Genomic DNA, 71,866 nt, shown 5'->3' on the forward strand with positions numbered 1-71,866 from the left:
TTGGCGGAAGGGGTGTGGAGGGAGGAGCCTGAGATGGAAGGCAGAAAGGAGAGCTGTTCGTTAGGGGGGGGGGCAAGCTGGGGCTGCTGAGCTGTGATCCCTTGGACTAGCAGGGAGGCATATGGTAGAAGGGGTAAGCGAGGTGAGGTTACTTGAGGAAGGGGAGGTTGAGGGGGGTCCAGCCAGCATTGTTGAGTCAAACCTGTTGAAAAAACGGGTTTAACTTGTTGTCCCCTCTGCTGCTCCTGCTTGCCTGTTCCTGCCTGTGATGGTCCTCTCACCAACCTACACCTCTCTGCTGTTGTTCTGCTGCACCTGCTCTCTCTGGATCGCTTTCTTGGACTCTTTGTTGTCCCCTGCCATGAAAGCAATATTTTTCTTGTTCAACAGAGATTTGATGTTGACTAGTGCGCCACCACTGCCAACAGCGGAATGTTAACAGTGATGGCAATGGCGGCCCGAGAACTCTTGAGGCAGGTAGTATGGTTTCAACCAGCACTCAGCACCTCAACATCTGGCGTGCAGATTTCTGTCTTCGTGGTAACATGTCCTGTGTTACACCATTTGGAGTTTACAAAGACACTTCTCCCAACTTCTTACCATTCTTTTTCTTCCTATCTGCTCGAACTAGCGAGAAGCCGGCTAGTTCCACTGAGCAGTCTGGTGTTTTCCATTCAACAAAGTTTCAGTCAGACATAACATGCTGGACGTCCCCCACGACAACCGAGGAAAGACAGGTCTTGTATCGCCACCGACTTCCTGTCTTCTTGTTCTTCGCCATCACGCCAGCCCATCATCCTTTCCTTCTTATCCTTAACTTCACCGGGATCTCCCTTGGACATGCAGCAGGTTGATCCCAAAACTGTAAGAGCTCCTCACGTGAGTAGGCTCTGGTGTTTTGTTGTCTGGTGGTCGCGGTATCCATTGTTATCCTGTTACAGGTAACGATAACCGTTGTCTGTGAATTTAGGCCTTCACCAGAGTACTATTTCCAAAAGTAGTATTAGTCATAAACCAAATGCTCCCCCTTGCTCACATCCACTGTTATGCCGATGACAACCAGTTCTACATACTCACCAAATCCATCACTGCTGTCACTTGCTCCACCATCCCAAACTGCCTCACAGAAATGAAATAACGAGTGCAAGCTAACTTTCTTTAACTCTAATCCAAAATCCTTATCGGCCAAAAATCCCTCATCAATTTGTGCCACAACTTCTTTCTGTGCATCGATGGTTGTATGTTTTTCAACCTCTGCGTTATCTTTGCTCAAACTTTTTCATTTGAACATTACAAAATCTGCATTCCTACATCTGAGAAACATTGCCCATCTTTGTCCCTCCCTCTCCTTCTTGGCTGCTGAAACACCCATATCACCTCATCACCTCGTGCCTGGAATACTGCAACAGCATTCTGTATGGCACACTCGCCAAATTCCTCAAAAAACTTCTATACTGTACATCCAAAAGCACCAGAGACCACATTACTCTTATCCTCCAAAACCTCCACTGGCTCGCTATCCAATACAGAACCCTGTTCAAAATCCTCACCACCTACAAAGTCCTCAAAAACAAGGCATTACAACAGGTTGTAAAGTAAAATCAGTTTGTAACTCCCTTTTGCTACGTAGCAGACAATATACAGTACTACAAAAGCAATCATTAAAGTGGTAAACAGAAATGAACTATATTCAGTGGAGCAGTGCTGAGGATGAATTAGAGATTAAAAGTCTGACAGCTTGGGGGGAAAGCTGCTCTGCAGTCTGGTGGTGCGGCAGCAAAAAACTTCTGTATCTCTACCCAGAAGGCAGCAGGGTGAACAGGGTGTGGCTGGGGTGGGTACTGTCCTTTAGTATCCTTTGGGCTCTGCAGGTGTGACAGATGGAATAATGTGTATTACCAGTCAGAGCAACAGTTGAGTAACATTTGATGAGCTCATATTTAATATTATTGCAATTCTCATAATTTAATGGTATGTAACAGTTTATGGTTAAAGTTGTTGTCAGTTGCAGCAGTTACCGTACTTTTGTGTTTTCTTATTTTTTATGTGCAAAATGTCTAATGTTTAACACAGTATGTTCGGACATTGACGAGTAAGCTAGCCATGTTAGCTTCTGGCAATTGTAACCACAATGTTGTGGATGAAAGTGGCGCTTACTTGCCGTTCAGAGACATTGTACTTGTCCTAGTGTGTTCCATATTTACATTTCTGAAAAGTACTGAGTACTGTTACAGTGTAATTGTGAGTGCAATGTTATCACCGTGTATCTTGTCTATTCCCGTATTTGTTTGCTCCATTGTTCAGAGTGGGTAACGCTACTGCAGATACAATAGCTGACCAAAAATAATGATTGATGTACATTTTCTATGGCAATATTTCAGTAGCCTATCGATGCTTGTTATATTTCAGTTGTGTAGATATGAAACAGCAGAACATTTTTATACATTATGTATGTCATATTGTGTTGTATGTATATATGTAAACTGTACTGACGTTTTATATGTTGTTTTGATATACAGTCATTACACACATGATCTGAGGAAAGTTTGTTTCCGTGCATCTTCCATTTAACTACTCCCCTTTTTTGGGCTTTTACACAGACACCTCACCTCAATGATATCAATGATGCTTGAGAAATGGGTACCAATGATTTTCTGAGCAGTTTTAATCACCTGCTGCAGAGCCCTCCGGTCCTGGGCAGTGCCAGTGATTTTTCAAATGAGGATGCTTTCTATTGCTCGTCTGTTCTAAAGCTTCCTTGAGAAATTTTTTTTTTTTTTTGAGTTTTCTTCACCAGTGTGGAGATGTGAGATGACCACGTCAGGTTCTCTGTGATGCTGATGTCCAGGAACCTGAAACTGTTCACCTTGTAGTGGTTTTTTATACACTGCTCAAAAAATTTAAGGGAACACTAAATTAACACATCCTAGATCTGAATGAATGAATGAAATAATCTCATTAAATACTCCTTTCTTTACATAGTTGAATGTGCTGACAACAAAATCACACAAAAACTATCAATGGAAATCAAATTTATCAACCCATGGAGGTCTGGATTTGGAGTCACACTCAAAATCAGAGTGGAAAACCACACTACAGGCCGATCCAACTTTGATGTAATGTCCTTAAAACAAGTCAAAATGAGGCTCAGTATTGTGTGTGGCCTCGTATGACCTGTATGACCTCCCTACAATGCCTGGGCATGCTCCTGATGAGGTGGCGGATGGTCTCCTGAGGGATCTTCACCCAGACCTGGACTGAAGCATCCGCCAACTCCCTCTCGGTACCTAGTAGCAGTCAGGCTATCTCTGGCGAGCACATGGAGGGCTTAGGGCCCCCCTAAGAAATGCCACCCTACACATTACTGACCCACCACCAAACCGGTCATGCTGGAGGATGTTGCAGGCAGCAGAACGTTCTCCACGGCGTCTCCAGACTCGGTCACGTCTGTCACATGTGCTCAGTGTGAACCTGCTTTCATCTGTGAAGAGCACAGGGCGCCAGTGGCAAATTTGCCAATCTTGGTGTTCTCTGGCAAATGCCAAACGTACTGCACGGTGTTGGGCTGTAAGCACAACCCCCACCTGTGGACGTCGGGCCCTCATACCACCCTCATGGAGTCTGTTTCTGAACAAGCAGACGCATGCAGATTTGTGTCCTGCTGGAGGTCATTTTGCAGGACTCTGGCAGTGCTCTTCCTGCACCTCCTTCCTTGCACAAAGGCGGAGGTAGCGGTCCTGCTGCTGGGTTGTTGTCCTCCTACGGCCTCCTCCACATCTCCTGATGTACTGGCCTGTCTCCTGGTAGCGCCTCCGTGCTCTGGACACTATGCTGACAGACACACCAAACCTGCTACCACTAGAGTGAAAGCACCGCCAGCATTCAAAGTGACCAAAACATCAGCCAGGAAGCATAGGAACTGAGAAGTGGTCTGTGGTAACCACCTGCAGAACCACTCCTTTATTGGGGGTGTCTTGCTAAATGCCTATAATTTCCACCTGTTGTCTATTCCATTTGCACAACAGCATGTGAAACTGATTGTCAATCAGTGTTGCTTCCTAAGTGGACAGTTTGATTTCAAGGAGTGTGATTGACTTGGAGTTACATTGTGTTGTTTAAGTGTTCCCTTTATTTTTTGAGCAGTGTATATACACACCTCTCTATACCTCTCCGGAAACCATCACCTTATCGTGGTGGAGAGGTTTGTGTGCCCCGGTGAACCTGGAGGCTGTGTTGTCGGGAGCTTAGTGCTCCTGGTAGGGTCTTCCAAGGCAAAGTGGTTCCAGGTGAGGGGCCAGACTGAGAATGGTTCACAAAGACCCTTGATGACAAATCGAGGAAGAGGAGGAGAGACCCTGCCCCCCCCAGCCAGGCCCAGAGGGAGGGCTCGTCGGCGAGCACCTGGTGGCCAGGATTGCCACGGAGCCCGCCCGGGCTCAGCCCAAAGAAGCAACGTGGCACCCCCCTCTCCATCCTTTGGACCCACCATTCATCGGAAGATCCGCAGGGGTCGGGTGCGCTGCCACATGGGTGGCAGTGAAGGTCAGGGACCTCGACGGACCAGACCCGGGCGGCAGAGGCTGGCTCTGGGGACGTGGAACGTCACCTCTCTGATGGGGAAGGAGCCGGAACTTGTGCGGGAGATGGAGCGCTACCAATCAGATCTGGTGGGGCTGACCTCCACGCACAGTCTCGGTTCTGGAACCGTACTCCTTGATAGGGGATGGACACTAATCGTAATCGTAATCGTTTCATCTGATACTCTGGTGAAGAGAGGGGCAGAGCTGTCAACTGATCACCATCTGGTGGTGAGTTGGGTCAGGGGGTGGGGGGAGACTCTGGACAGACCTGGTAAGCCCAAACGGGTAGTGCGGGTGAACTGGGAACGTCTGGAGGAGAACCCTGTCCGTGAAATCTTCAACTCCAACCGCCGGCAGAGCTTTTCTGGCATCCCTGTGGATGTTGGGGACATTGAACAGGAGTGGGCAATGTTCAAAACTTCTATTGCTGAAGCTGCAGCGGAAAGCTGTGGTCTCAAGGAGCGGTAACCCTTGAACACCGTAGTGGACACCGGTGGTCAGGGAAGCCGTCCGACTGAAGAAGGAGGCCTTCCAAGATTTGTTGTCTCGGAGGACTCCAGAGACGGTTGCAAGGTACCGACGGGCCCGAAGGACTGCAGCCTCTGCTGTGGCAGATGGGAAGTAGCGGGTGTGGGAGAAGTTCGGAGAAGACATGGAGAAGGACTTTCGGTCGGCACCAAAGTGTTTCTGGAGAACTGTTCGCCATCTCAGGAGGGGGAAGCGGGGAACCATCCAAGCTGTGTACAGTAAGGATGGGACCCTACTGACCTCAACTGGGGAGGTAATTGGGCGGTGGAAGGAACACTTTGAGGAACTCCTAAATCCGACTGACATGCCCTCTTTAGTAGAGGCAGAGCTCGAGGCTGATGGGGGATTCTCGTCAGTTTCCCTGGTGGAAGTCACTGAGGTAGTCAAACAACTCCACAGTGGCAAAGCCCCAGGGATTGATGAGATCCGCCCAGAAATGCTAAAAGCTTTGGGTGTGGAGGGGCTGTCTTGGATGACACGTCTCTTTAACATTGCGTGGAAGTCGGGTACAGTGCCCAAGGAGTGGCAGACTGGGGTAGTGGTTCCCCTGTTCAAAAAGGGGGACCAGAGAGTGTGTGCCAATTACAGGGGTATCACACTTCTCAGCCTCCCTGGTAAAGTCTATTCCAGGGTGCTGGAACGGAGGTTCGGCCGATTGTCGAACCTCAGATTGAAGAGGAACAATGCGGTTTTCGTCCCGGTCGTGGAACAACTGACCAGCTCTTTACTCTAACAAGGATCCTGGAGTGGGCTTGGGAATATGCCTATCCAGTCTACATGTGCTTTGTAGATCTGGAGAAGGCGTATGACCGGTTCCCCGGGAGATACTGTGGGAGGTGCTGCGGAGTATGGGGTGAGGGGGGCCCTTCTCAGGGCTATCCAATCCCTGTACATCCAAAGCGAGAGCTGTGTCTGAGTACTCGGCAGTAAGTCGGACTCTTTCCAGGTGAGGGTTGGCCTTCGCCAGGGTTGCGCTTTGTCACCTATCCTGTTTGTGATATTCAAGGACAGGATATCGAGGCGTAGTCGTGGCGAGGAGGGGCTGCGGTTCGGGGGGCTTGGGATCTCATCACTGCTTTTTGCGGATGATGAGGTTCTGATGGCATCATCGGTCCGTGACCTTCGGCTCTCACTGGATCGGTTTGGATAAGCGGATGAAGATGGATGGATGGATGTTATACACACACGCAACAAACATATTTGTGTTTTTACTTGGATGCCAGCCAGGGTTAACCGGACAAGTCATTGCGTCACAGATTCCCACCCACAAAGGATATATGTAATTTGGCAGTATACACTCAAAAGTAAATCTGACACGTTTCATTAAAAATCCCACACACAGAAATCCATTTTGGTGTCAATCAAGAAAATATGTTGTCAGCAACATTTCAAAAAAAGCAGGGCGTGCTTTCAACAAACAATAAAACAAACAACCAATTAAGCAATCAGAAATTAACAAAAAATTTAATATTATTATTATTATTATTGTTGCTGTTGTTGAATACATGGACAAATGAACAAGACCTGAGGTTGGCGCTAAATGAAAGTCAGAGTATCACAAGAGTTATTAAGATTCAGCCTCTGGCCTCCATGAATGTCTGCAAAAATTTTTATGGCAATCCATCAAATAGTTGAATGTCTAAAAAATTTCACAATTTACAATTATGAGCCCACATAATGTTGTACAAACTGCTCTGACTGTTTGATGTTTGTCTTGAGCTGTAACTAAATGGTGCCATTAACCTCAACAGTTGAAGAGAAGGCTGGATGGAGCCACACATGGAAACTGCATCTGTTTAGGGTCCAATCAGCTTCATGTACATTTTAATTATGGAGTCAATTATTCCTGTAAGTTTATCATTACAAGCCTTTGTCCTTGACACCTAGCCCCCAAACCAGATCCAGATCCTTTACAGACAGACAGACTGTAGGACAGACACACGACACAGACAGGAAATAAAAAAACTCTCAGTCAGAATGTACATACCATAGAATAAAGAGCACAGATGGCCACGAGGGTCAGAGGAAGGCCGACAGCAATGATTATGTATGTCACCACATACAGGATGAAATTGACATCATTGTAGTTAAAGGTGATGTTATTCTCGGAGTTGGAGGTGATGTCGCTGTAATCAAAGCTTTGGTCCAGTGAGTTAAAGTAGAGACCTTCCATTCTTCAGAGTGAAACCTGTTTGAGAGATCAGGTTATTAAAGGGAGCAGGTTTTTAATATCTACCTAACATTGTTCAGTGACATCACTAAAGCTGTGAGGTGAAGTTCACCCAAACACAGTGTCCCTATAGTTTACCCACAATCATATCAAATCACAAACTGCTGTCTTTCACTTTCTATCATCATTTCTCAACATTTGTTACATTTAACTTTTATTTAATCAGATTAGAAAAGAATAACAAGTTCTAGTGAACAAATATGTTTACATGCTAATGTTTCTTCTCACCGTCAATGACTACATTACTACCTATACAGCGAACAAATGGACTTTATTCAAAAGAAATTATTACAGCTTAGCAATTTTGTGTTGGAAGACAGCAGAACAGCAAATTCGTCCAGCTTAGCCAGTTAGAGGCAGGGTGGGGCGGGTCATGCCTTCACCATAGTAGGAAAAATTTGTTTGCATATCAACCCCGTCTCCCTCTGTCCTCATATCCTGTCTGTCTCCTGTAATAAAGGATAAAATGGCCACCAAAACACAAACTAACTACATAGAGGTCATTACAGTGCTTGAAGTGGAAAATAAATAGGTGCCAGGACTCCCTCTTTGTGGGTCGTTGCTATTTATTCAATTATTAATAAATGCTCTACATGGTGGTTGGTGTCGGATTGGTTAATGCTAAGTGCTAACTTGTCGTAATCATAAACATTCATGCAGAACAACGAGTTCAGTTTGTCATGTCAAGTTTGTTGATTGGGGGTCGCTGTGTGTTTTGTAAAGTGGTGGGGACATAAGGGCTCAGATTAGGGGTGTGACGGCACACTTGGGTCACAAGATGAGAAGATATTTTAACAGTTTTCTGATCAGTTATGGTGGAAATGTCTTCATTTATATGAACAGAAACAAAATTAAGGTGGCAGGTGAGAATTCAAAATATAAAAATATAACAGAATATAATGTAGTAATCAGCAGTTTGTTGTTTTAGCTTAAGTTACTTTTTTGGACAATGCACATTTGTTTATTCTATTTTTCAGTGTGTTGTTTGCTTTATTATTCAACATTTCTTGTTGAATAATGTGATTCCAATCACACGGAATGACACCTATCTGTCCGTGCGATTGGTCGGTTCACAACAAGTGACATTGACGAGCTACTTTCAGCACACGGCTGCTTAAAAGGCACCCGAGCTTCTCTTCTCCCACGTCTCTTTCGGCCAACAGAGTTTAGCAGTCAGGCGGGAACAGTGTGTACTGGCCCACCTCAAACACTGGGTTTGTATGTTATTTTTAGGACTGATTGAGAAACACTGATTCATGTTCTTATTTTACTGAATGTTTAATGGTCCTGTCCTCCTGAGACTTCATGAACAATTATTAACCACAAAACTGTTTAGCATATCTCAGCTGTCATCATTCCCTGAAAAACATCACCATAAATACCACTCTGTGGATTAATGTTGGGTCATAACAATATATAGATTGGTTTGTAGTACTAGCTGTTCCAATCCAGAAGGACCAGGACCAGGATGCTGTTGACTCTGCAACATCCTCCCAAGGGACTGTAAGCTCAACGATAGAGGACAAGGTCAGGTCTCTGGATCGGATCATTTACGGGTGTAGGTGAGATTATGACCTATATCGGCAAGCATCTTTCAGTCTGGCAACATTCAGGGCTCATGATTCTGGCCGTTGGGAGTTTGTAAATCTCTTCTCTTCCTACCAGAGAAAGGCCATTTGGCGGGGAGTGTTGGCTGGAATGTATAGGGCAAGACTTTGATAGTTAGTCTTCTGGTTTCCAGTTTGGCTGCCAGGCATATCAGGACTTGGTTGTGCCTCCAGGTGTACCTGCCTTTTGTGAGGCTGGTGGTGCAACCCACAAGTATGTGCTTGAGGTTCGCGGTTCAGGTTTGTCTAGCAAATCCTGGACTGCTCTGGTTGAATTCCACTTCGTCTTTGTAGTAACGGTTGGAACTGAAACCCCCACAACTGTGTCCCGGGACTGCATGAGCAGCATGTATAATCTTACTTTGGCACATCTGTATTCTGATGTTAGGCTAGAGACTGGGAGTAAAAAGACTGTAAAAGGTTGGCATGAATATGTAAATACTCATTCGGACGTTTGAAGGAACGATTTGCTGTTAGGAGTGTGGCTTTGAGTTCATGTCTTTCCTGTTTTAGTCTGTGTAGCCTTGTGTCCTAGTTTACTTGGTATCTGTTTTCATGGGTTTGGTTTTGGATTCTGTGTTTCTATAGCTTTATTTGACCTTGTCATGTTTAGGGTTTTGTAGCTAAGTTTAGTCCTTTGTTCATTCGCATGTTGTCTGTTTGTTTCCCCTGCTGTCTCTCTGCCTGCCTGTGTCTCATTTGTCCTAACCCCCCTTCACCTGTGTTGCTCCCGCCCCGCTCGTTAGTCCCTGTGTATATATATGCTTGCTTGTGTCTTCAGTCTTTGTCATGTTCTTGCGTCTGATGCTGAGTGTTCTCCTGTGCTCTGTTCTCTGTGTTTTTGGATCTTACATTTGGATAGTACTTTGTTCCTTGTTTTTGGATTTTGACTGTGGATTATGTTTCTGTTGGAATTACCTTTGTTTGGACTCTTGCCTCAAGTTCCTGTGGAAGCCTGTTTAATTTAAGTTTTGAGTTAATAAATATTTTCTGCACCACCTCTCGTATTTGGGTCCACACCTCAGTCTGCACTCAGTCTACCCCATAACATTTCCAGCTTTAAGGAAGGCGATGGACATAAACATGAAGGACCTTCCTTTTGTGATTTGCTTATTTTTTTCTGCACAATTATTGTGAAGTATTGTTAAGAACTTGTAAACGAACAATGCATAAATGCTGCTCACCAGTACGACAGGGACTTCAAGCCACCCGAAAGAGTTTAGAGCAGACAACAACGAAAATAAGGGGAAACGAGTCAGACAATCTTGATGAAAGTTCTTGACCCATAATGTAATATTTACACAGGCGCGTGCATGCGCAGTATAGGTGAATGGTCACATGATGACGTGAAGGGTTTTAAAACTGTTTCAAAATGAGAACGTGTCAGTCTGGAGGTAGCCTAAGATATGTGCATGTGGCCACAGTGCTATTGTGGTGGATTCTAACCACCGGCCCAGCTGAGCAGAAATAAACTGCAGAGAGTAGAAGGCAATTTGTAATATAATAACATACAGTTTAATAAAATAATACACAGATGACCATGGCAAACTTTTGGTCTGCAGAGCAAATAAATAAATAATTGATCTAGTACGACGGTACTATCAGCAATGGAAAACGGGCCAAAACCGAATCGAGGCGAGCTGAGCTGGTACCAGTGATGGAAGAGGGGCTTTATTAACCTTTTTGAAGGTCGGTTGTGGAAATAAATGCTAATGAGGATGACATTAGCTTTTCTTTTCATTGAGACACAGAGGTGTGTTCAGAACACTGTGAGGGAAAGTTACAGTGTGGGACATGACCACAGGTGGAAAGAGTACTAAAATATTGTATTTAAGTAAAAGTACTGTTACACTGATGAATTTTACAAAAAGTACAAGTAAAGTTACTTGTAGAATAATCTACTCAAGTAACTCATTTAAAATGTACTCAGAGTAAACATTACTTAGTTCTTTTTTTATTTTCTTAAAATAACTTAAAGTGATTTGATATCTTATTTATACTTATTTAATTAAACTGCAGTCTTTTGCGATGGGCACAAAGCCAGATTTTAGTTTGTTTGACAGATACTTTACCAAAGCAATGGTGCAAAACAATGTCAGAGACCTTTATAAGTTATTATGAGAAGTTTTGTGAATCTGTTCACTTCATTATGAAACTGTGGCGGAACAGATTGGACTATTGCAGGCTGGACTGGGAAAATGGGAAACACTGGACTGTATATGAAGTCATGTCCCTATTTATGCTATATTCAAGCCGGTGGTCATTTTAATGGGACTTCATAGGCGTTAGCATAATTAATTTATAATTAACTTAAGCATTATTAACTAGTTACCAGCAGGTTGCTAGTGCCAACCAATAATTTGAGCAAAGCCTTTTACTAATCTATGAAAACTTATTTAACTACTGTGGTACAAGCAGGGCGCGAAAAACAGGGGAGCATGGCTCCTCTTAAGAAGACATAACGTGCTACTTTTGCCATTCGTTTCTATTTTTCATCATGGATAATGTGTAAAACAGGAGCGTCAGACTTCATCCAGCCAGAGACAACGATCACAGACTTTCCGCAGTGGGCCAGGCCGCTCTGCGACGGTCGTTACCTGTACTGCCGTACAACATCCAAGTCACACCAAACGGAGTGAATTGTAAAGTCACACAGACACAAAGTATTTATTTATGATGTTACGGCAATTAAAGGCTCCAGCCCCCCCTCTTTCACATTGTCATTATGGGGTATTTTTTGTAGAATTTTGAGAATAATAATGAATTTCATCCATTTTGGATGTAACATAACAAAATGTGGAAAAAATTAAGCGCTGCAAATATTTTCAGGATCCACTATATAGTTTAATACCTTCAAGTGTTTAGATATCGTTGTACACCTCATCAGAATCATGAAATCATGAAGCACTTGATTTTTTCCTTATTCCATAATTCATCAAAATTCTCATTCTGTCCCTCCGAAACATTCGCTGTGCAGAGTCTGCAGGTATTCCATAGCCCGTGTAGAGCGTATCTGTGTTATACTGCCATAGAAGTCACCCAAATAATAACAACAATGCATTTTATTTGTAATGCACTTTACATTTGAAGCAAATCTCAAAGTGCTACAAGGTGAAAGCTTCAATATAAGGTTGAAAATAAGCATCAAAATGTGAGTGTAAAAACAGCTGCCAGCAAGGCTCGTTAAAAGTCAAAGGTTCTGCTACAAAATGTTTTATGTCCTTTTTTAAACTCTCAATAGTCTGACTACCGTTAGATGGTCAGGGAGGGCATTTCATAGTCGAGGAGCGTCAGAACAGAAAGCCTCTCTTCTTGGGCAGTTTTAAACAGGCAGTGTAGGATTGCTAGGTTTAAACTAACAGTTACTGTGGCAATTTCCTAAACCCTCTGTGGTCACCAAACTTCACAGCTGTAGGCTGTTCAGGTTCATCAGCAGTCACTAACATATTAATATGGTATTAACTTTAGCTTCAATGTGTTTAAGATGTTTATTTTGCCTGTGAGAGGTTGCGACTCTGTGTGTGTTCAACTGGATCCTGTCGCTAGCGTCCGTCCCGCCTCGTCCAGCTCAGTCCGTTTGGTTTCCTTTCTCCCCCAGTCTATTTTGGATCTGTTCTGACATCTCTGTCCCAGTGTCTATGGTTCCTTTGCTTCCTTCTCTCCTGCTGTACTGTCTGTTTCCTTGTGGTGGCTTGATTCAAAGTTCAGCATTATTCAGTTTTTTTATGATTTGTTTTACTTTATCCTCGGCCTCGGTAGTGGTCCTATGCATGTTCTGCATAATCTTTGGTCTGCTTTCCATAAAATACAGCTCTTCAAACAAGGTGATGGTCATCTGGGCTAAGAGAGGCCTGCACCTTAAATATTTTTATTTAATAATGATTAATTAATAATGAATAACTATAACAAAATGATGCAATATTAAAAAGAAACCAGCATTTATATACAAAGAATTTATTTAACAAGGTGAACAAAGCAAAACCAAAAAAGCAAGATGAAACTAACTAAACAAAATCAACTAAGACAAAGATCTGCATGTCTGATGAAGCCGGGGTGTGTCCGTGACCAATGAGCAGAAGAGTATTTAGAAACTAATAATTTTACATCTAGGCCTATAAAATAGGTCAGCAAAATATAGCTATACTCAAAACAGCAACCAACAAAACAAAAGTAAACTACACAAAGTGACCTGACTGAATGAGACATCAGGGGACATAAAGTATACAGCAGCTTGGTCAGACCAATTCACACACAACCTCCGACTACAACTAATACAAACTACACCTAAATCCCCCTTCAACATGGCAGCACATGGTACGGTTTGATTGGCAGGCCACAGGATATAACAGTCCACCCTTGGCCACGCCTTTCTCTCCTCCAGGAAGAACCTCCCTCCAGCACGGTAACAAAAGAAACAATAAGGATTAATATAACAGAACAATGTGAACACCTGTGCATGCCATTTGAACAGTGTATGGCTAAAAGCAAATGAATATGTATATTACAACTCAAACCCTCAAACTTAGTTATTTTAACCCAAACCATGAGAATTTCTAACCCTAACAAAGTGCTTTTGGTTCCTAAATCTTTCACGACATTCAAATTGTTTCACATCATTAACATTTTATTTTGAAAGTCTAAACGGATGTTGCATATCTCTTCTTGCTAACTTTGACCGCGGAGCCCTACATTTACATAAATTACACTAAAGGGTACCCAGGGCATTAAAGCAACGCCAAGGGGTCTTTGCAAGGCGTATGTGGCGCCCTGGCATGAGAAGGGGTTGGGTTTAAATAGCCAGTTATTAATATATACTTTAAAGTTGGTCACCTACTGTTGGTTTATTCATATTAAGTCATTAATTTATAGTAAAAATCATAAATTTAATTGTTCTTTTTATTGAAATTTGAGATCATGAAATTTATACTTTGGATTTTAAAATTTGGAAACTTTTTAAACTAATGTCATTAAAAATAGTAACCTCGACTCCCCTCACAGGGTCACTCGCAGGTATGATGAGAATAAAAGCCAAGCTGTCAAACCAAATCAAACTCTATTCATTCCCCATTTATACTAATGAGAGACTTTCCCACATTTCCCCAGCCCTTCATACCCCGTCATCAGCTTCTTCAGAGAATCTAAAGCCTGCAGGGCAGTTTAGCATCAGCTTTTCAACATCCAGCTTTTACAGCCTTCTCTAGTTGAGACTGTTTCCTTGTAATTATGCTTTATTGTATACAAAATTGAAGGTTACTGTACTTTGTTAGTACTTAGTAGTTTTTACCCCCCTATTTACTTTTGTTACAGAACATACAGGTAACTATGAGGATACAGAGCAGGAGGATTGCATTAATGTGGCCAGTGAGTGTATTTATGTTTACATGTTATGTCTGTTTTGGTCAGATTTATGAACAGCCGATGCCGCCCGGTTCTTCTGGTTCAAGTGGCTTTTATCTGATGAGGTGTGTGTTTCATAGTATTACAGTGAGTCATGCATTTTTCACAGAAAGGGAGGAGAGAGCCTCTCACTGTTAGTCTCGCTGTAACAAGACTAACCTGCGCCGCAGCATCAGCTCCTGTCACTGCAGCAACACAAACACCTGCAGTCAGAACTCGGGGCTTCAGCTGCTCCTCGCATTACTACAACAACACAGAAGTTATGAAGTGATGATGAAGTCGGTCTGTGAATAATATGCCTTGTGTGTGGCCTGATTCTGACTCTTGGCGAGGTGAAAGCGTCAGATCAGGTGGAACAGGTCGGTCCTGTCTGCAGACATTCCTCCACGGCCAATGAGGAGAGACCTGAGAGGCGTTGACCAAAAGAGGCGAGGATAGCATCAGTCTCACCTGCACCTGTCAGAAAACACACCTCAACCTCTCCCTTCACACCAACGACAGACAGACGACAGAAACACCAACAGCAGGTCGACAGAGATGGACAAATTTGCGCACATGGTGGGAGAGAAAGTGGGTGAGTAAAGAGAGGGGATGGGGGGAGATCTGTGTTTTCATGTGCATGATTTGTTTGGTGTATAGACTGTTGTCAGGTGAAATCTAAAAGGCTTTTTTTGGCAGCCTTAGAGGAAAAATGTGTAAAACCATCAATCTAGAAATAAAAGTTTTTGGAAATGTGCCTGAAGATTTTCACATTATGAATTTAAATGTTCTTATATTAATGTTTTACTGTTGACAGTCTCGATATGTTTAACAGAGGTCTTTTAGTGTTCAGTCCACTTTTCATTTAGCTTTGTTGTTTTGTTTTTCTTGCTTTTAGCTTCTTGCTGCTTCCACCTGAGACACAAACATATTAATAATCTAATCGTCTATAATATGAAGTTTAAGTGGGAATAATTCGCTGGTTACACAGAAGTAAGCTTATGTCAGAGAGAACTGGACTGATGTTATTTCTGACAGATATTTTAAACCTCATACAGACATTTCATGGGATTTTCTATTAAATCAGTCCTCCCCAGAGCTCCAAATGTTTTTGTTGAGTCTCCCCTGAGTGACTATGAAGAATGTCTGACTCTCCATCATAAATAACCATATAAGTAGCTAGTGTTGGAGAACGTTAAAACTAAATGCTGACTTCTTCAGCCATTTACAGTAACACTTAAACCTCTCTTAATGCTCTGTGCCCCCTTCTCTTGTCGGGGAAAGAAGCCGCCCAGCTGGCTGTGTCCTGTAGTACTGCAGAACTTTCTTAGTGTTGTTCAGGGTGAAAACACGTGTACCAACAATGTGCGCACACGCACTGAAAATGTTACACGCCACCAACTTTACACACAGGAGGATGCAGGCTACTTGTGTGTATCTGAGCGTGTGCATGTAAAAGATTGAAGTGCGCCCGGAAGTTGTTTCACTGTAACAGGAAGTCACTGGTGCTGTGCAGCCATAGACAGACTGGACGCAGCCTCCCCGCTGATTTGAATGGAGAGCACTGAAGCCAGTTTTGGACCAATAAAATACTACTACAGGGCTGCTTCCTGTTGGCAACAGCGTCTTCTAAGCATAATCACGCAGCACAACCGTGGATTAATGACGTAGAACATCGGCAGAAACACCGTAATTCTGGTAGCTGCGCCAACAAAAACTCTCATGTCTCAGCGTGTTTGTCTGACTCGGATCATCACTGATTAATCAGCCCACCTACGAGACTCACCTGTCAAACACCAACTCAGCGTCACTGATGGACGAATAGTTTTTTTTTAGATTGCTGAGAGTTTAAAATCTAAACAAGACGGTAACATCTGTCATGTGCGACGGGGTGTCTCAGGTTTTGGGCCTGCATGGAACCCTTCAGGCAGGCTTCACTGTCCGATCTCTGGCTTACCTCCTTGTGTGCAGCATGTGTAACATATCCAATATCCATTTTGAAGTGTTGTAGGTTTCATGTGAATAAGCAGACATAGATGAAGTTTATGAAATATCTGAAGGTGAAGTACAAATATTTACATGACGGACAATAAATAATAATAATCACCATAGCTTTAGGGATATTGAACTTAATACTGTTCCTTAATCTGTGATTAATCGTGCATATAGTTTCACAATCCGTCACTACAAGGAACATCACTCGTACAAAAATCCATGTTTTATAATGTTCCTCGTGCTTTTATTTTGAAAGTTAGGACAGGTATCTAAAACTTCCTGTTTCACTACAACAGCTTCCGGGTGAACTGAAATAATTTTACATGCACAGATGCGCTGGTATTTCAGTGTTTTCAGTATTCAGTTTCGTCTCGTACTCATCGGCTCCTGACTGCAGGACAAATTACACAAATACATACAAATAATCAGATCCAACACACACACATCACAACATGTGCACCTTCCGGATTTTACCACCTGAAAACGAGAATAACGCGGATCATACAGATCTGTCAAAACAAAGATCTGATGTGAGACACAATTCATGACAAGTTTAATTATATACAGCTAATGATCAGAGCTGGACCGTCCTATAATCTTTGTTTAAAAGGGGTGTGGGGGGGATTTCATGGTCCACATTTGTTTGGTTTATAGACGCCCTGTTGTCAGGTGGAAACCCTGCATCTTGAGAGGAAACGTGTGTCCAAACCTGGGAAAACAACTCTTTGGAAATGTTGAAGCCTGAGGGTTTTATGTTGTGAGTTCTGGCCAGACAAAACGTTTTACTGTAGAAAGTCTCATTACATTTAGCTGAGAAGTCTTCTGGTGAAGTCTTCTCTTTTTGTGTAGCTTCGATGTTGTTCTGGGTTTTTATTACTTTTGGCTTCCTGCTGAGACATAAACATACCAATGATCTAATTAGAGGCTGGTTACACAGTAATAAGCCGAAAACTGGACTGATGTTGTTTCTATCAGATGTTTTGAACCTCATACAGACATTTAACGGGATTTTCTTTCATCTTGACTCTCCCCAGAGCTTTTCATTGATCGTCCCTGAGTGACTATGAAGAATGTATGAGCCTCCCTCCATCATAAATAACCACATTTTTATTATATTCACAAGGTAGCTAGTATGACAGAGAATGGATTTCAATAAATCACTAAACTGTTTGGGGCCAAAATGTTTTTACAGTTTGAACCCAACCCTACATAGACCCCTCAGGTCATCAGGGGCCGGTCTGTTGGGTGTCCCAAGAGTCAAAACAAACCCTGGAGAAACGGCGTTTAGCTTCTACGCAGCAAACAGCTGCTCTGCCTCTACTTTATAATCTAGACTAAAAACATAAAAATGTTTTATGTCCTTCTGATAAACTACAAAGCTGCAGAGTTGGTGCACCAGTTAGCAGCTGAGGCTGATGGGAAAGTCATCAGTTCTTCTGGTATTTACCCATAAACCAAAGTACTGGACACATTAGCATGATAAGGAAGTTCTAACAGTTGATCCTGAGGGGAACATGAAGGTCTGAACCCATTTAATCACAATCCATCCAACAGCTGCTGAGACTATCAGTCTGAACAAAAGCAGAAAGACTGACGTTCCCATCAGATAAACATTTTAAAGGCCAAACACCAAAAATAATGGATAACTAATGAGAGCAAGAATTGTTCTAGTTTCAGCTGCCATTTAAAGTATTTACCTCAATTATTATTTTCTGCTGGGGGCAAACAGGCTATAAATAAAAATCCTCTGCATAAAGTAGACAAATGTAAATATCTTGGTGTATGGCTTGATTCTGATCTCATTCAAAACACATATTGATCATGTCTTACGTAAAGTAAACTGTGGAATTAATGTTCTACATCGATCTCATAACTGCTTTCCACATAGTGTGTGTAAGAAACTTGCCTCTCACCTTGTACTCCCGATATTTGACTATTGTGATGTTGTTTGTTAAAACTCAGACCTTGGCCGTCTTAAAACAGCATATGTCAGACTGCAGATTCGTCCTTGTCCCTTTCTCACGCCTCACTGCACGATGTATGATGCTCTTAAATGGCCATCTCTCAACATAAGAAGACAAATTCACTGGTTTCAACTTGTATTTTCTTCAATTACCCTTCTTTTTTTACAACAGTATCTTGTTCCCGTTAATCTAAACGATCAGTTGAGGCTCTCTGCTCAGCTTTATTTAAGAAATCAGTTGGCAAAACAGCTTTTATGTTTAAAGCCCCAGCAGATTGGATTAACTTACCCTCTGATGTTAGATCCATTAAATCATTTGGATGTTTAAGCACACCCTGTCTGGTGTAATCAATGAAGCAGTCACATTTTGTATACGCTATACTAAAGTTAATAGTACTATTATTTGGTGATCCACTTACATACAATTTCATTTGTACTACTGGCCATATTGACCATCTAGTGGTTGTAAAGTTCTTTAGATTTCTGTAATTATTCTAGTTTTGTTGTGTTTTCCTGTTGTTGTTGTTGTTGTTGCTCTGTATTTGTGGGTCTGTGTGTGTTTACCTGAAAAATGAATAGTTGTACTTTGTTTTTATTTTGTCACTGTTCTGCTGTGATGTGTTTTAGGACCTCCTCGAAAACGAGATAGTGCATCTCAAGGTGTATCTTAATAAAACAATTTAAACATAAATATCTACACTAAATTTTCTTCTTTGCTCTCTGAGGTAAACGCCCGTCTGGTTCTGTGGGCTAAATCTTGTGGTTTTCATGTGAGCTGACGGTGGGATGCTGTTTGCCCTGCAGGAGGTGTGGTGGAAGGAGCCGTGAAGAGCGCTCTGGGTGTGAGTGACAAGAACAAGGACGGGAAGAAAGGGGGGTCGTTGTCGCTCTTTGGAGGCGGCGACAAGAAGAACAAGGAGAAAGGAGGAATCTTCTCATCCGGAAATGACAAGAAGCCGGAGGAGAAGAAGGGAGGGTTCTTCTCAAAGGTCTTTGACAACGACGACGACAATGGGAAATCCAAAGCTTCAGGTTTTGCAGGTCTCTTTGCTGAACAGGGGGGAGCGAGTGCTGCCGGAGGAAACGAGGAAGGGAGTGGAGCAACAGGTGGAGGGAATGAAGTGCAGTTTGGAGGAACTGAAGGACCGAGTGGAGGAACTGAAGGACCGAGTGGAGGAGTGAATGACGGTACGTATGGAGAGTGAGCCACAGACTGACCTCGGCTGACCAGCGACCTCTACAGGTCATGACAATAACGACGATGACTTGAAATAATATAAGCGATTATTTCTACTGATATCACAATTCCAATATGATTTGCGATACCAGACAGAACGATCATTTCCCCACAATTATCATTTTCAATGAAAAAAATATTTTATATTATGGTGTGATACCAACAAAAGATGTTTCCTTACGTCTGTAGAACGGGATGTGTAGGCCAGATGTCTCTGCAGCACCACAATGTCCGATTTAAAATGCTATTTTGACACATATAACACTTTTAGAAATATTGCACCTCCTGCGATTTGAACTGCACCAGGCCATATTGCATTTTTTTTTAAATCAATTATTTGTTCAGCATTACTACTATGTCCACTTAGGTACTGTACTTAAGTTTAAAATTGAAATATCAGTACTTCTACTCCACTACATCTCAGAGGGTAGTCCTGCACTTTTTTCTGCACTTCATTTATGTGACAGATGAAGATTTTTACAAAGAATTTGATCAAATCTGATGTTGTAAATTAAACTACTTAGTACTATCTGCTGATTTCAGCTCCTCATGTGAGAATTTGCTGCTTTTCCTTTTTTCTCTGAATGATTGTTAATAACGTTGAGTTTTGGACTGTTGGTTGTGAAGGAGTCACTTTGGGCTGTGACAGCAGAATCTTTACAAACCAAACAATCAATGGACTGAGGAAGAAGAACCTGAGGAGAGAGAATAGGACAAGATTTTACTGCTTTAATACTTTGAGGACATTTCTCCTGATTATTCTGTCATACTGAAGTAACATTTTCACTGCAGGACTTTTACAGCGTGGTATTAGTACTTTTACTGAAGTAAAGACAGTAAAAACACAAAGTACTAGTGTGGCACATCACATCGTTCATGAAAATATCAATTTAAATCTTAATGTGACTGAAATGTGTCTCCTGATATGTTATTGTTACATGTTGATGTATTTACTACGCAGTCGTCTCTGGTGACAGGATTTTTCCATCCAAATGTGGAGCAAATATTAACATCATTTACAGTAACTGCTGCCTGTCTCCACCCACTGCTGCTGTATGAACATGATGGAGATAAACAGCTGGTGGAGTGAAGTTTATGTTCATAGGTTGTGTTTCTCTCCCTGCGAAAGGTCTAGCAGGCAAAAGAAAGATCGTACAAGCGAAACTAACTGTTGTCTTTTGTTCCGTCTCAGATTTGTTCTCTGATCTGTCGGATGTGGCCAATGAAATGTCTGCAGGGAATTAAAATGACAGAAACCTGCATCCTGACCTCTGAGGAGAAACCAGATTCTGCTGAAAGTCAACCGACCTCACCTTCAGTCTGTATCCGCGTCTGTAACGAGACCTCAGCTGTCAGGATGTTGAGCTTTTTCAAAGACTTTTAATGCTTGTTATTTATGAGATCACTGATGAATGAACACTTTGTACAGTCTCTTGTGTGTTAATCTGTACACTAACAGAAATGTAAGAACACTTTATATTACTTAATATTTACTTATATTAAGTAAGAGCTCATCTTGATCAAATAAGTTAGCATAACATTTGATATTTGATTGATTAATTTTCCTGAGTTGTATTATGGGCAAAAATCCTTTTCAAAAAACAATAAAATACAAGCCACAAAGCACATGAAGGTCATGATTTAGGGAATGGAGAAGACGGCTAATGCTAGCTGATGATATGTTTGCGGTCAGACTGTGATTTTGAGCTTTTCCTCCGTGGCACCTTTTACTGTCTCTTCCTCACACCACGTTTTAATGCATTTTCAGCACAAGTGTCAGGTTTACTTTGCTAAATCTAGATGTAACAACAGGTAAAACTTTGAATAAAGCATTTAATCACTGACACCTGTGTTTTCTGTAAATGTCAGCTTAAGCACGACCACATGGAGACGCCGTGGTCAGGTCAGGTCAATCAGCAGCCTAGTTATAGGCAAAGTGACAGGCATTACACAGAACCATAGGTGCACAACACTGTTATCCTTTTAAAAACTCAAATTCCCAGCAGTCTTAGTTCTAAATCATTTGTCCAGACTCAAGTTCATCAAGCCAGTTACAGAGCAGTCATTCAGACCCCAGGTACAACGAACATCAGAGTTCAGATGGCGGCTCTTAATCGTGTTTTTATGGGGCAAAGGCAATGAAAGAACAGAAAGGAGATCACATGGAGTTGGTAGTTAGCTTCAGAAAGACAGAAACCAAGAACATCATTAAACAGAGTGAAGGAAAGGTGGGAGAAACGAGATGTGAAGGAAGGAACGCGAGAGACGAGACTATATCCACTCAGATTTGGACTCACTGGACTAAACGGTACTTCGGTTAAAAAAGGTAAACATAACTCAGGCAGATGTGACTTCTGTGGGCAACAAGAACCAGCATGTTGCATCAGAAATACAAGGAGGGAAGAAGGCAGCTGACTCAGAATGAGTAACTCCTTGTTATGAGGTTGTACGGTGTATGGACAGAGAGGACCCAAATGCAGCACTCTGAGGGAAGGAGGTTTATTGAGGGGAAAAGGGTGAGAGGGACCGGAGTGGAGGGAGAGGAGGACGTCGGGGGAAGCACAGGCACGGGGAACCAAGGAGACAGGGGGCCAGGGAGCCGGGGAACACAGGGGCCAAGGAAGCGAGGAGAGGCGGGGGAACAGGGAGGACGCCGTGAGGGAAGTCCGAGGAGGAGTGGGCCGGTGGATGAGCACAGCCGAACGGAGGACGGGGGTGAGTGTACCTGGGAGGGAGACAGACAGACAAGGTTAGGGAAGACAGCGACAAGGCACAGGATAAATGTGAAAAAAACAAGAAACATGAAAGCCTGAACGTGGGGGTGGCACCAGGTATGGAGCAACGACGATCAAGCGAGGATGGTGTGGAGAACCGGGGTTGAAATACAGGCAGTCATGAGGTGATTACTGGCAGGTGTGGCAGGCTGACGAGGTGGCTGATGAGATGCAGGTGCAGGTAGTTGGCTGGGCTCAGGAGCAGAGGGAGAGAGAGAGAGAGAGAGAGAGAGAGAGAGAGAGAGAGAGAGAGAGAGAGAGAGAGAGAGAGAGCACACAGGGGAGAAAACACAGGGAGGCGGGCAGAGAACAGAAAACCAAGGAAAAAAGCAGAAAAACTGATAAAAAGTAGAAAAAACCAGGACGCTCACCGTCAGCCGGGCTGCCACCACAACACTCCTTTTTCATATGATCAACTTCATTGGCCACATACAATTTATAAACAGTGCACTGCATGTGGAATATGTCCTCTGCATTAACCCACCCTGAGAAGCAGCAGTTGGCCTCCGAGGCGCCTTCAGCAGTGGTTGGTGCTGCGTTGAACTGGCGACAGTGCAGTTCCCACATGGACTGAGCTCCTCAGTTTGTTTCCCTAGTTTTTCTTCATAATCAGTATAAAAGCTCAGTATCAATATACATTTCAGTATCTGAGAGCATATGAGTGGTCATTCTGATCCCTGATCACCGGTTGGTGCCAACTGCCAATTACACTCAAGAAGAAGAAGAAGCCATTCCTTGGTCATGTGACGCAGGGTACGGTGTGTGAATGTGAGTCCTGTTTACGGTGGCTCGAGTGTTTCTGTTGCTTTGGGAGCCTCAGACTGTTGTAGTAAGGGCCCAGCTAATAACACCTGTAGTGGACAGGTGAGGTTATTTCTGTTGGCTGATCTGTGAGAGTGGGTCAGGGCAGAGATTTAAAGTTAAAGGGAGAGTTCAGAGATTCGGCAGTTTGGTTATTTTTACTGTTTCTACTTTCCCAGAGTCAGAAACTGATAAAAAGCCCCAGGACATTTGTTATGTATTTGGTTTATTCTGAACTTGTTATGGTCACACAGTAATATTTGGCTATCTAGGCTCAATTGTTGGGAGACAGTCTAAGTCAGGGGCTTCACTTTGTGTTGAAAGTGGTGGGGACGTAAGGGCTCAGATTAGGGGTGTGAAGAGACACAATTCTGGTGAAAGTTTCTGCATCAATTTATGGTGGAAATGTTTGTATTTATGTAAGGGGAAACAAGATTCAGGTGGCAGGTGACAGATCTGATTCTCCTGCAGATCACCTTTTCTCATGTAACATCATCCCTGCTGAGGCAACACAGATGTAGCATGGGTCATTCTTCCCTCCTCTTTTGTCATGTTCACAAGGAGAGAACGGAAAACTTAGCTAAACAGAAACTGCATCATGAAGTTGTTAAACTTACTGCCTGGTGCATGAACGTTTTTGGGTCATTTTATAATCAGCATGTTTTCTTAATGTGCAAACAAACCTTTCTAAAGGCATTTTCCTTTGTTATTAAACTGCAAGCTGTATTTCAGAACGTTTTTTAACAAATTATGCTTTAAAAAGTGGTGGGGACATGTCCCCAGCATCCCCAGTGTAAATGACAGTGTTTCCAAGCTTTGTCTGACAGGAGGCCTGCAGTCCCAGACTACTGAATCAGGGCAAATGCCGACTGTTAAGGGCCAAAACATATTGAATGTGTTGGAGCTCCAACTTGTGGAATATTACAGTATTGCAGTTTATTTCCACTTTATAGTTTTTACACAAGCTGCTGTCAGCAGGACGCCTGCCTGTATAAAGGTGTTTTCCTTATAACCCTTTGCTTTATGTATATTTACACATTCAGTTCTTATTTTGGATTATATTATTTGTTATTGCAGAACCAAACACACACAAAGTTTATTATCATTCAGCTATTCTAAAGACTGCTGTTTATTGTTGGTAGTTGTGAATAAAGACCATTTGTTGAGTCAGTCCCTGGATTTTCTTCCCACCAGCTACCAGACGCACCTGTGCTGTTCAACAGGAACACAAAGGCTTAGCTGACCTCACCTGTAAACAAACAGGAGGCAGCGTTTCACCTCCATCACCTTGTGAGATTTGTGGAATAAGTAAAAAACAAACAAAAAAACCCCAGATAAACCAGAACAACAAACAGCTGTGATACTGTTTCTAATGAAGTTGTTGTTAGATTTTGATATTTATCAGAACCAGATCATTTTTATTGTGTTTAGTAGATTATCAATGAGTTTTCTTATTAGATTATGGACATTTTGTGATAAACTGTAGCTCATACTGACATAATCTGAAGCATGATTACCGGAACAATAAATACCACTCATGTCCAAATAAACTAGAACGTACATGAACATAAACCAAGAATATAAAACTGTTTGGAGATTAATAAAAAAAATATCTTTAAATTTAAGATGAAAGCACAGAAAATTCTCTCCAGAACATTTTCACCGTTTGGAAAATATTTCATTTATTAATAACGACTCTGTGATAAGGCCCCCCCATCCCCCACTACCTGCTTAGTTTTCTTTCTGGCACTGGAACAGCATGTACTTTACAGTCAACATGTGGCAGACTTTATGGAAAAACTCCATGAGTCTCTTGCTGACTTGGAAAGTTTCTACTTTAGCTAGTTAGCAGGACATGCTAACGTTAGCAGCTTACATTAGAGCAAATAAACTGTTTATTCTGTAGTTTTGGACGACTAAAAAAGGTCCTTTCAACTCTATAAAAACTGATAGTGTCACTACATCGCAGGTCCAACAATTTGGCTTTTGGAGAAATGCGAAGCTTGGCTGTGATTGGATAATTGGTCTTTGGGGGAGGAGTTTAGTGATCAGTCCGCTGCAATCAAACAAAAACAAACAAAAATCCAACCGGGCCTGATCCTGAACCCATCTCAGGTCCAACCAGTCCTCACTGAGGAGGCTGGGATCTGGTCTGCAGGTTCACCATCTGCAGTCCGTCAGCTGGGGAACTGAAGGTCCAGCAGCGTGAAGTCCTGATTGATGGGGACGCTGTTCTCGTCGCACAGGAAGTGGCTCCGGACGGTGATGATGAAGGTTTTTCTCGGGAGTGAGAGGAGGGTCTGGATCCTCTCTGCTGCCACCTGGATGTGCTTCACCTCCGAACCCGGAACTGAGAGACACACGGGGGGGAAAGGTTGAGAACCACTGATGTAGAGGAACCCTGCATCCTTTATGAGACCGTTTACAGCAGGACGATGATAAGTATGAAACGAGTGGAGAGAGATGAGGAACGACACATCACAGAGGTCGGACTGAACGAGGACTTGAACTGGCAACGAGGCGCTTCATCTTTGAGATCTCAGAACCACAGTAAAGCTTCACTGAGCTGAACTTCAGCTGATAAAAAGTCCGTTTGTGTCTCACCTGAGCTCCTGTGGAGTTTATCAGGTGGAGCTTCGAGGATCTCCTGCAGCACAACAGGAGGAACCTGAAGACACACCTGGCTGTTGCTCCGCCCACTCACTGTCAGCACAGCTGGCCTGAGACACACAAACTGAGTTATTAATGTTTCTGAACACAAAATCTCATATTTTACTATTTTGTATTTTTATTGTCATTCCTAAAGCAACATTTGTGTCTTGTTACAATAAGAGGATTTCCTAAAACATCATCATAATAATCACCTCGATGATGTCAGGCGTACCTGTAGTAGCGGCGCACAGCAGTGTGGGGCAGGCAGGGGTAACAGGGCACGTAGATGCCGTTGGCGTCGGTATCAAGCTCTGAGGCACAGCGTCCGCAGCCGGTGAAGGTGATGTCACCGGTCAGTGCCGCCAGGATCCCGTCGAGCGGCGTGGAGCTGTCCAGCGCCGGCTGAGGTGTATTCTGGGAGGGCGGAGAATCTTGGAAACGGAAACTGGTGACCTGGACTCTGAGCTCCACGTCACCTGGTGGAGCAGAGAGCAGGTCAAATTTTGCTGTTAGTTTGATTATTTAACACGTTGATTGGTCACCAGTCACACACAGGAAGTCAGCCTGTAATTAGAAATTAATTTAAAACACTTAGCAAAACCTTCAGTTTGAAACAGGAGTTCATCTCAGCTCTGGAAAAGTAACCCAGACAATATTTCTGCACTTTAAAAACTTTATTTCATGTTCATGTCGCAGTAACGAAGCTCTCAGACTCACCGCTGTATTTCTGTGACAGCAGCGTGTCCAGGTCCAACTCCAGGCTGCTGCTGTTTCCTGTCCCAACGGGTCGTGGTTGGAGGAAGTCCTGCGCTCGGCGGCTGGCAGGGTCCAGAGGCTGGACGGAGCTCCAGGGCGTGGAGTGCAGCTCCAGGAGGTCAGAGGTCAAACCCTCCCTCACCAGGAGGACGTGGAAGTCCCAGACAGCCGCTGAAGAAGAACGAGGATTTATTATGTTGTGAGTCAGCTGTTTAAGATTAGTGTGTGTGTGTGTGTGTGTGTGTGTGTGTGTGTGTGTGTGGTGTGTGTGTGTGTGTGTACCTCTTTCTCTGTTGAAGCGAGGCAGCCAGTCCACAGCTGCTCCCCACAGCAGCAGCGCCCCCTGCTGGCTGTCTGGCTGCTCCACAGTCAGAACAGCCTTCATCTGAACAGCCGACCTGCAGCGAGACTCCGCCTCACTCCTCCACCCTAACAACCATCCACCTCATTAAGACTCTTCAGCATCTCAACCAATCAACCAGGACAGTTTACAGAGCCCAGCAGTGTCCCACAGGCCTCTGTCCTCAGACAACTGTACCACTGTATTTATATATAATCTACTGATTACAAAAGTCTGTTTCTTTGCTGATGACAGTGTTTTAATACAAAGTCAGTCCAGAAACGTCTTTTAAAACTAGCTGATAAAACCAAACATTGTTTACAAATTCTAAGAAGAAGCTACTGAACTCACAAGCTACTGTTACAGAGCATGGTCAAAATACTGAGCATGTTTCTTCCTTTAAATATTTAGGATTTGTTGTACGACATAATTTCTTTTCAATTTCAAATCCAACAGCTTGTGAAAAAGCAGAAACTGGGGTTTTACTTTTGAAACATGCTTCTTCAGGCCGGCTGCTTCTTTCTAACCTCCTGTATGTATTCTTGGGTTATGACCTCCTTGTCCATGTACTGTTTGTATTTTTTTCATGTATCCTGCTGACATTTATTGTTATTGTTATTCTGACAACTTCTTTTCCTGAAGTTCCCCAGATATCATGGAAGGTGTGTGTTTTCCACACGACTGTCACAATCTATTAGTTACAGTTAAATCTATATTAAAAACACTAACTGTTGACAACACGTCCACATCAGGGACCAAAAAACAGACACAGCAGAAACATACACAGGAGATTTTTGCGTATTTACAGTTTCGCGGAGGTGTGCGTCAGGCTAATGCTGCACATACCTATGATGTAGATTTGAAGTAGGATTATAAATGTACCGCCTCTAAACCACTTTAGCTCAGTGACTAATTGTTTGTGACCCGCTCACCTGTGCTGATATGTGTGTGTTTGACTCGCAGCAGGGCGTGAACCAGCGTGTTGGCCCTCAGGGACCTCAGGGCGGTGTAGGGGAGGCGGTTCAGGTCCTGTGGGGGGCGAAGGTTCAAAGACAACAGCATGGGGCGCCGTTCCCGAAGAAAGCCGCACAGAGAGCTGAGCGAGCGAGCATTAACTCTCTGAGGAACTGGAGAGAGAGAGAGAGACTCTTTAGCTTTGAGTTTGACGCTCACCTGTGGAGGCTGCTGATTGGTCGCAGGCTGGGGTCGGTCGTACCTGGTGGTGAGGCGGAGGCAGCGATCTGTCCCAGGTTGAGCAGTTTGCTGCTGAAGGTCGACTGCAGCACCGTCTCTCCTCTCCACCTGTCTTCATTCACCTGCAGTCCTGAGAGGAAGAAAGGAGCATAAAGGAGGTGGCGTCCACGTCTGAAACTGAGCGTCCATGACCTCGTGAAATAAAGGAGGCGATGAAATCTGATCCAGAGAGGAAGGTTTGACAAACAGATCCATGAATGTGAAGGTTTATCTGAAACAGAAAGGCTGCAGAGGTTTATAATCCTCAGAGACAGGGTTTTACCGGAGACAGGGAGACAATAAGTGTTGCACTCGAAAAGTGAAGTTGAACACCTGAACACAGCTGACCAATCACAGCGTGCAGCAGGTGTGGTTGTTACAGGAATGACTCCTTTGTGTTTGTTTCTGTACCTGTGATGAGCAGAACGTCTCCAGGACTGACGGTCAACGCCCAGAACGCCGCTCGCCGCCAGAGCACCACCTTCATCTCGACGCCTGATTGGTCTGTTACCACGATGGACGCCAGAGGAACGAAGGTCCCTGCTGCCGGCCCCGACTTCACCTTTAACCCAACAGATCAAACACAGGAAACTAAATCATTGATCCTTATTTTATTTTTAGGATTTTCAACCACTTCATGGACTCTTACACATATTTTAGTTGTTCAGTCCATCACTTTGGTCCAGACTGTAAAACCTCAAATGGATTGGCAAAACATTTTTTACAGATGTTCCCCAGAGAATGAATCCTACTGACTTCCTCTAGTGCCACCATCAGGTCAGGTCAGGTCAACATGTTAACGTGTCCAACACTTTGCTTTATGACTAAATACCTGCAGAACTACTCACATTCCCATCAGCCTCAGCTCTGTTTACTGCTTATTAGCTAATGTTAGCATCCTGCCATCATCATCAGACTCATCGTAACATCTTCACTCACCTTGACCTCCTTCAGGTGACAGGGGTGAACCACCGCCACCAGAACCGAGTACCGCACCCCTCGTTTGTCACACCGTGTCAGAAGAGTGGTGGCACCTTGGGGCCCGGCGACCACGGTGGTGTCTGACGGGGCCACAGACGCTCCGGTCCTGAGGTTTTCTGAGAGTCGAGCTTTCTTGAAATCAGGGGATTTGGAGGGGGAGGCTTTGGGGGTCGTGCGCTCCTGTCGCTCAGCCTCCTGGGAGCAGAGCACCCCGTCTGTGGTGGCCTCGACGACGACGCCCCCTTCCTCCGCCCTCGGGGTTGGGCGGGGTTGGCTGAAGAGCTCTGCGGAGGCTCCAGGTGAGGGGGTCACAGGGCTGAAGAGCTCCGGGGTGCTGGAGGAGACAGATGGAGGTGTTTGGGGGGGTTTGGGTGGGGTCTGAGGAGTCGGGGTTTTCTCAGGGGTAGCTGCTAATTGGACTCCACACCTGCCTCTCAGGATTAATGCCTGACTCAGAGTCCAGGTGGTGAGGTACTGAGTCTGGGCGGACAGAGGAGGGCCGGCTGGTGTCGGCTGGCGTTTAGAACAATGTGGAGGTTCTGGTTTTTCTGGCTGAGCTGCAGGGAAACAGCTGTCCAGATACTCATGAACTGAAGCCGAACACTGATCCTCTCCGGGATTTAATTCTTCATCTGGGCTCAGAAATCTCTCTGCAGGTCCGTGATGGTCCGAGGACACTTTGGTTAACGTGCAGCCTGATCCAGCTCGTCCTTCAGGTTCTCGTGACGTCTCTGTGGTCCGATCAGCTTTAGAGGACGAGTCATCCTGATCAGAGTTTGTTTCATCATCTTCTCTTTGTAACCTCGGTGCAGATGGATCAGATTCTACATTCTCCCTGCTGCTTCTCTCCTCGGATGATAATTTTGTTTCATTTCCAGCCTCGTCTGAAACATTATCAAATAATTTGGATTTCTTTAACTGATCTAAAACACAGAAAAGCAGCAATTTTCTGTTGATCAACAAAAGATTTCAGGTTTAAAATACAGTATATTTTACCAAATCAATAAAAATAAATACCATCTACAGCAGTTTAAATGTAGAACATGCTGTTTCCCAGCCCTTCCTGAATGCCTCACCTGCTACAGGCCTCAGACGTCCATGCTGCCAGGTGAGCTCCAGGTGTCTCCAGTCTGCAGGGGGACGCTCCTCACCCTCCTCCCCAGCTCCAGACACCAAGGCCGGGCCAGAGGAGGGAGGAGGAGCCCCCAGGAAGACGTGGATCTTTGGACGGTCGCACATTCTGCTGCTGAGGAGGACGACGATTATGACAGTTTATTCATGACAAAATCAGAAAGTTAAAACAGATCACGCAGGGACTGAGGTCAGTTCTTGAGATGTGAGGAGGTTCATTAACATTACTAGTGACTAAGTTCACACATTTTACATGGACTTATTTAGTCCATCTTTCTATTACTGTTATTATTCACATTTTTAGTGTAACTTTATAACATCAGTCCAGGGACTACAGATGGCGATCACTGTCTGTCTAAAATAAACCAATAAATAAATAAATAAATAAATAATGTTCTATTGATCTTTCAAGTCAGATTTCAATGACTCCATGAATTTCCTCTAGCACCACCCTCAGGACAAACTTTTTACCTCCACCAGGTAAACCTTGACTTTGGTAACAGCAGTAAATTAAAGTGCTTTCATCAGAAGTCTTTCTCAGCAGATACGCTGACCTTTTATCACAGGAGGTTTAGGTCATGTGATGGCAGCTGGGATATCTCCGTGACAACAGAGCAAACTCCACCTTCCTAGGAAGAAATGTGACTGAAAAAGCTAGTAAGTGGACCTTGATAAGATCTTTTAGTCAATCTATTTTTTTAAATATTTTATTTTACTTTTTTCTTTTAATTTTAGTGATATTATTTAAATAAATGTAGTAGAGCAGCAGAAGAAAGTAGCAGAAAATAGAAACACTCAAAGTACCTCATAATTTACAGTTCAGTAACACATCGTAAGTTATGACTCAGTATCTCATAATATGGTTTCAATTTAGTTAATCCATACTTTTCATAATAATGGTATATCATCATCATCATAACTTTGATTGCATATCTGATCATTTTGATTTACCATGACTGTTTTTTACCTTGTAAAACAACACATATTTCTCATGCTGAGTGGCAGTGATTCTAATTAGGAAAAATTATATATACTTTTGTTGCTCATCTCACTGATTTATTTATTGCAAAATCTACAGAAAGTACATTTGTATTTAAGTGAGCAAATCATATTAAATATAGCTTTAAAATGTATTTTTTTATTCCACTGTTATCAGCCTAAAGCTTCTCAACCTCATCTTTCAGTTTGTCAGGGCCATACAGAACTTTAGAAATACTGAGCTCATAGATATATAGCTAATTAGAAAAATACACAACATGTGTAAGTTTAGAGAGTTACATCCTGAATTTATTTCAGGAAAAATAACTAAAAACTGAGCAAATAAATGACTATGCTTCTAAAGTAAAGAGATAATTCCCAATCTGTGTTGAAAACGTATAAAATCGTAAATGTAAAATATTCCACTCAAACCTTGAAAAGTTTTATTTTGGATGTTTCAACCGGAAGTTCCATTGCACCAGTTCCGGTTAGTCTGACATTAGCCGAACATATTTTCCTACCATAACACTGCGGAAACTGAAGATGTGTTTTACTGTAGCAGCTGTCTGAGTCTCTCAGTCCTGAATAAACACGTTTCTAAACGGCCCCAAAGTCAAACTCTAGTCAGCCTAACTTACAGACTGAAATGGTGTCGTGTTGTTTTGTGTTCCTCGCAGCGGTGAAACGTCAGTTCGGTGTCGGGACTCCCCGCTGCACGTCCTCCTCACACCCTCCAGCTCTGAGCCGGACCGCGCGTCCCCGGGACGGTCCGCTTCACCACAACCGAACGTGTACCGGTGTTTCGGAGAGCTACTCACCCGGGGAGCGGGCGCGTCCTGGCTCTCCCGCAGTCCGCGTCCCTGCTGCGGTCCCGCGGCTACAGCTGTCCGAGAACATGCCGGGAAATATTATTAAAATGTCTGCAGGCACGTTATAATGAAACCCTGATTTAATAAAACTCCGTTTAGTTTCACTGTCAGCTCTAAGTTGTATAGTTTTTTTTTTAATATTGATGGTTTAGTTTAATGGACTTTAATTGTAACAAACAGAAATTTACATAATTTCTGTAGGCTATCAACATTTTCACTAAAACTTTGTATAAAGTAAATAATTTTAATTCACTCTGGTGAAGCCAAGAGAGACGCTCATAAACACATCATGCAGCACACAGACAGGTGTGATTTCCTGTAAATGGGGAGGGGGTGAGTTCAGTTTCAAAACGTTTTGAACCTGTTCGGATTAAACAACATGTTTCCTTGCAACGTTGTGCAACGGGCTTCGAAGTAGCCTGTGTTTCCCCCGTTTGTCTCGGGTGTTAACATCAGCTGCGGTTCAGTGAACCACGTTTCCGTTGAAAAAAAACATTTTACTACGTTTTGTCTGTGCTGAACTCAGCCGGTTCATGAGAACAGGAAAGAAGTGTGTTCATTTAGTTCAGACTACTTTGAGTCGACAGAGCAGAGGGAGGAAAAGTGAAGGCTGGCAGGGTGAGTGTTAATCCAACATTTCAGGTGGACACAAAGGGTGCTTCTCAGGTCTCTTCATTGCATCCACGTGTCCCTCACTTAGGCTACGTCTTTTCCTTGCGTCTTAGTCCCGCTCACCTGGGATGCATGGAGAGACGAAATGAAACCAAGCCAGGAGAGAAGGGACGAGGAAATGTGTTGAGACATAAAGGGACGTCCGTTTCTTATGACTGCGGCACAGGCCCGGCGCCAGGATGAAGTGACTGAGGGGGAGTCAGCGTGTCAGGAGATTTTAATAATCAATGAAGTTATGCTGCTGTGCCTCGTGCGTAAATGCGCACAGTGTCAGTGATGCGCCTCTGAAGTAACAAAAACAATCGCTTTCTGCTGCCTCAATAGCAACGCGCCTGACCTCACCTCATTTAAACACCAGCACTCCAATGAGCTCACAGATAGGTGCAAGTGCATTTTCTATTTAAACAACTTGGTCGCTTGGTGTGCAAATTTTAACTGCGCCGTTGGAAACTTGACGCTTTCGCCTCGCTTTGCGCCGCTTTGTTTCTGGCTGCAAGACGGGGCCAATAATCTTTTTGGTCTTTTTGATAAACGTAGGTTTTCAGACTGCTATGCCAATTTCTGTATTTGTTTTCAACCTGTGGGTGGCAGAATGTCGGTGCTGCATCATTCGTTTTGATGATCATGCCTCCCTAAATGTTTTCACTCTATTCAGCCCGTCCTTGCTGTTGGCAGAGGAAAATAATACAGCGTTTTTGCGTCTCTAGCCTGCTCCGTGCAGGTGGATCGCTGTCAGATGATGAGCCGTCAGATGCGTTCTCTATAGATGAACTTTTACCCGCTGGTGCTTATGCAAAAATGACAGACACCTCTTACCAAAACACATAAGAAAAGTCAAAGACTGTGGGGCTTTAATATTGTGTATAAACCTTGTTGTTTCTAGACTGGGGGGGGGGTAGAAAATGCAACTGGTCACAGCTGGATCCGCTGTCCCATCAGCTCTAACAACTTTTGATGGAGTTTGTGTCTACATACATGTGCACTGTGTTGGTACTAATAAAGTCTCCCAGTTATCAGTGCAGAGCAGGAGGATTCGCTGTTACCTGTTTAACAAACACCTGCACATGAAAAATGATGTGTTACTGAATGTCCTGCTCAGACGCACTGGATCAACCCAGATCACGGTGTCTTGGGATTTATTAGCCTAAATGTTTCAGGGAAATTGAAATGACGTAACTTGTATCAAAGTTGACGCTCAGTTTTTCATTTATTTCCTCTTCTGATATCCTTTAATACTTCTGCATAGGCTACATTTTATTTGCAAGTCACATCACTGGTCACTGATCGATCACCTTCCATCATATAAACCCGACGCTTTTTTACCAATAGTGTCGCTCAGTAAAAGTCTTCCGCAAAGGATGCACTGGTGTATCTACTCAGAGATCGCTCCTCGGAGCGCAAATAAGAGCTTTGGGACAGCCTGCAAGATGGCGAAGCGGAACAACTTCCTGTTTTAGTGAAGGGCGAGGAAACAACAAATAAAAGATTTGAGAAGCACCCAAAGTCATGACCTGCTACAGTTAGTGTGTTACTTCCTGTTCTCAGACTTGTTTCCTGGTTCTTGTGCTCTGAGCTCACAGTCAGTGTCACTGTTTCACCTCTCAGACTGACTTCAGACCAGAAGATGAGTGTTTGTGTGGAGGAAGAGGAGGACAGAGCAGAGTCTGCAGGATCCATCTGTCTGTCTCTGAAGAGTGACCGGTCCCACCGTAAACCTCCAGATTTCAGCAATGGACCTGGACCCTCAGACACAAAGTAAGAGAACTGCTATTAACTAATTTATATGATTCCCTTTAAGTTCCCTCTTTCATATTGTCTGTCGATTTTGTGTTTATATAATTTCTGCTAAAATGTAATTGCTAACTAAAATTTCAACAAAGAGAAAAATGTTTTGATGTCTTTCTGTTACTATCTGTGTTATTTATCAATGATTCATGTGATATGAATAAAAACATCTTGTGTTTGCAGAGTTCAGTCCAACAGACAGAGAGCAGAGTCTGCAGGATCCAGCTGTCTGTCTCTGAAGAGTGACCAGTCCAAGAATTATCCTCTACTCTTCAGCAATGAACCTGGACCCTCAGACACAAAGTAAGAGAACTGCTAACTCATTTATGACTAATTTTCAGTTACTTCTGCCATGTTTTCTGTTGATTTTGTATTTACATATTTAATTTCTGCTAAAATGTAATTGCTAACTCAAATTTCTGCCAAAAAGAGAGACAAGTTTTGCCGTCTTCCTCTTATTACCTGTGACTGCTGTCTTATTTATCAATGATTCATGTGATATGAATAAAAACATCTTGTGTTTGCAGAGTTCAGTCCAACAGACAGAGAGCAGAGTCTGCAGGATCCAGCTGTCTGTCTATGAAGAGTGACCAGTCCAAGAATTATCCTCTACTCTTCAGCAATGAACCTGGACCCTCAGACACAAAGTAAGAGACAGTTTTTACTGTAAACTGACCTGATGGAAGATGATGCATTGAGGATGAAGACAAAATGTTCTGCTAACAGATTTATATTCCTGATGCAGAACTATTAGTGCAGATTCTGTTTCAAACTAAGAGCAAAACACCTGAGAACCTCCAGTTCAGGATTGACACTTCAAGAAAATAGACAGCTGAATTCAAACAGAAAAGTAACGACACTTTTACTTTTCTCTGTGACCATCTGAGCTTCTACACAGAGATTTTCAACTACAAGCAACAAATGATTTTAGTTCTAAAGAAATGTCTTCACAGAGAGAGGAAGAGGAGTCCTGTTCCTGTGGAGGAGCAGCCGTCCTGCTGTGCTTTGTGTCAGGACGTCCTGAAGGATCCAGTCTCTACCAGCTGTGGACACTGGTTCTGCAGACGGTGCATCACCTCATACTGGGACCAGTCTGCTTCATCGGGACACTCCTCCTGTCCCCAGTGTGGAGACAGATCCAGAACCAGAGCTGGACTGCAGACAGCCAGTCAGAGCAGCTCTGTACAAAGTAAGACTGGACATCTGTACATCTTAAACATGGAACCTGCTACATTTCATTACATTACGTTTATTTAGAGACTTACAATAAGAACATTCAACCCAGAAATGACAAGAACCATGCAGGTACATCAGCTTCATCAAATAAGCTGAACTGCTTCAAGAGCTGCATTTAGTTTCTAGTTTTCAGGCTGAAGATGTGTAGAGTTTCTGCTGTCCTGATGTCAGTGGGGTTTTGTTAAGCGGTAGCTAGACCCCTTCATAATGAGGGAGCAAGCTGATTGGCAGTAGCAGAGCATATTGGGCGAGCTGGGCCATTCACAGCATGGTAGGCAAACGGCAGTGACTTGACAGTGCAGGATGTGAAGGAGCAGTGTAGTGTGGCAGAACTTGGGTAGGTTGAAGACCACCTCCAAGCTGCATTCTGCTTTGCGGCTGCAGAGGTCGGTTGGCATATGTAGCAGACCAGCGAGGAGCGAGTTGCAGTAGTCTAGACACAAGATGATGAGAACCTCCTGAGCAAGGAACGAGCTCTGAGCTAAAAGTAGCTCATTACAATGTCACAACTTTCTTCTCTTCTTTAGTGAGAGGTGGTCTGCAGGAGGTTTTAGATGAACATAAGATCAGTCTGAGGAGGAGATGTGAACGTGTGACTGAAGGAAGTGATGAAACAGGAAGTGGAACCCTCCTCAACAGGATCTACACTGAGCTCTACATCACAGAGGGACAGAGTGAAGAGGTTAATACCCAGCATGAGGTGAGGCAGCTTGAGACAGCTTCCAAGAAGGAGACCCTCCATGACGCTCCAATCAGGTGCCAGGACATCTTTAAAGCCTTACCTGGCCAACAGAGAGCCATCAGAGTGGTTCTGACCAACGGCGTCGCTGGCGTTGGAAAAACCTTCTCGGTGCAGAAGTTCACTCTGGACTGGGCAGAGGGCTCGGAAAACCAAGATGTCAGTCTGCTGGTTCTGCTCTCGTTCAGGGAGCTGAACTTGATCAAAGATGAGCGGCACAGTCTCCTCACGCTGCTCCATGTTTTCCATCCAACATTACAGAAGGTCCCAGCAGAGAAGCTCGCCGTCTGGAAACTGTTGTTCATCTTTGACGGCCTGGATGAAAGCAGACTTTCATTGGATTTCCACAACAGTGAGGTTGTGTCTGATGTCACACAGAAGTCATCAGTCAACCTGCTGCTGACAAACCTCATCGAGGGGAATCTGCTTCCCTCGGCTCTCGTCTGGATAACTTCCCGACCTGCGGCGGCCAATCAGATCCCTCCTTCGTGTGTCGGCAGGGTAACGGAAGTACGAGGCTTCACTGACGCCCAGAAGGAGGAGTACTTCAGGAGGAGAGTCAGTGATGAAGAGCTGTCCAGCAGAATCATCTCACACATCAAGACCTCCAGGAGCCTCCACATCATGTGTCAGATCCCAGTCTTCTGCTGGATCACTGCTACAGTTCTGGAGCACATGTTGACTACAGAGCAGAGAGGAGAGCTGCCCAAGACCCTGACTGACATGTACTCACACTTCCTGCTGGTTCAGATAAAGAGGAAGAAGCAGAAGTACGATGAGGGACATGAGACGAGTCCACAGGAGCTGACGGAGGCTGACAGGGAGGTTCTTCTGAAGCTGGGGAGGCTGGCGTTTGAACAGCTGGAGAAAGGAAACATCATGTTCTACCAAGAAGACCTGGAGCAGTGTGGTCTTGATGTCACAGAGGCCTCGGTGTACTCAGGAGTTTGTACAGAGATCTTCAAAAGAGAGAGTGTGATCTTCCAGAAAACAGTCTACTGCTTTGTTCATCTGAGCGTTCAGGAGTTTCTGGCTGCAGTCTACATGTTCCACTGTTACACCAGCAGGAACACAGAGGTACTGAAGGCCTTCCTGGAAGACAGCAAATACAGGGACTTAATCCTAAAGTTTTTTTCCAAGAAGCTTTCTCAGTATTTTGGAATCAATGACAGATTGAATGTCTTCCTGAAGGAAGCCCTAGAGAAATCTCTCAAGAGTAAAAATGGCCACCTGGACCTGTTTGTTCGCTTCCTTCATGGCCTCTCTCTGGAGTCCAACCAGAGACTCTTAGGAGGCCTGCTGGGTCGGACAGACAACAGTCCAGAAATTATCCAGAAAGCCATCAACAACCTGAAGGAGATGAACAGTCGTGAGATCTCTCCTGACAGAAGCATCAACATCTTCCACTGTCTGACGGAGATGAACGACCACTCAGTACATCAGGAGATCCAAGAGTTCCTGAAGTCAGAGAACAGATCAGAGAAGGAACTCTCTGAGATCCACTGCTCAGCTCTGGCCTACATGCTGCAGATGTCCGAGGAGGTTCTGGATGAGTTGGACCTCAAGACGTACAACACGTCAGTGGAGGGACGACTGAGACTGATTCCAGCTGTGAGGAACTGCAGAAAGGCTCGGTAAGTCCAGATGTGATTATCAGCAATGTAAAGCAGGGTAAAGCTGAAGCCATCAGCATTAGAGTAAAGACACAGACTTGACACTATTCACAAACACATGACCTTAACTGTGAGAACTTCACATGACAGTATCTGTCCCATACTTTAAATGTGTTTTAAGAGTTCTACATGCCAATATCCAGTCATAGTCATAGCAGCACCTACTGGCTGGTTTTAAACTTTAATACTGTATGTTCCTCCAAGCAGGTTGACCAAATCCATCTGAAAGTTCTGCAGGAAAGCCTTAAGATCTTGTTGATTGTTTCTTTTTAAAACGCAATTGCCATAGCAAGGAATTATTTACTATGAAACAGGAAGCTGCTTTTATGAGGGGCAATGGAAGCTTGATGCAGATGTAACATCTCTAAACTTAAAGTAAGCCTCATGAAGGTATACCCATAGATGGATGGATGGATAGATGGATAGATACAGATAGATAGATAGATTGATGGATAATTTATTGCCACACATTTTCGGTGGTAATTGTTTTGGTACAGCATGGTAGTTCAGTTCCAGCACAGAACGAAGACAGAAGAACCAGACACCATAAACCATTTTCAACAAAACAGACCCAAAGAATGTGAAAATATACTTAACAGTGAATGTGTGTGGTATAAAATGTACTGTTCAGTTCAATGATTGATTCAGGCGCAAAGCGGCAGAGGGGAGAAACAGGTGATGGGCTGAGTGGGAGAGGTCCTTGGTTAATTTAGTTTAGCTTAAGGTGCACTTTATGTATAGTGCGTTGACTGGAGGGAAGTCACAACTGATTACGTTGGAGGTTTTAGTGACAATCTGCTCCAGTCTGTTCTTGGCGAGACTATCTGAGCTTCCGCAAGGAAGAAGTTTTGCTTTGCCGTTTTGATGATGAGATTGCAGGATGTTACTGATGAAGGTGTTGGGGCCGTGCAGAGACCTTTGGAAGGGCAGGTGCTCAAAGTATAAAAGGGGCACATGGAACAAAGATTTCAATTGGGCTGTTCTCAGAAATATATCGTTATGTATTCCTTGCTGATATACGTATACTGATACTTATGTATCAATACATCAGCAAATGCTGTGACACAGTTTTGAAAAAGAAACACAGGAAAGCTCCAGCTTTAAAACACTGTGGGCTGACATAACAGGGAACATTTGCTGTCGAGGGGTTGCTGGGGATGTTGCTACTGATGCTGTTGTTGTTGCTGCTGATACTACTGAAGGGTGATCTGTGACTAGATTTATTATAACAAACAAATGATGTATATTAGATAATTAAACAAATATGTGACCATGACAAGATGTAAAGATTGCTGAGGGTATTTGGGACCGGCTCACTATGACTGACCTGCTGTAGCTGCAGCCACTGCCAAGGCTGACTGCTATGAGAAAATAAGAAGGAGATGCTCACAGAGACTGCTGCACACCGAGAGCTGCAGGTAGAGGAAATAAGATACCAGATTCAAAAAAGTGTGGGAAATAATCTGGAAAGGAAACAGTACTGGGAGAAAGGACTAGTTTAGCTAAGGCAGGGGTAAGAGTGAGACAGGACAGGTGAAGGTGTGTGTGTGTGTGTGTCTATAGGCAATAGTGTTATAATAATTTTATATATTGCATTGTGATTCTGAGATATTTGGGATTTTAATTGATCTGTTTAATCATATATCTAAATAAACTAAGATGTGTGTTCTTTCTGTTGGCCCATAATAACCATGTCAGAGCGGCATTTACCTTTCACATTAACATTTCATACCTTTGTCTGAAATCGATATAGGACCATTTCTTCTTCCCTCTTCACTTTGATGTCAGGAATATTATTTATTTTGCATTGAAACTGACATTATTACATGTATTTCCAGTTATTTAGTTTATATAGTAGGTTTGCTATTAAATCTATTCAAATACTGGTCTGATCATTTAAAAAAAGGCTATAAGTCGGAGGAATAATTATCAGTAGGCACACTACGTTTTTTATTAAGCTACGCCTAGTTCAAGTGAAAGTTTTTTAGTCATATTACATAAAAAATACCAGACCTCGCAACACCTGTGAAACTTTTCTCCATCAAACAGCAAGAACGAAATCAACAGAGCACCTTAGTTTATCTGTGTGTAGAAAGTAATGTTAGCTGTCGGCACAGTGTTAGCCGGCAGCTAACATTACTTCTACAGGCGACACAGCAATATACAACAACTGTGCCGCTCTCTTTGCGTCTTTCTAGCAAAATACGACCAACAACAAGCACATTGAGGTAAACCCTTACCGGCGGAATCGCAAGTGTAGTCAGTGCTGCTGAATCACTAACGGTGTGTGAACGGGAGGGCTCGTCACGGGTGAGGTCATCAGGTGAAAGGTCATGATGTGGGTAATTTTATTTACTGCGAAATTATTATTCATTCATTTTACTAATAGTTTGATTCGGTAGGTCTTCACAAAAGGGCCTTTACAATTTTAAAAATAAATAAATAAACTAAATATTTAATTGAAAAAAGGGCAAAAGGGCAGGTGCTCAAGCACCCATAGCACCCCCCTCTGCACGTGTCTGTTGGGGAATCGCCTTATGTTGTCAAATGTTTTTGACACTTTACCTGTGAGATATGTGCAGTGTTAACTTCAGAGCCGTGTGAGCTGGCCTGTCGTGTTGCTCTACCCGAGGCGGGCAAGGGGCTGAGGGCCAGTTCAACACTGCTTGCAGCTTTAATTTGCATCATTTATTCTTTATTCAGATTGAGTCGCTGCAGTTTGTCAGAGATTAGCTGTGCTTCTCTGGCCTCAGCTCTGAAGTCCAACCCATCACATCTTAGAGAGCTCGACCTGAGTAACAACAAGCTGCAGGATTCAGGAGTGAAGCTGCTCTCAGATGGACTGGAGAGTCCACATTGTAAACTGGAGGCTCTGAGGTCAGTTCACTGTTCCTATTGTAGATCTGATATGTTTAATTTACAATTGAACTTAATTTATGTTCATGCATAACTTCTATCCATAAAGTTGTAGATTTGCTTTTGTTCAAATTGTCATGCGGAAAATGTCCGCTTTTAGTCGTTAAAGTAAATGAATGTTTCTAATTTTTGGTGAATGGTCACATCAGTACAGAAGATCCTCTGAACTAATATTTGTTTTGAACTGATCAAGTTTACTTGTTGAAGTAGAAATATTTCTTTGGCTTCTGTTCATCTCAATTTGTTTTCAAAAATAATGTCTGGTCAGTGATTTTGATCCTTAAGAACACACACAGGCCTCAGATCAGCACCATGTTATTTATGTGTTGACATGAATAGGTGTATGAATGTGCTGACATTTAGATGATGATCCACAATAACACAATGACAAAGTCACTCAACTCATTTTAGGGAAAAGCTCATTGATTAGGAAATAGGAATGTTGAGCTACACATTTAAAATCTGATACACATCTGAATGGATTGGAAATAGATTTTTATGTCCATCATTTTTTATTTATTCAGATTGTGGGACTGCAGTTTGTCAGAGATCAGCTGTTCTTTTCTGGCCTCAGCTCTGAAGTCCAACCACTACCATCTGAGAGAGCTGGATGTGGGTTACAACAAGCTGCAGGATTCAGGGGTGAAGCTGCTATCTGCTGGACTGGAGAGTCCACACTGTAGACTGGAGACTCTGGGGTCAGTTCTTGTATTTTGCACTTGTCCTCATATTTAAATATATTACCGTAGTTTTAAATGTTCTCCACTTCTCTTCTTTTCTGGGTTTGTCTGAGCACAAATTGGATTCATGTTTTTTATAAGCAAAATGTAGGATTTATCCTTCAATATGCTGGGAAATAAAATCAATATTTATAATTTTGTTACATGCGAGACAAATTACATAAAAAGAATTTTATACATAATCTTCAGAACACAGTATTCTAGGAAAGCCCCTTTTTCTCACAAACAAACTCCAAAACTCAGGGGTCACTAATAGGCGGACCGCGGTCTGGACCCAGCCGCTGTCCTCTCCGGAAGGCCGACCTACAGCTGATTTATTACTGAGACTTACTACCTCGTGACGGAGGGTTTCTATTTTAACCCGTGCAGCTTCTCTGGTATTTACTGTACTAGTTTAGCAGCCCAGGAAACTCACAAACCAACCGCATGTGCTCCAATTGTCTCATGTGACGCTACTTAGCCAATCAAATCTATGCATTCCGATGCTTGCGAGTCGAGTCCGTGAGATTCAGGTTTGAAAATTTTGGAAACACACACGCATTGAGGAGACAAAAGGGAAAAGATATTTCACATGGCTTTTAATCAAGAATGTACAGATTCTTACATGTACATTCCTCCCACGGGCAGTTCAGAACCAGAATATCTCATAGATCTCCAGGCCAGGACAAACTCAGGCCAGGAGCTCATGTTTCTCACTGAACAAGAGAAAGTAGGAAAGTGGTAGTTCTATAAGAGGGAATGAAAGAGAAGGAGGCATTACAGCTGTTAGGGGACTACACTTCATCACTTCAAGCTACACTTTTTATTTCCTTTTCTAAAAATTAGGCACTTTATTTTAGTTAAATTTAGAATTTATTATTAGAGTAGTTATTATCCCTCCAGTTTGATGTTAAAACTGAAATATTCTTAAATATTATTTGATTTGACAGTCCGTTGTTGACTAAAAACATATGTTGATACAACTATACTTTATGGTACTGAATCATAACGCAGGGTAGTCGTTTTGATGTTCCGGACCTTTGCTTCGGGAAAGTTTCTCTAACTGGACCTCTTTGAATTCTAATTGATACCCCTGGTGTAGCGTATTTCCAAATGCAGTTGTTTGAAGTATCATGTCTGATCAACAACAGTTGACACTTCAACATGTGATGATGCTTTCACTTTGTGTTCTGACTCAGTAAGTGAACAGGAGCATAAATAATGCATTATATTTGCACAGGAAGGTACTCGGTTACATTTAAGATAAAGAGAATGTGCCTCTCACTTTGCTCAATGCACATTTGATCCAGTTCTGAAGACAACTGAGGATGAACCTCACAGTGTGTTGATGGAGATGACGGTGGTGATTAGGAGAGCCGAAAGGTGCATCTCAAGTCTGTAATTTGTCATTTCCTCACTTATCGCTCCTTGCTTCTCGCTTGAACCGGAAATTGCAGACTGTCCTAAAGCTTTTATTTGTGCACTGAGGAGTAAGGAGCGATCTCTGAGGAGCAATGAGCATGAATACATGAGACCATCCTTCAAGGAAGTCTTTTAGTGCCATAAGCACCACCCTCATTGGATATCAGGTAAATGCTATAAATGTATACATATGTCGAGGCTGAACTTCTTCAGCTTCTGTAGGATGTACATTTTCTCCTGGGCCTTCTTGATGAGGGAGCTGATGTTCAGCTCTCCCTAAAATCCACAACCATCTTAACTGTCTTAAGAGCATTGAGCTTTAGGTAGTTCTGGTTGCACCAGTTCACCAGATTGTCAATCTCCCACCTTTAGGCAGATTTATCCCCACCAGAGATGAGTCCCATGACGGTTTTTCTATCTGTAAACTTCAATAGCTTGACTGACAGGTGACTGGTGGAGCAGCTGGTGGCATTTAGGTGTGGAAACCGGGCCAGGTTTAAGGGGTCAGAGTACATTCCTGATACCATCCCCATGACTCCACCAATGAAACAGCGCTAGCTCTCCTAGATGAGCATGCCTGACTCCATTTACAGGTGGATCACAGACTTTCTGTCTGTCAGGAAGCAGCACATGAAGCTGGGAAGACATCTCTCTGATTCCAGGACCATCGGCACCAGTTCCCCTCAAGGCTACATTCTATCCCCTCTACTCTTCCTCCTGTACACAAACAGCTGCACCTCCAGTCACCAGTCCGTCAAGCTCCTGAAGTTTGCGGATGACACCACTCTCATTAGACTCATCTCTGGTGGGCATGAGTCCATCTGTGGGTGGGAGATTGACCATCTTGTGACCTGGTGCAGCCAGTACCCCCCATTGCACAAACCTGGCAACCTGCACATATTGTTGTTATTGTATATTTTTATATTTTGTTGATTTTATATGTTTATGTAAATAAAATATCCTCTTTTGTTGCAATATGTCTGCACAACATAAACTCGGAAGTAATACACTTATATCTGCCACCTTATTCTTCCACCTTATTGCTTGCATCTGTTATTCCATATTTAGATATTTCTACATTTATTTATTTCAACTTTATGTTTGTCTACGTGTAGCATCTTATGACCAAAGCAAATTCTTTGTACATGTAAAATACTACTTGGCAATAAAGCTCTTAGTGATTCTGATGCATTCACATGCTCCTCGGTTGGTCCCATTTCCCGAGTTGAGAAGTTGTTCTTGCGACTTTGGTGTGTTCATGTGCTATTAAGTCAGAATGTGTATTCAACATGGACCCCACTACAAAGATGTATTGGATTAGCATTATCAGAGCATATAAACAACACACAGTCAATTTAATTTCTAAATCTAACAACAGAAAAGGCTGTGAAAACTGTCAACATATGGTCCTCTTTTAATATATAGACTACCCCTGTTTTTTTTATTTGTGTCATATATTTGTATACAGTTCTGTATCTAATGTATGTCCCATGTAACTTTATTCCTCTTTTTGCGATAAAGATTTACGGAGGAAAAAGAAATTTTGACACGAGATGAATGTACCTTTTTAGTCACTGCTCTGCCCTCCCTTTCCAAGCGCGCAGGAGAAACTACAGTGGCAGACACGATCTGTTGGCTCTAGTGCTAAATCGTACGCATGGTCTTCCGTTTGTCCAAATTTCACTTTTCTTCTTAACTCTAATAAACCAGACTACTACTACTATTACTACTACTACTTCTTCTATTTCTTCTTGTACGTATTCAGTGTAGTGATGAAACGTGCTAGCAGTTTGTCCTTTTGGGCTACTGTAGAGACATGGCGGCGCAACATGGCGACTTCCATGTAGGAGGGTGTAGATAGAAATGGGTCATAAGGTAATGTCAGTCATAACTGTTCATTATGCAAGATTTATATACACCACCAACATAGTTATGGATATTATATTGGATTTCAGTCAGTAGATCCTCCTAAATATTACACATTGGACTTTAAGTAAAAGTGAAAATTTTATATATTGTAGATTTGTTAAAGAGGTGGTATTGTGCTCATTTTCATTTTATAAAATCCTATTTAGGGGTACCAGAACAGCTTTACATGGTTTCATTTTTAAAAAAACAACATATTTTTGTCATACTGGACATTGCTGCAGCTCTTCTTTTCACCCTGTGTTGAAGGCTTCGTTTTAGCTATGGAGTGATACATCTTTCTCTAAATGATCTTTGTTGGGAGTTGTACATGTGCAGTTCCTAGTTAAGGACTACTAGCCAATCAGAAGTAGAGAAGGGCAGGTTAGCGAAAGGCCGGTAATAGCCAATGTTTTTCTACCAGTGTTTTTTAGTGCGTGTCAGACTTGTCGCTCGCGTTAGCATAGCATTATGACACGTATTTTCTTGTGACATCACAAGCAAGCGGAAGTAAAAGCTGGACTACAAACAATCTGTTTTCAGGCAGAGTTTTCTGTTGGAGATGAGAACTCCCTTTGGGCTGGACTTTGGGCTATTTCACTTTGCAAACCTATTACATGCACAAAACAAGGTATATAACTCAATAACGGACAGGGGCAAGGCCAAAAAGCATAATACCACCTCTTTAAACAAAGTGTTATACTTCAGGCCTTTTGTTTTTTAATCTTGATGATTGTGACTCACATCAAAAATATATTAGAATAAAATATTAGAATATTAGAATAGTCAGGCAGTCAGCCTGTGGCACTGCTGAGGTGTTATGGAAGCCCAGGTTGCTTTGATAGCGGCCTTGAGCTCATCTGTATTGTTGGTCTGGTGTCTCTCATTTTCCTCTTGACAATAGTGATGGGAAGTTTGATTATTTTTACTCAATCAAATCTTTGATTCTTGCTCAGTAAAATTAAATACCCTTTCTTTCGAGTCATTTAGTTAATTTGAACTAGGCTATTAGTTCAGCACTGAAGCCCTCTTGTGGGCAATGTAAAAAAGAGCTGGGTTGTCAAACGCTGACAACTAAATGAAATGATGTGTGTAATTATTAATTTATTGTTATTATTAAGTGCTCATTCAAATAGTAATGTCACTTTCACTGTATTTAAACATTTGATTAGCTGGGAATATGATGAAAAACAATTTGCTTGACACACTTTATGAAGAAACACACTATTATTATTATAGATAAAACCAATACATTCTTAAAATAACTCAAGCATAGAGAAAGGAACATAGAAATACAAACATCAAAACACAGCAATTTGGCAAGTCTGGAAGCAAAATGGCCACCTCGGGTTCAGATTCTGCAGACAGATGGGTAAAAAAACATTTCAGAAACATAGAACAGCATGGCTCTATTGATAAATAAAAAGTAAAAGTTACATTGCATTTTCTAGCGGATCCAGTATAACTCCATCAGCTGTAAACTGTGAACACATTGCAGCACTAACATGGCAGTGTTAACGTGTTTTAATGACCGGGTCCGTTTTTTTTGGAGAGGAGACTAACTCCACGGTAATTTGGCTCCTGGTTGAAATTAGTTCAAATGAACAAAACGTTCAGGACCAACACAACACTACTTGACAATCAGGTCAGGTGAGTTGGCTGGGAAATCAAGTAAAGTAATACCACGGTCATCAGACCAGTTCTCCATGGTTTTTGCCCTGTGGGCAGGTGTTAAGTCCTGTGGGAAAAGTTGTTGAGCTCCACATTTAAAACTTGACCACATCTGATTAGATTAAAAATGGATTTTTATTTCCATGAATTATTCTTTTTTCAGATTATCGTGCTGCAGTTTGTCAGAGATCAGCTGTGCTTCTCTGGCCTCAGCTCTGAAGTCCAACCCCTCCCATCTGAGAGCGCTGGTGCTGAGTGTCAACAAGAAGCTGCAGGATTCAGGAGTGAAGCTGCTGTGTGGTTTCCTGGAGGATCCACACTGCAGACTGGAGATTCTGAGGTCAGACACCATTTTATCCTTCTGTGTTGAGAATAATATGATGTGAAAGTTGTGGTAACACTAAAGTGCAGGCATAAGGCTGATATTATACTGATCCACACTGAGGATCTTAATGCTCAACTGTCAGACAATAACAAATCTATTCATTATCTGGTTTTTCCAACATCTTTGTAAAGTTACATAATGCTCATACTGACTGAAAAGTTTAAACTGTAGCTGCTTTGATTTTATGATTTCACTATTCTTAAAAGAAATATAGTAGATGTAGTTTTTCACTGTAACAAGTGTCTCTTACTACTTCTAGTTGCCCCAGCACAGACGCCAACTCAGTAATAATTTCCGATCACACCTCTAGCTTCCTGGCTCACTCACGCTGGTCTCATTCCACTTTGGATTCATTGCAGTTAGATTGTTTTATTAGGTTGTTTTATTAGCCATGCGACAATGCTGGTGGAATTTGTTTTTGGTACAGTACGTTTAAGCTCTGCATCAAGTGTATACATCACAAACAACACATAGTCAGTACACAGTAACAATACAGACTACAGTGGGTAAATCACCATGATATAGTGTATGAGAACTAAACTAGAGAGGAGTCCTGATGGCTATGGGGAAAAAGCTGTTTGTGAAGCGTTTTGTCTTGTTGGAGAGTGACCTGTAGCGCCTCCCTGAGGGAAGGAGCTGGAGGAGGTGGTGAGCAGGATGTGAGGGGTCGAAATGATTTTCTTTGCTCGCTTTACAGTCTGATGTGTATAGAGGGAATCAACTGAGGGCAGGGGTTTTCCTGTCATCTTGGATGCTTTGTTGACAGTCCGCTATAGTTTTTTTATTTGTTTGGCTGTCCGTGCTTCCATACCGTACTGTGATTGATGATGTAATAATGGACTCGATAGCGGGCTAGAACAGAAAAAGGAGTTGATGCATGATCCGGTATTTTTTAAGCTGCCTGAGGAAGTAAAGTCTCTGTTGAGCTTTAGCAATGATGTGTTTGGTGTTAGTTGTCCACTTCAAGTTATTGCTAATGTGTGTTCCTAAGAATTTAAAGGAGTCAGTGATGGTGATTGGGGTTGCCGTTTATTTGTATTTGGGTGTTTTGGGAAATGGCCTACGTCTAAAGTCAATAATGAGTTCCTGAGTTTTGGCTGTGAGCTGGAGGTCATTGTTCGAACACCAAGTGACAGCTTGGTCTACCTCCATGCAGTACTGTGTTTCATCATTGTTTGTGATGAGGCCTACAATAGTTGTGTCGTCCGCATACTTTAATGTCTTCACTGAAGTGTCCGTGGATAATAAGTGTGCAGTGTAAAGGGAGAAGAGCCAAGGGGAGAGAACACAGCCCTGAGGAGCTCCTGTACTGAGGGTGAGAGGGTGTGAGGTTATGTTATTAACCTTCACCCTCTGTGGTTTATTCCACAGGAAGCTCCTTATCCAGTGGCATATGGCTGGGTCATTGTTCATGTCCAAGAGTGTGGTAAAGAGTTTAAATGGGTTAATAGTGTTAAAGGCGGAACTAAAGTCTAACAGAATGCGTGTGTAGGTGTTTGGTGATTCAAGGTGTTGCAAAGTATGGAGTGCTATGCTGATTGCATCCTCAACGGAACGGTTGACTTGGTAGGTGAATTGATACGGGTCCATCAGTGAGGGAGTGCAGGATTTCAGGTTTGCCAGAATAATTTGTTCAAACGCTTTCATTACCACAGATGTTAGGGCAACTGGTCTAAAGTCATTGAGGAAGGTGATCTTTGAGGACTTTGGGACAGATATAATGATTGAGCACTTGAAGCACTGTGGGACTAAATTGGCTTAATGAGGTGTTAAATATGGTGGAAAATACTGGCGCCAATTGAGCTGCACAATGCCTAAGCAAAACAGGACTGATCCTATCCCGCCCTGCTGCTTTCCTGACCATAAGCCTCTGAAATGTAGCTCTCATCTCTTCCTCCTGGATGCAGAAGAGTGGTGTTGGAATGGGGTCTGGGGGGATGACTGGTGAGATAGGTTCTGCTTCCAGGTACTTTCTTTCGTATCACCTCACCTCCGTCGAGGTTCCAAGCGAGCTGAGGGAAACTAAAATGTAACGTGAAAACATGACAGACTGCTGATTGGTCAGAGAGAATATTCACTATTCACCACATCATCATTGCTGCACCAGACAGAGGCCAGCAACAGAAAGTTTTATATTTTACAGTTTTCGTATGTAATTTCATCACTAAATCCACTTCTGAGAAGTTTTGAGGTGAGAAATCAGCTGTGTAGATTTCAAATATTGACAGTTTTACGAGAAGTGACAGCGGAACAAAAATGTGCTTGAATATTTTCGGAGTTGAGGAGCTCAGCAATTGGCTGCGAGGGAAACCTGCTGTGACACGCGGGAGGAGCGTGTGAGGCCGGCCAGCCGCCCGCTCACAGAGCCCTCTGCTCCCGCCGTCACACAGACCGCTGCAGCAACGACGGCAGAGGAAAACACAGCTGGAAGCTTTTCATACCGCTTATCTGTCTTTACATTCTGAGGAATGTTGAAACGCTTTAACTTAAAAAAGAGAGAGCTGTATGGATCGCTGGTGTGTGTGTCGCATTAAACATTACGTTGCGACAGTTGTGTGTGGCGTCGCTATGACGAAAAGCTACGTACTATCTCTGGGTACTATCTGCAATGGAAAACGGAGCAGGCCCGAGTCGAGTCTATCGATTTGCGCTATGGTAGCATTTTTCGGCAAGGCGGCAGAGATCGTCAGAACACCGGCAACAGTTCTACGTTTAGTCCTAAAAGACGATGCAGCTCCGACTCTGTTTGGGTTTGGAAATTCACAATCACAACCTGTAAGTTTGCTTCATTGGTTGCGAATTATATTTAAAATAAACACGGCAATGTAACTTCACAGACTGTTCAAGTGCGAAGTTGTTGTAAACATTGGCAAACACAGCTAAAGTTATAACTATAATGCTAATGTTACGCCTGATGTGAAAGCTACTGAGCAAACGTTCAAATAGTTTGGCCAATTTTTATGTAAAATTGAGTTGTGGACTTGTGAGTAACTTATACCATCTGTTACAGTCTGAAGCGGCTTTGATTTGGATCACATTACCTTGTTTCTTACGACCCTCCCTTCTCTGCTTCTGATTGGCTAGTAGTCCTTACCTGGGAACTGCGCATGTGCAACTCCCAACAAAGATTTTGTACAAGTAAGATGCATCACTCTGTAGCTCAACAGCGGAGCGTACAACACACAGGGTGAAAAGAGGAGCTGCAGCAATGTGCAGTATGAGAAAAATATGGTGTTTTTTGAAAATGTAAACCTGTTTTGGTACAACCCCTAAATAAGATTTTGAACCTGAAAATGAGCATAATACCACCTCTTTAAGATTTTTCCATATTGATCTTGAGCTGCTTGATGAGAATTGTTGCTCCAGTTTCATTCCATAGCTGTGCTTTGCTCTCCCTATTGCAGCTCGTAGTTTATATTGGGCCGCTCTATATTGACTGTTGTCTCCATTTTTGTACGCCCAGTTCTTTTCTTTGCGTAAGAGATGTAAGTCTTTGGAGAACCATGTTTTTTTATTGCCATAGATTGTCACAGTTTTGGTGGAGATGCACATTTCCTCGCAGAACTTGACGTATGACAGCACAGTATCAGTGAGTTCGTTGAGGGAGTCACAAGCTGCACTGAATATGTCCCAATCAGTGGATTTCCATACACCTTCTGAGTGTTTCTATGGCATCCATGGTCCAGGACCTGACAGATTTGGATGTTTTCTTGATGGATTTAAGCTTTTGTTTGTACTTTGGAATGAGAAGCAACACAGCATTGTCCGACCTCCCCAGTGGAGCCCCCAGGAATGCCCAGTAAGCATTCAAAACTGAGATGTAGCAATGATCCAGTGTTTTGCTTTCTCTGCTATGGCAGGTGACTTGTTGCTTGTAGTTTTGGAGTTTGGATGATGGTTTGTGTGGTTGAAATCACCTAACACGATGACAGACGTATCAGGGTTGGAGTTTTCAACAGACGAGATGTGTTAGGAGAGACCACTGATGGCTGTGTTAGCATTAGCTTGTAGTGGAACGTAAACGCCGATTGGTATAATGGAAGCAAATTGTCTCGGGAGGTAATGTGGTCTGTATTTCAAACTGATGAATTCAAGATCGGGAGAGCAGGGACAATGAAGGATTGTTGAGTTGTTACACCAGCGCTGATTTACCATGAGACAGATACCCCCTCCTTTAGATTTCTGGGATAGTTTGACTGACCTGTCGGCTCTGAAGATAGTAAAGCCAGGGGGGGTTACCGCCTCATCAGGAACGGAATGATCCAACCATGTCTCAGTAAAGCAGAAGGCCAACCAGTCACTGTAATTCCTATCCATTTGTGTTAAAAGTAGAAGTTGATCCACCTTATTTTTAAGGGATCGCACATTTGATAAGATCAGAGCCTGGAGTGGGGGCTGGTAGGGCCGTCTCCTGAACCTGGAGACCACTCCAGTTAGATGTATTTCCCCAAGGTGGCGATCCAGCGTTGTTAACATCATAACATAGTATATACTCTGGAATGTTGGCGAATAATTCCAATTTGTCGTGTGTAATCCTCTTGATATGTAACAGCTCCTCACGGCTGTATGATGTGATGCATGATGTTTCCCTCACATATACCACAGACAAAAGTGTAAGACATAATAGCAGAGCAGGTACTGGGGCAAGCTTCCTGGCAGCCATCTTAGTTCACCAGTTCAGTTCAAAAAATAATGTCCAAAAACAGTCCACAGCCAGCATGACAGCTGTTCTCCCAAGTGTAAGGGAAACAGGCAGACCTGCAGTCATCACAGGTCCAGCAGACTGCTGCATTTAGAGGGAGAGCAAAATTAGTCAATGAGCAACAGCTGAGACGATTAACTCTCCCTGTGCTCGCCTGAACCACCTCTTCCACCTCTACCCTCTGCTGCAGCTGAATACAAAACCATGCCCTCCACATTCACATTCCCCCTCATCTTTGGATACTTTGGGATCTTGAGTTGAATCTTAAATCTCTTTCTTTGAGTTTGTATAGATGGAGTCACTGGTGGAGCTGCAGAGTTTAAGAGGCGAAGTCACTACGTCTTTGCTGAAGTAGCAGCACGTTGTCATTAATATTAATGAGATCTCTTTATTTTTTACCTTTTTGTATTTTACAGTTTGAACCTGCATCCTGTTGGGTTCAGGTGTTTGGAGTTTCCATTTTCTAAACCTTCTTCAGCTCTGAACAGATTATTAAACATTGAATGATTTCAAACAAGAACATTTTCTAAAGTTACATTATTTATTATTTTTTCAGATTGAGGGGCTGCAGTTTGTCAGAGATCAGCTGTGCTTCTCTTGCTTCAGCTCTGAAGTCCAACCCCTCCCATCTGAGACAGCTGTGGCTGAGTGAAAACAAGCTGCTGGATTCAGGAGTGAAGCTACTGTCTGCTGGACTGGAGAGTCCACACTGTAGACTGGAGATTCTGGGGTCAGACACCATTTTTTCCTTCTGTGCTGAGATTAATATGATGTGAAAGTTGTGGTGACACTTAAGTGCAGGCTGTGGCTAAAGTGGGGCGGCTGTGGCTCAGGAGAAAGAGCGGGTTGCCCGTTAATCGGAAGGTGTATAAATGGTTGAATGGTGAATGCAGATGTAGTGTAAGGCAGACCTGCAATCATCATAGGAACAGCAGACTGTAAAAGCGCTTTGAGTGGTCGAAAAGACTAGAAAGGCGCTATACAAATACGGAGCATACATAAGGCGGATTATACTGATCCACACTGAGGATCTTAAAGATAAAGGCTATTTTCTTCTTCAGTGGTTTAGTCCATTGACTGTCGCAGAGCAATGTTGAGCTTCGCATTTAACACCTTACAGAGAAACTTTTCTGATTTTAATCCAACTTTGTATCATTACAATGTTGGTAAAAAATGCAAATGAGAATGTTTCCTGCTATTGTTCAAACTACAGATTGTACTTGTGCATTTTAACATGGCCTCCACGGACAGTTGCACCGAGAGAGGAGTGCTCATGAAAGTCAAATCAAACCATCAAACTAGGCAGTGCGAATCAAATTTATGTTACTGTGTTGCCTGTTTCTCTCCTCAGATGTTTTCAGAAAAATATTTCAGTTTACTGTTCAGCTGAAATACCAGAGAGTTTGTGACCAGGCCATAATTTTTTCATGCTCTAAAATGGACAATTCAAAACCAATCGTCAGCTAACTTGCAGTACATCACCCACCAGCTAAGTGTCTAGTGGTCCAGTGAGGCCCAGTGCATTCTGAGTGTTGTAGCGTTTCTAACTTTTGAGCAAATGAGAGTGCCCCAACCGTTTTTCTCCGGTCATGTGGTCATGTAGCAACAATTTCTAATATTTGCATCTTTCTTCTGCATAGACAGCCCAGTTTTCTGAAAAGACCATCTTTCTTTAATATAACAAGAAAAATATCCACTGGATAATTCACTCTTAAACTCTTGATTACTTCAATCTTATTTTCTACATCATGTTATAATAACAGATATATTCAGTATTTGCTTTTTCCAACATCTTTTATGAAACTTTATGATCCTTATACTGACAGAATAGTTTAAAGTGAAGAAGCTTTGATTTGATGACTCCACTATTCCTAAAATAAATGTTGTAGATGTCTTTTGTTCACATTTCCCTAAAGTTCATCCTGACATATTTGGCATCTTTGGAAACTTTGGGATCTTGAGTGGAATCTTAAATCAGTTTCTGTGGGTTTTTCTTTGTGTTTGGCTGCACAACATGAGTTTGTATAGATGGAGCCACTGGTGGAGCTGCAGAGTTTAAGAGGTGAAGTCACTACGTCTTTATTGAAGTAGCAGCACGTTGTCATTAATATTAATGAGAGCTCTTTTTACCTTTTTGTATTTTACAGTTTGAACCTGCATCCTGTTGGGTTCAGGTGTTTGGAGTTTCTGTTTTCTAAACTTCTACTTTCTAAACCTTCTTCAGCTCTGAACAGATTATTAAACACTGAATGATTTCAAGCAGGAACATTGTCTTCTAATGTTACATCATTTATTCTTTTTTCAGATTGGGGAGCTGCAGTTTGTCAGAGATCAGCTGTGCTTCTCTGGCCTCAGCTCTGAAGTCCAACCCCTCCCATCTGAGAGAGCTGGAGCTGAGTGACAACAACCTGCAGGATTCAGGAGTGAAGCTGCTGTCTGATCTTGTGGAGAGTCCACACTGCAGCCTGGAGACTCTGAGGTCAGTAGAGGGTTGGAGTCAGTCCATGCTGGTTTCAGCAGTATTGTACTAAACACAGTTAGAATCAAAGCAGAGATCCAGTATTTCCTGTAAACCTCCAACCTTCTCAGCGGCTGCTTTCCTCAGTGAAGCTGTGAGAGGAGAATGGTGACAGGCTTCAGGATTGGACAGAAAGACAGACAGAGAGAGAGAGAGAGAGAACAGGCAGTGATCATGTGTTTGAGTTGATGTGAAGACGTTGTTGTTGTGTTCATGTCTCCAGGAAATAAAGCTGGATTCCAGCTGACAGCATCACAAGATGTATAGAGACCATCAAATCTGATCTCAAAGTGTTTGTTCTCTCATTTCAACACTAAACTACTGATCAGTTCATCTTTGTCACAGCTCTGAGATCAGTCTGACTGAAGCCTGCAAATCACTGGCTCTTTTTTCAGAGAACCATCATTACATTTAGTAACCATGTCGTCTTTCTACAGACCAAAGGCCTCATTTATAAACGGTGCATACGTACAAAACAGGGCTGGAAACGTGCGTACGCCACTTCCCAAGCAAAGGTTGTGATCTATAAACCTGATGGGAAATTGTGCGGCCCTACACGCAAACTCTTTACCATGGATACGCACATAAACTGGAGAAATGCGATCGGCAGCCAAAGGACAAAATGTTTGAAATGAATAGGCCTACTGTTGTGTAAAACAAATTATTACCTCTGATTAATATAGGCTAATGAAACCTAATATGATTTATGCCCTATTTAAATAGCTGAGTTTCCCTGCCAGTCAGTCAGAACTGAAGAAGTCCTTTGGATAAGGGACGAAACGTCTTCCAGTAGCTTCAACCAAGTCCAGTTGCCCTTCATTTTAACCTTCGTTGGATAACTAATATGATTTAAGTTTCCCAGACAGTTGGAAGCTTTTCTGAATAAACAAACACCGTTTGATTTTCCCCATTTGCAGTATACGCAAAAATAACCATGATTTAGGAAACATTTAGTAAACATATATGTGTGTGTGTGTGTGTGTGTGTGTGTGTGTGTATATATATATATATATATATATATAATCTGTTTCTGTAAAAGAACGGAAATATGTTGTACAGTTTAATCGGGAATCATTTTAATTAATAGGCTACTTGCATGCAGTGCAATTTATTTTCATAAATAAAGTGAACAGGAGGAAAAATTACACTTAAATTCAGATGTTCGTTGCCTTATTGTATTTGAGCCAAATGCTGTGGATGTGATGCATTGCTTGTAAAAACACATTATGGAAAATTTTACAATACTATTAAGAAAACGTTTCAGTGTACCACTTACAGTATGTCACATAAAACAAGTCATAATTCTTTTAACTCATCAGCAGTCTCATTAAGTGGGTGGACTGTTTACATAGCCTAAATAAATGTTTACCGTCCTTATCTTCATGCAGTCAGTGCATATTAATATTGAGTTTCAATGATCATTTATAGGCAACTATGGGCGTCAAAAGGGTCAGGCAAGGAGCTTGTTGTCATATGCCACATTTCAAGTTGATTGTGGTTTATAAAGGGAAATTGGTGTAGGACGTGCATGTGCACTAAATCAGAATAATTTTGTGTGCACATACTGTGTTTCATACGTTCACACTTTCCAAAGTAGTTTTGTAGATGAGGACCCAGAACCTCTGCTGAAGTCCAGTAAGTTCAGCTGATATTTAGCTGTTCAGTCTTTGGATGACTCCATATTTACAGATTTGTCCAGTAATATTTCCAAAGTAGATGAAATCTTCAAATGTGACTGAGCGGCTGGTTTTTAACAGCTTTGAGCCCTAACAGCAGTAAATCCTTATGGGGGTGGTGATGGGAAAGTGGCTAAGATGCATGGCTCCCCACTGTGACCCACCAACGTGTCCCTGAGCAAGACACTTAACCCCTCGTTGCTCCAGAGGCGTGTGACCCCTGACATATGAAGCAATTGTAAGTCGCTTTGGATAAAAGCGTCAGCTAAATGAATAAATGTAAAATGTAAATGTAAAATCCATCATTACAGTGAGCAGTGAATATCTCTCTGTCTCTGCAGTCATGGTGCGTTCAGGGACTCTCAGCACTTTATTTCCACTGAGAGCTGAAAGGAAGCTGGCTACGCTACACAGCCGCTCCACTTCTGGTCTGAACAGGACTGAAGTCCCTGCTGGTCTTTATACTGGATGTGCTGCATCACTGACTGACAGCTGATGAAGGGAGTCTCTGTAAACTCTGATTTATGACTTCTGCTCTCTGTCTTCTTCTCTCATCAGATGGAAGTGATCTCTGTCAGAGTGTGAGGGATCAGAAAGGTGGAGGTGTTGAGAGAGGATCAGCTGTGTCCTGATGATCCAGAGAGGTTGAAGCAGCAGCATCAGCTTGTGTGTGGAGAGGCTCTGACTGGGCCATGTTACTGGGAGGTAGAGTGGAGAGGAGAGCTTCATCCAGCAGTGACTGACAGAGGAATCCCAACAGTGCTGCAGTCTGAACTGCTCTGAGATCAGCTCCACTGTCACACGCAAAGTCAAGTCCACCATCATCCCTGTGTGTTCCTCTGGATGTGACAGAGGATCATCAGTGGATCTGGACTGCTCTGCTGCTGCTCTGTCCTTCTACACAGTCTCTGCAGACACACTGAGACTCCTCCACTCCTTCTGATCCACACTCAGACACCTCCTCCACCTGGATCTGGACTTTTATTCAGATATTCTGAACCCAGAGTGCCTCTGCAGATTAGTTCTGTTTCTGCACATTAAGGCTTCTTCTGTTCAGCTTTCTGTTGCAGCTCCATCTTGTGGATTGATGGAGAATCAGTTAATTTCCACATTATATTCCTGATTCATTTTGGAGTTTCATGTGAAAAAGCAGCATCCAGCCTGCATGCATAAAGTTCCCACTCTGAAGTTCTGCTTCTTACCACCAACACCAGACTTTTCTCTCAGTTTAACAGATAATAGTTTGTAACACAGAAACAAGAAGATAAAACCTGTAGAAAGTTTGGATTTAATGGAAGCTTCACTGAAGTCTACAAACTGAGACACCATCCTGACTCCAAACTAAAGTCCCATTGTTATTAGTGCAGGATTATATATCTGTTAGCTTTTTAAAATACTCTGGTTTTCTAGTTTATCCCAACAGATTGTGTTGTTGCAGAAAACTGAATTGCAAAGTCTGGTGATAATTATCTGTGGGTTTGTCACTGTGAACGACCTCTTTCACCTCATCATTTGATCCGTTAACAGAACATTTTAATAACTTATTTATTTTATTTATTGATTTTTTTAAAAAAAACTTTTTTACATCAAGAAACACATAATATAAAAGTACTAACTATAAACTTTAGTGTCATTATTACTGATGAAGATTATGTACATGAATGTCTTTGTTCTGTTTTCTCAGCTCATCAGTTTGTATTATTGCAGAAAAAACATAAATGCTGATATTCAAATCCCATCTTCCTCCTCATGTGATGTAAATCTCCACAGTCCAGCTTCTATAAATAGAAATGTCCTGCATGTTGCTGTGAATGAAGCCCAGTTGTTGTATCACTTCTCTGGATTTCCAGACTTATTTGTGACTGATGAAGATTCAAGTGTTTCTCATTTGCAGCAGCTGCCAGACTCAGCGGAGGCTTTAGAATTCCTCTGTGCAGCCTTAGAAAGCAGCAGAGTCCATGAAGGAATCAACGTGTGATCTCAGTGACTTTGAGCTGAGAGCCTGCTGATCTCCTGATGTTCATAAATCAGTCACAGTGGAAGATGAAGTTCTGCTCATCACCATCAATATCAGCTGTTTCTCCTGTTATAACAGATCAATATTTACTCGTGAGGAACAGAAAGATAAAACCTGAACAAAGTCTGGATTCAATCACTGCTTCACTGGAGTTTCCCAGCTGACGACAAACAGGTCGTCAGCTGTTTACGTCTTTTATTTTTATTTAATCAGTTTAATTTAGCAGGGACAGTGAACTTTATTAAGCATATTTCAAATGCACCAGAATTAGCCAAAAGACTATTTTTCATCTGTAGTCCCTGGACAGTTGATACATAGTCAACCTATAAAACTCAAAAAAACAATTATAAAATTCATTTAATTTAATTTAATCATTTAAAATGAAGTCCTACATTATGAAGGCATGTATTACAATGAGATAGAAAACACAGACATTGTACTGAAATGCTTTTTCAAGTACTTCAAATACTATTTTTTTTATTCAACGTGCAACCCAGAGCTCATAACGAGTACATACATATAATGACTGACAGGTGCGGAGTACGAACATAGCAGCATGCACAGTGTACATTAGACTAACCCAGGAAAAAAACAAAGTCACAAATAACTTGCAGGTATAAGAGGGCAGACTGGCAACAGCAGACCAGGCCAGGAACATGCAATTTCAGTTTCAGTGTTGACAGAGCTGAGTACTGATTAACCATTTCTTTAAATAGGTTTGAAATGAGCTGCATGTGTCCTATTCTCTGATAGTGGTTGGGATGGAGTTCCATTCTGATTCAGCTTTGACCAAAAATGCAGACTGACTCAGATGACTTTTTCTTAATGGGATAATACAATCCCTTCTTGCTGACCCTCTGGTGCAATGATACACAGTTGTTCTTGTATTAACAAACTGACTGAGTGGAGGAGAAGTCAGTCCTTTTTTAATCTTGTAAATGAGACAAAGCATTCACATATTTAATCAGATTTTCCCTGCTCAACAAGTTGTATTTTGCTAATATTGGGCAATGATGAAAACCTAACTATTTTTTGTCCAGAACTTTAAGTGTTTGGACTGTAATGGTAGTAGCGTAGTGGCGCTTGCCTGTGACATGTACATCTTAGCTGCCTCTGTTGACATGTAATCGAAGGTTACAGTGTCAGTGGAAGGTGGCCTCAGTGTTAGACTGCAAACAGGAAGAGAAGCTGCTGTCACTCAAACTGATTCACTGGTCTTAATACAGGGAGTCCTGTTCAATAAAATCTAAGTTCTTCAGCGTTTCTGATGACTGGTGATGGACCTGCAGCTGATTCACTCTGTGGCCCTCGGACTAAAGGCTGCGTCACTTAGCAACAAGATAACTGTTAGAATTATGTGGTTAATCAGTCACTAATTCTTGGCTGTAGACAAGCTTCACATTTTTGCATGTTCACCTTACTACTGTTAACTGAAAAGACGGGATAACAACAGCAGCAATTGAAACTGTATTTTCATTTGAGGAAACTTCTCGGATATTATTAAGAAAAGATCCAGAAATTACAGACAGAAGCTTCACTTCTTCACTTTTTTAATCTAATTCCACATGTGTTCTTTCATTTGTTTATGTATTCAGTATTAATCTACAATGTAGAAAATAATAGCAAAGAAAAAACATTGAATGGGAAGTTGTGTGTGGGTGTTTTCAAACTTTTGACTGATACTGTAGTCCAAAAACAAATGTCAAGATCAACATAAAAGTAAAAAGGGCCCTTTTAAGCACGGGCACACAAGTGTGTAAAATGAAATAAGGTTATTGAATTAAAGTTAAGTTAAAAAGATGTGAGGCACTGTACCAGAAGTTAAGGAAAATAAATGGAAAATAAAATGGGGCCTGATATGGAGCCTTGTAGTACACCACAGGAGGTGGACACAGTCACGTTTTCCACACAGGAACTTTACTCAGGAACTAGGAACCTAGCATCATGCTTGTGATCTAAGAACTGCAACAGAAGCACTGTTCATGCTGTTGCAATGGCAGCAAACATCTGTGTTGTTCCTCGTAGGCCACACATATTTGGGTGTCTGACTGGGTCCCATGACGTCTCCTTCCAGAGACAACCATGCTACTCACTCTTACGTTTTGACGCCGTCACTTAATCAGCAGTGGTGAGACCAGGAGTTTTCCCACTAGCTCCCTTGTGTTGATGTTTGCTGTCTAACAGCCTGTGAGTCTGAGACAAAGGGTGCCTAAGCGTTCCCAATCCCTCCTTCACTCACAACACAAGGTGCTGATTGTGCACGCTTGTTGATCTGTTGTTGTACTGGTGCAGGCACCTTCCTGCAGTGGCTGGCGGGAATCCACGTAGTTCTTTCCGCCATTTTTACCGCTGTGTATGTTGTCAGGAGCACCTTTCCACCTCTGCGCCTTCCAGTGCTTTTCTTCTGAAGTCCTTCACCACCACAGAATCTCCTGGCAGGAGACTGTGCAGTGGTTCTGTCGCTGGAGAGGGTAGGGCCTCTTTAACCTGCTGATGTAGACGGACAGAGCAGAGGACAAAGTCTGGCAATACTTTAACATTCAATCATTCTCACAGTGATGTGTGTCAGGCGGTACTCTGCTCGCTGCCTCTGTCCCTGTTAGTGGAGGGCGCCCTAAAAGAATCATACCTGGTTCTTATCCTGGTTCTCATCAACACCACCGGCAACACCTCTGTTCATGGAAGACCTGTGTCTTCACAAACTTAGCTAGCTTAACCTTTAGCATTCTATTCTGTTTCTCTACTGCTCCACCGATTGCTGGGTGGTGGGAAAAATGTTGTCTCAAATCAGTGTCCATATAAGAGCCAAGCTGTTTTCATGGCTTCACTTCCTAAAGGTGTTCTGTCGTCACTGTCAGTTTAGGAAGGCACACCCCAGCATGGCAAGATTTCACAAACCAGAGCTTTTGCTCCAGTTGCAAGTTGGAAAAGCTTCTATCCATTTTGGGAACATATCAACTATCATCAACAGCACGTATTGACTTTGCTTGGGTTTAGCTAAAAACCTCCCTCATCAGGTGGTCACATGGTTCTTCTGGTGGTGGATGTGCTGCAAATGGAGCCTGTAATCCTCTCCCTGTCTTAGGTAGACTGAGCATGTTTGACAGAAGTTGTGAGGTGTGTTGGGAAACCTTTCATAAACCTGTCTCTTCCTTCATCACAATATTTCATTAGAAGTTTTTATTACAGTTTTACAACACCAGCAATCTGTAGTTTTCTAGGAAGGCTAAAAACTATAAAGGAAGAAGAAAAATCGGTTAGTGTGAGATATTAGGCTCTGGCTGCTGCTCCTGTGTAGGAGAGGGAAAACTGTCAACAACAACAAGACAGTAATTCATTCACATGATGTTAGTTCAGTCCATTATATGATGACGTCACTCATTTCACTGTAATAAAAACAAATGATGGCATATTATTCTGGGTGACACTGTGTGTGTAAAACAGCCTCTGAGCTTCCAGGCTGTCTGATAACACACCTCACACACAGACTTGTTCTCATCACGTTCCATAGTTTTGCATTCAGTTGCCCCTTTTCTCTGTGGAGGAGAGTTCATGGGCAAAACTCTGGACTATGTTTAAAAAAAAAAAGGGATTTAAACAATAACATCAAACAACAAGGAACGAGCAGGCAGCATTCTTTTCCTGTAGAAATCTGTTAGAAGTCTGTTAGCGTGCATCACATTTTATCATCAACACGGCAGCAGCACACAAAGAAACATCCAGCATAACATAAAGCAACAGACACAGCAAGCAGCACGACAATAAGCACCAGGCATCTGGTTTGCTTCCAAGATGTAGTGTCAGAACAGGTCATGTGATCGTCCTTCGGTCAAGTCAAGTAAGAACGTAGGTCAGATCTTTGTAGTCCCCGAGTACAGGTAGACTATAGAGAACCAGCTCAGTCAGCTCAGCTTCGTCAGTTCAAGTCAGTCAAGTGCACTGTTAGTTTACCATGAATCATGGGAGAAAGGTTTCTCTCTCTGTTCATTCTTTGTCAGTAATGGGATCCCTTGTCCATAAAATCATCATCACCTTCTTTATGGTGATTGAAATGCACAGCAGAACGAGAGAAAGAGAAAGGCAGAGCTGAGACAGAGAAACGGCCCTTAAATGCTGTCAAATTATATCTTCATGATTTAGGGACATGGTGTAACTACTAGCAGGGCTGCCCTCATGTTGCATCATATCGTCACATCACAAAACCTTTCCAGAGTTAATGCTATTTTTTATTAAAATAATCATGCCATGGAGGAAAGCAGGAGATGCGTCTGTATGGGAATAATCTAGAAAATAAAGACCTGTATAGTTGTTTCAGGTGGACGTATAGAGCTTCATGATGATAAACATAAAGCCAGTCAGAGCTCTGAGGAAATGCAGATGCAAAACAAACAATCCAAAGTTCCCAAACTGATACAGGCCTACAGAAATTTTAAATCCTGTTAATCCAGTTATCCTGTTAAATCCTTAATTGTGGATTTTTTCTTAAACAAAAAGAATTTATTCTTTGCTCTTTGTTTCTAATGCAAATACTTTTTTCTGCTCTGTATTACAGTATTTACTGCTGTCAAAAATAAATACTGTTTCTGATTCTTTTTTTTATTATTAATCTTTTACATCCATGCAGCACTTTTATGATATATAATAAGAAGCTACTCTTTTATCTTAATAGTTTACACACAACCTTATCAGAGCTAATGATAATATTAGTACATTTTAGCACGCCAATTTAAGCACGCCATTGTCAACTTTAATCATATAAAACGTAATTTCCCAACAACAAAAATGTGGCTAGTGAAAATACTGCATGGCTAGTAACTTTGGAAAACCACTAGCCACATTGGCTAGTGAGCAAAAAAGTTAATGTCAAGCCCTGGTTGTGTTACTGCCCGACACTGGTCCCTCACTGGTGTTTCATCCTCAGTGGTTCATGATACTCTCTTGTTTCACGTTACTAGTCTTCAGATGATTCCACTTTTGGACAGTTTGCATAGATTCTTACTTTCGGTTGGACATTTTGGACAGTTCGTTTGTTTATGGATAAATGATCATTTATTTTAGACTGCCAAGCCACTCAGCTGTAAGTAACTTTCTGGCTAATAAATTTAATTTCACCTGTGTGTGTCTGCATTTGGGCCCTAAACCTCTGAACGCTTGTGTAGCTGTCCACCTACACATTAACCCTACAGTTAATTTGTATGTTACTTCCTGTTCTCTCTCTTAAACAAACTAGTTTTTCCTGATTCTTGTGTTCTGAGCTCACAGACAGTGTCACTGTTTTACCTCCAGTCTGACTTCAGACCAGAAGATGGAAGAGGAGGACAGAGCAGAGTCTGCAGGATCCAGCTGTCTGTCTCTGAAGAGTGACCGGTCCAGACGTAAACCTCCAGACTTCAGTAATGAACCTGGACCCTCAGACACAAAGTAAGAGATCTGCTGCTAACTAATTTATATGATTCATTTTCTGTTACCTCTGGAATGTTGTCTGTGTATCAGGTCTAAAGCTACGTATAAATTTAATACAGTTATGGAAATTAATATATTACATTAATATTAATTCATGCCTCGAAACTAGGAGCACCACCTAAGGATTTGCTTGTACGCCCAAGGCTTTATGTCCTTGAGTACAGCCTGAGAATTACACAAATCTCTGGTAATTCATTAGTTATTAATGGTTCAGTTATTCTGAAGCATTCAAGCAGTCAATCTCAAATCTGAGAGTAAGTTCTATGTATAGGGACAAAGGAGTACAACAGTGGGGTAAATGTGGTAATATTACAGGGACAACAGTCAACATGAAAACCAGAAGGTAATGAACAGAGTATGTTCAGGCTCGATGGAATTTCAGTTTATATTGTAGAGGGAGAGAATTCTACGAGGATGAGGGAATGAATGGTCGAAATTATGTTGCAGATTTAGTTTGACTAATCTAGGGGTTTATTAACTGTAGATGAGGGCCAACTAGAGAACACCAACGAGTCACAGAGTGTGGTTTGTTTTACCTTACTTTTGCCGCAATTCCCCGTAGCAAAGGCTTGACTGCGGGTTGGCTTGTGGAGGTGGTTCTACCCCGACCCCAGTGGCGTTTCGAGTTGAGTTCGAACCGGTGGATTGGTTCCGGAGATGTTTGCGGGAAACGCTTGCAGCAACGGGCCGTCAGCCCAGGCCTGCACTCTGATCTGAGTTCGTTTGGTGTCGCTATAGCTCAGCGGAACCCACTCCAGGCTCTGTCGTTGGAGCCGTGGCTTCGTTCATTCAAGGCAAGAAATGAACGGCTTCTGAGTTTCTGGTCCAAAGTTGTTCAAAACGATCAGATGAGGTTGAAACAACAAAATCAAATAAACTCACACATTTGGAGTAGGTTCGCGAGGCCCCGGGAATATGTGCTATTCAATGTTGCTGAGATTAAACAAGTCTGGGGAAAGTTTCACCCAAGCAGCTCCAAAGAAAATCAAAAATCAAATCTCCCGCTAAGAAAATTGGGGATTCAAGGGCCGAATTTTTCCCAGCTCGTCTGAAGAAAATTTAAGTACGAAACGAAAAAAAAAAAAGATCAGAATTTGAAAGGTAAAGGAAGTTAACGAGAGCGTATACATTTAGTTTCAAAAGAGTTTTTTTTAGAAGACAGATAGACAAAAGACAACAAGGCCTTTTATCTGCCCCCTTTAGGACGTGGTGACATCAATTTGGGAGTGGGTTTCTCTGGGGGGAGTCACCCCAAAAGTGTTACCTTTCTAGTGGGATAAAGAAAATATATATTCGTTGTACGTATTTTCATTTAATCTCTCTCTCTCCACAATATCGACATTTGAAAAATACTCAGTTCTAAACATTCTGATAAAGACAAGCAAAACAAGACTAAACACTAGGGTTAAAGGTTATAATCGTTATATAAAAACGTAACAAAGCTTAACTACATGTTCTCAGTGTAAACTTGATGGTTTTAACTCAAGAGACAATTTAGATGTTAGCGTGGCAGCTACAGTACTTGGCGCTCATTGTCAGCCTAAGCCGAGTTTTAAACACTTTCACGTGTTATACCTTTCCTGTCCCCTTGGTGGCTCTCGGGTCACACGAGAAAACAGTAGACATTCCTGTGTGAGATTTACCACTTTAACTGAGAGGCTGGTGATGCACACACACAGGCGTATCGATGGACGTTTTAGTAGGAAATTGAATATGAAACATTTAAATAAAGCATTAGTAAAACAGAAAGAGGTTAGGGAACTCTAACGACTGTAACGACTGTCGTCACAGCAACAAGGAACACTAACGAACCAGCGGTATCGATGACCCGGGCCAACGACCCCACTGAGGTTAAATAGCTGAGTTTCCCTGCCAGTCAGTCAGAACTGAAGAAGTCCTTTGGATGAGGGACGAAACGTCTTCCAGTATCTTCAACCAAGTCCAGTTGCCCTTGACTTTAACCTTCGTTGGATAACTATGACCTGGATGACTGAGAATCTTCATAGACATGTTAGGGAACTCTTCAAGATTACTTTCTTATGGGTCTGCTAGTTTTCAAACATCACTAAAAGGATAACAACAGGGTCATTACTTACTAAACTCAGAGGCAAACACCGCTGCTCACTTAGCAAGGTTATTATTTAAACAGAACAAACACAGTGATAATGGAACCTTTGTTGGTTCGAGAAACAGGGGTTGTTAGGGTCTTCTCTTTTGCAGCCCTAGCTTATCACATTTCCACATCGGCTAAGAGAGAAGGGAATGGTGGTTTATGGCTCAGCCGTTCTGTGGGGGGAAAAAGAGTCAGGTTGAGGCTGGAGGTGCCCTGCGGGAGAGAGAGAGAGGGGTCAGATAGCCCCTATTGCTGTCCTGTTGAATGTCTCTAGTGACACCTTTACGGCTTGGGAGGTTCACTAAGGCTCTTTGAATACACAATCCTTGAGCGATGCATTGTCTGATTGTCTGATCTCTGCCGATCCCCACAAACTAAGAGACAGTTTTTACTGTAAACTGACCTGATGGAAGATGATGCATTGAGGATGAAGACAAAATGTTCTGCTAACAGATTTATATTCCTGATGCAGAACTATTAGTGCAGATTCTGTTTCAAACTAAGATGGATCTGATTTGATAAGCATTTTGTGATGTTTGGACAATGACGTTAGCATCTGCGGAGCCACGAAATAGCAGGTGTTGTACTGAATTCTGCATGACTGCCAAGAATTGCGTGCACCTCGCGAGTGGTAGACTAACGTTAATTTATGCTGAGAAAAGAGTTGGATGCAATTCTCGGCAAGTAGCCTACAACATCTGTACTGCCGAAATTTTGCTGAATCATAAGGAATGCTACTAAGTGTAATAAATTATTAAGGACTCTAAACGTTCAGAAAATATATAGGCCTACTTTGTTTCATTTATCGCCATTGATGAACCCCACAAAGGATATTATAGCATTTAAAAACAGTTTTTGGAGGTGCATTTCTCGGCATAACATCTGTCTTTATCTTGCTGTATGGGGTCAGCAGACTCGTTTATCGACGTGTGGATGTAGTAAAAGATTCAGAGTTAGGGTTTGTAAGCGTGGATGAAGCAGCTGGGGTTTAGAACCACTAATGTCCATTTTGGAGCGTTTTGAGCTGCTTGCTTTGTTTTGATGTGTGCACTGCCGCTAGGAATCTCCCACTAATTCCAAGTCATTTCATGCGAGGGGGTTTCCTCACAGAGCCACACTGTGAATTTTATGTTAGCTTTAATATGTTTTCAACTAATGAACGTAAATGTTTGTAAATGTATATTTTTATTATTCCTCACTGAAATGTGAATTAAATTAAACTTATATAATTTTGTAAATTATATCATAATTATATTTGGGGGGACATTGCCCCCTAATGCCCCTCCTATACCGTCAACTCCGCTGAAGTCCCTGCTGGTCTTTATACTGGATGTGCTGCATCACTGACTGACAGCTGATGAAGGGAGTCTCTGTAAACTCTGATTTATGACTTCTGCTCTCTGTCTTCTTCACTCATCAGATGGAAGTGATCTCTGTCAGAGTGTGAGGGATCAGAAAGGTGGAGGTGTTGAGAGAGGATCAGCTGTGTCCTGATGATCCAGAGAGGTTGAAGCAGCAGCAGCATCAGCTTGTGTGTGGAGAGGCTCTGACTGGGCCATGTTACTGGGAGGTAGAGTGGAGAGGAGAGCTTCATCCAGCAGTGACTGACAGAGGAATCCCAACAGTGCTGCAGTCTGAACTGCTCTGAGATCAGCTCCACTGTCACATACAAAGTCACGTCCACCATCATCCCTGTGTGTTCCTCTGGATGTGACAGAGTATCATCAGTGGATCTGGACTGCTCTGCTGCTGCTCTGTCCTTCTACACAGTCTCTGCAGACACACTGAGACTCCTCCACTCCTTCTGATCCACACTCAGACACCTCCTCCACTTGGACCTGGACTTTATTTTGTCTTTTTTGTTTTAATAAGTCTGTACTGATACAGCCAGATTACCATTTCCCATTAATATGAAAAGGAGGTGAGTTTCTCCCCCCAAAAGCAGACACTTCCTAACTCAAAAAGTCTCAACAAAGGTTAAAGTAAAGGGCAACTGGACTTGGTTGAAGATACTGGAAGACGTTTCGTCCCTTTGCCAGGGTCGTCGATACCGCTGGTTCGTTAGTGTTCCTGGTTGCTGTGACGACAGTCGTTACAGTCGTTGAGACTACCTGTGGCCAAGACTGAACGACCATCGTTGGTATCTTCACCTGAGGCCAATAGGTTACGTTTGTTGAGTTTCCTGGGAAGTGATGAAAGGACAGCATTGTAAGTGGGGGATAAGTGGTGGCGTAGACCCCCTCCCCTGTTCAATGACGGCTTCTCCACCCTGGTGTAGATGCTTCCTTGACATCTCTTTCAAACCATCCATCTTCTCTGTCTAAAATGTGCACCTGGTGGTCCTCAAACGAGTGTCCTCTGTCCTTCAGATGTAAGTAGACAGCAGAGTCTTGACCTGAGGAGTTGGCCCTTCTGTGTTGAGCCATGCGTTTGTGTAGTGGTTGTTTAGTCTCCCCAATATACAGGTCTGTGCATTCCTCACTGCATTGGACCGCATACACTAGATTGCTTTTCTTGTGTTTTGGTGTGTGGCCTACCACCAGGAGCCTGCAGATTGGTGTTTACAGAAAACCCCCACACACAATACCTACTGTTCGATTCCCACCACCCACTGGAGCACAAGCTAGGGGTCATGAGAACACTGCACCACAGAGCGGAAAACATACCAACAAGCGCCCAAGCCAGAGAGAAGGAACAGAACCACCTGAAGGGGGCACTTACAGCCTGTGGAGACCCTAAATGGACCTTTGTGAAGACAGCCACAAGATCCAAGAAGAACAAAACTACAGGGGAGGAAAAGAAGGTCAAACGCAACAACATTGTGATTCCATACATGTCTGGATTATCAGAGAAACTCAGGAGGATTTTCAACAAACACAACATCCCTGTGTTTTTTAAACCCAAGAACACACTAAGACAGATGCTGGTCCACCCCAAAGACCGCACACCCAAACACAAGAAAAGCAATCTAGTGTATGCGGTCACACGACAACTGATAAGATCAGCAGACCTGACCATAAAACTCAAATGGGCATTTTGCTTTAAGACACTAACCCAGTTTCTTCCCTTCCAGCCTCAACATCCGTTGTAACCAACTTGTTAATGTGAAAACTGTTTAAATAATCTTGAACAGAATATCACTCGGCAAGTGATCCGCAAGTATCAGACGGATGTGTGGGGATCCATGACGTAGTGACGTAGTGTGTGTGTGTGCGTTGGGTGCGAAAATTAAACATGGCAGCGCGCCGCTGCTAGAAAAAGATTAACTTATCCGTAACATCCTAATTCAAAAACCTGGATTTCAATTCGGACCTGGACCAACTGGAGGATTACATTGACCATCACTTCAACAGACTTTGTACAATGGGCCGATCACGCAAAGCCAAAAAACCACGCACTTCGGATTCTCCCTTATCAACCGATTCACCGTTATCACCAACATCACCAGCATCCACTCCTACCGAAACAAACTGCTGTTCCGACATACTTTTATCAATCAACGAGCGCTTATCTAACCTGGATTCTAGACTCTCACTAATCGAAGTACTGCACAAAGAATTTCAAAACATCCGCCATAGCCTGGAATACAGTCAACAACAAGTCGATTCGCTCACAGAAGAAAACAAATCACTGAAAAGCTCCGTGGACACACTCACTGCAAAACTTTCCACTGTAAACACTCAACTTACCTCCGTCATCGCTGAGAACAAAGCCATGCAAGAAACTATCCTGGATATACAGTCACGAAGTATGAGAGACAATCTAATCTTCTCCGGCATTCCCGAATCATCCACCGAAGACCCCGAAAAATCTGTTAAGGACTTCATGGTTAACCAGCTCAAACTTACACCAGAGACTGTAGAGCACATCACTTTCCATCGCGTTCACCGTTTAGGACAGAAACCCATCAACTCCACCCGTTCCCGGCCCATCATCGCCAAATTTGAACATTTCAAGCAAAAAGTACTGGTTCAGCGACAAGGACGGCAGCTCAAAGGGACTCATTACGGACTCAACGACCAATATCCACAAGAGATCATCCGCAGACGTAAGCTACTTTTCCCCATCCGTAAGACAATGATCAATCAAGGTAAAAAAGCAATCATCGCAGTGGATAAATTATATATTGATGGACAATTGTTTAGAGACAAAGACACTACTCCCTGGCTTTACTAACTATTGAAACTAGCAATGTAACATTTCCAATCCGTTTATGCTCAATTTATATTCAATTCATAATCTTCATATTCTTTAATAAAACCAATTGCATCGCGCACGCACATTGTATTCTAAATGCACCTAAATAGCCTTGCACACTGTTTATATGTTCTGTTGCTGGTTTTAGGTATCTATGTTTTCCCTGTTTTATTTGTCACTTGGTATAATAGATTTACACACACACACACACACATACACACACATGCACACACACATCCATACACACAGACTTATATACTCACACAAGGTAAATATGAAATGTACATTATAGGTTCATGCAATTGAAATTCTTAACTTGGAATATTCGTGGAGTTGGTTCACAAACAAAAAAAAATAAAGTTTTAAATTACCTAAAAAATACACAAGCAGATATATGTCTAATACAGGAAACACACCTGTCGCAATATACACAAAACAGCTTAAAAACTACACATTTTAACCACTGTTTTTCCTCCCACTATAATTCAAAACAAAGAGGAGTATGCATCTTAATAAACAAAAAAATACAGTTTAACCACCATACAACCATTTCAGATCCTGAAGGCCGTTTTATCATTATTAACATTTCAATCAATAATAATCCAATTACAATTGGCAACATTTATGGACCAAACTCTGATGATTCCGCCTTCTTTGCAAATTTCTTTTCCTCTCTTTCAAACATTTCCAACGGTCCAATAATTATAGGGGGAGACTATAACACTGTAATCAATCCATCATTTGACAGGTCAAAACATACAGGAAAACCTTGGCAGTCCTCTAAAACAATAAAACAGTTCATGAGTGATTTTGGTCTTGGTGATGGTTGGAGGCTACAACACCCACTCGCCAGAGAATACACCTTTTATTCTAATGTCCACCAAACCTACTCCCGCCTTGATTTCTTTCTAACCAGTAATTCAATCCTACCTAATATCTTAGAAACTAAAATACATCCGATCATTATTAGTGACCACTCTCCAGTAACTCTCATATGGAATCCATCTGCAATACCAAAGCACCCCACCAGATGGCGTTTTAATACATCACTCTTGAAAGATCCAGAATTTGACAGCTATTTCAAGAGAGAGTGGACATCCTTCCTTGAAATAAATGACTCTCCAAAGTCGTCAGCATCACTGCTCTGGGAAACATGGAAAGTAGTTTTACGGGGTAAAATTATATCATATTCAGTACATAAAAAAAAAAAGGACAAAGAAAAAGAAGTCCAACTGGAAGAAAGAATAAAAGAATTAGAAATTTTACATGCTAATAATCAATCAGAAAGCATCTATATAGAAATTAGAGAGAAGAAAATTTTGCTTAATGAAATAATAAACAAAAGAAACCAGTTTCTGATTCACAGGCTCCGTCAAGAAACTTTTCACCATAGCAATAAATCCGGAAAATATTTAGCCAGTCAAATTAAAAGAAATAAAGAAAGAACAGCTATAACCTCCATCAGAAACTCGGCAGGGAAGCTAACCAATTCACCAGTTGAGATAAACAAGATATTTCAAGATTACTATATAAAATTATACTCATCGGATCTGAACCCAAACCAAGAAGACATAACTCAATTCCTCGATAACACTATTCTACCCAAACTCAACATGGAACAAGTAAACACACTAGAATTACCAATCACAGAAAAAGAACTTCACTCCGCATTGAAAAGCATGCAAAAAAATAAAGCACCAGGTCCAGATGGCTTCCCTGCTGAGTTCTACGAACATTTTTTGGTCAACCGTATACCCACTATTCAGCAGAACAATAACAGAAATAAAACATAACGCAAAGTTCCCATCCCACATGAATACAGCACTTATATCACTCATTCCTAAACCTAACAAAGACCACACCTTCGCATCTAACTATCGCCCTATCTCACTTATAAATGTCGACATAAAAATGATTAGCAAAACACTAGCCCATAGAATTGAACAAATTATACCGTTTATAATCCATCCTGATCAGACCGGCTTTATAAAAGGTAGATATGCATCCAATAACACCCGCAGATTAT

General features: G+C 42.4%; 3 protein-coding genes and 1 long non-coding RNA gene across 7 annotated transcripts in view; 3 read left to right on the plus strand and 1 right to left on the minus strand.

Moving 5' to 3' along the window:
* The first annotated feature begins 14,761 nt into the window (after positions 1 to 14,761).
* On the plus strand, positions 14,762 to 21,360 carry LOC119911401 (circumsporozoite protein-like). The gene is made up of 3 exons (XM_038730295.1): positions 14,762 to 14,916; positions 19,084 to 19,467; positions 20,709 to 21,360. The coding sequence occupies exons 1-3, from the start codon at positions 14,880 to 14,882 to the stop codon at positions 20,759 to 20,761; spliced, it is 474 nt and encodes a 157-aa protein (XP_038586223.1). The 5' UTR covers positions 14,762 to 14,879; the 3' UTR covers positions 20,762 to 21,360.
* A 3,128-nt stretch (positions 21,361 to 24,488) lies between these two features.
* Positions 24,489 to 31,950, minus strand: LOC119911342 (shieldin complex subunit 2-like). Of its 4 annotated transcripts, none has more exons than XM_038730202.1 (12): positions 31,801 to 31,950; positions 30,130 to 30,299; positions 29,012 to 29,937; positions 28,484 to 28,634; positions 28,056 to 28,163; positions 27,772 to 27,966; positions 26,782 to 26,928; positions 26,461 to 26,670; positions 25,976 to 26,219; positions 25,696 to 25,811; positions 25,270 to 25,441; positions 24,489 to 25,229 (listed from the first exon to the last, which is right to left on the minus strand). In XM_038730202.1, exons 2-12 carry the CDS (start codon positions 30,290 to 30,292, stop codon positions 25,220 to 25,222), a joined length of 2,442 nt encoding a protein of 813 aa, XP_038586130.1. In that variant the 5' UTR covers positions 30,293 to 30,299; positions 31,801 to 31,950; the 3' UTR covers positions 24,489 to 25,219. The 4 variants fall into 4 exon arrangements, with proteins under 4 accessions (XP_038586130.1, XP_038586127.1, XP_038586128.1 ...); XM_038730199.1 differs by having other exon boundaries at positions 29,012 to 29,976; XM_038730200.1 differs by having other exon boundaries at positions 29,012 to 29,976; positions 30,130 to 30,296; positions 31,801 to 31,938.
* On the plus strand, positions 31,809 to 41,613 carry LOC119911281 (protein NLRC3-like; the record flags this gene model as incomplete). Its single annotated transcript, XM_038730100.1, has 6 exons — positions 31,809 to 32,088; positions 34,425 to 34,458; positions 34,672 to 34,791; positions 36,175 to 38,097; positions 40,840 to 41,013; positions 41,577 to 41,613. Coding segments are annotated over exons 1-6 (2,568 nt in total), but the record flags the coding sequence as incomplete, so codon positions are not given.
* Positions 41,614 to 62,946: 21,333 nt separating this feature from the next.
* Positions 62,947 to 71,866, plus strand: part of LOC119911429 — a 16,453-nt gene continuing 7,533 nt past the window's right edge. The window contains exon 1 of the long non-coding RNA XR_005445855.1: positions 62,947 to 63,488. This is a non-coding gene — a long non-coding RNA (uncharacterized LOC119911429). The remainder of the gene's footprint in view (positions 63,489 to 71,866) is intronic.

This window comes from Micropterus salmoides, unplaced genomic scaffold, assembly GCF_014851395.1.
Source record: "Micropterus salmoides isolate LMB-PRFRI ecotype aquatic unplaced genomic scaffold, ASM1485139v1 Ms_hic_scaffold_2, whole genome shotgun sequence".
In the NCBI taxonomy this organism is placed as follows: Eukaryota; Metazoa; Chordata; class Actinopteri; order Centrarchiformes; family Centrarchidae; genus Micropterus; species Micropterus salmoides.

Bases quoted from the DNA above. Each gene is read 5' to 3' on its own strand.
- LOC119911401 (XM_038730295.1), top strand. From the start codon at position 14,880: ATGGACAAATTTGCGCACATGGTGGGAGAGAAAGTGG. The intron at 14,917-19,083 runs GTGAGTAAAGAG...TTTGCCCTGCAG, and splicing joins CATGGTGGGAGAGAAAGTGG to GAGGTGTGGTGGAAGGAGCC. The intron at 19,468-20,708 runs GTACGTATGGAG...GTTCCGTCTCAG, and splicing joins GAGTGGAGGAGTGAATGACG to ATTTGTTCTCTGATCTGTCG.
- LOC119911342 (XM_038730199.1), bottom strand. From the start codon at position 30,292: ATGTGCGACCGTCCAAAGATCCACGTCTTCCTGGGGGCTCCTCCTCCC. The intron at 25,812-25,975 runs GTACGCCTGACA...TGTGTGTCTCAG, and splicing joins GCTGTGCGCCGCTACTACAG to GCCAGCTGTGCTGACAGTGA. The intron at 25,442-25,695 runs GTGAGACACAAA...TGTGTCTCTCAG, and splicing joins TAAACTCCACAGGAGCTCAG to TTCCGGGTTCGGAGGTGAAG.